Source organism: Leptosomus discolor, chromosome 3, assembly GCF_034619465.1.
Source record: "Leptosomus discolor isolate bLepDis1 chromosome 3, bLepDis1.hap2, whole genome shotgun sequence".
NCBI lineage: Eukaryota > Metazoa > Chordata > Aves > Leptosomiformes > Leptosomidae > Leptosomus > Leptosomus discolor.
This window is the reverse complement of record NC_141393.1, coordinates 17,093,025-17,165,113: the sequence shown is the minus strand read 5'-3', so window position 1 is coordinate 17,165,113 and position 72,089 is coordinate 17,093,025. Positions and strand designations below refer to the sequence as shown.

Genomic DNA, 72,089 nt, shown 5'->3' with positions numbered 1-72,089 from the left:
CAAGCAGTCAACGTCTGCTCCCTGTCTCTGTTTGCACTTCATCGAGTTATCTCCTCGCAAGCAAAGAAATCCCAGCTGATTGAACAGCACATTCATCATCTGGATTTCCCCTGTATCTTTTCCGGTATCAATGGTGCCATAAAAAGCCCACCAGAAAAGTCAACGTCAATCTGTTCTATCTACCATTAAAAGCTTTTGCAGAGCCACGTTAAGATCTGAAGAAGAGAAAAAAAAAAATCAAAACAAACTCCAAGCTTTTTCTCCCCACTCAAATGTCAATCAAGGAACATTAAACAAAAAGATTAATTCTGCTTTTATTTGTTTGTAAAACAAAAAGCATGAAATATTTAGCAGTATTGTAATGCAAACCAGATGGGAATAATGCCGGCTTTCAAGGCCGCTGGTAACCACCTCCCTTTCATGCTGCTGCAGCAGTGGGACGAGGCAGGCAGCCCATTACGACAATTTATGAACTGGACTTCCACAGAGGGAGTTCTAGCAAGAGGTCCACGGCTCGTACAGAGCAACCCTGATAACATCTGTTAGGGTTATTCATTGAAGAGGATTATATTACAATCCCTCTTAATACCACGAGTGCTACGGTAAAACCAGATGAGCCTTCAGTTTCATTTGCTCCAGCAATATGTGTTTATCAGAGCGTTTTTCTGCAGTTGGAAACCAAGGCTGCATTCATGGTATGTCACAGAATGAAATTTAGAAAGCTTGAAATATTAGTCTAGAAAAAAACCTCAGTCCCTGCTTTTAATCTCCCATGGCCGTAGTGCTCAGCTTCTACGTGCAGCATCAACACACCATCAGCCCTTTTCCATAGAAAGCCACTCCTCATTAACTCTCCAGGGCTGAGACTGATTTTATTTAAATAGTTCTCACTCGGTAACCTTGCTCCATCCTTTTTTATTTAAGACTTTGCTAATGACGTGGGTTTTTTCCCTTAATTTACCTACGCATATAATGAACGCTCACATCCGAAATGACCTCATTAGACCAGTGAGGACTGTTGTGCGGATACGATTTAGTGCACAGGCATAAGGCAGAGGAGAACTCTCAAATGGAGAGGTTTTAAGCATTCTGTAAAATCCCTGTTGACTACAAGCCAGATTCTTACTGCTGTAAATTGACTTAGTTCCAACAGCTTCAATGAAGCTACCCTGATTTACTCCACTTGAGGGTCTTACCCTATTATTTTTATTTATTGAACTTGCCACCTTTTGCTGCTACAACCTAAACAGATACTTCCATCCTCTAGCAGCAGGGTTGCTATCTAAAACAGGTGTTTCTCTCCTAATATACGACTTAAGAGATTTATAACTGCCTGGAGTATTTCATTGTCCTCTAAAAGTGTTTATAATAATTCTCGTTGACTGTCTCAACTCCCACTGATCAGCTGTAGAGTTGTTTGCAGCCTGAACCTGGTCAGCAAAATACTCATTCAATACCATACAACTGTGAGTTGTTTTATCTATTCTTAGACACTTTTCTCTCCTCCCTGCTGGACAAGAGTCTTTCCTGGCCTATGTACAGTGTCTGGGACAAAATCAGGTCCCACGTTTCTTTGCCGGTTCCAGAAGAAAAGGCCTGGTATACACAAAGAAGCCTACTTTCTGGCTACACAAAAAATAAACTGCAAGATGAAAAAATGCCTTGTAAAGGAAAAAGAAAAAAAGTAAGAGAAATTTCTTTTGTGCACTGACTATAGCCCTTATGGGAATGTAACTGTCCTACCACCATAGTCTGCTCTTCCTACAGCCCTGGACTTGTTTTACCCTGTTCTCTTCTGGATTTGAGCTGCTGCTCTGATCCTGACACAGCTATGATCAGCTGAGGTGTCTGCATTTGTACTTTTGGGAGCTTAGCAGGAGACAGCTCATGGGAAGGCACAGGACGACATGGTCTAAATACCTGAGAGAAGTCAAAGACCTGGGTAAAGCTCAGTGTGTTCACAAAAGCAACAGGGAACCTAGTCCACAGTTTCACGAAAAAATTGCAGTGGTTTTCCACTCCTCCAGAAGTAACTGCCTGTGGAGCCCTTTGATGCAAAAGATCCTGGCAGACTCTGTCATAAAGATTCAGGAAAGAAACCAGCAATTACCTGGGTGCTAATTGGAGTTGTGCATCTGTACATACATGCTACAGTAATTACTCTTCAGAGAAATCAGCAGCGGTTAAACTAATACACTGCTTGCTCACTACACGTGATTTGCATTAACTCCAAATCTGAGGTCCTCAAAAAATTCCCCTTGGTCTTAGCAGGTTTGGGATTGAAGGCAACTCCACAGAGGTTGAGTGTCAGAGGCCAACGCTACAAGAAATCATATCGAATCATAATATGATTTAGCAAATTCACATTTTCTTTGGGTCCAGTAGAATTCTATTCAAACAACTGCACAGTCTTACAGAAAAGCTGGCATTTTCTATTAAATCTTTCAGGGCTAGAGTGAAGTAGGTACATTCAGCACAACCTTCTTCCAGTAGTACATGAGCAAAGAGGCAGGCAGCAGCAAATTTTATCCTTGCTTCACTTGTTCTGGGTGTTTCTAGGTCAGCCTGAATACTCTGATGGTAAGAAGTAAGCACAGCAAAAATGTGAAACCACACCCCAGAATAATTTAAAAGTCCTTAAAAAGAAATATGTATGTATTTATTACTGCATTATAACTGCAACATAAAATACAACTATATTTTCATTACAAAAAAGAACACATGCAATAAAGTACTCCAATTTTATAATCTGATTCAACATAGTTCATTGGTAACAGTGGAGCATCACAAAACAGTCACAAGGCTAGGGCTTGGGGTGATGAATTTCCAGTCTCTTTATCCTACTTGCAAACAGCAAAGCCACATCATATTTTATTTGTCATTGAGGGATAAACTTGTGGAATAATGTGGCCTGATCGCAGAAGGTCCCAGCTGCCCCTTAACTCCCAGATGAGTCTTGCAGAATCAGATTTTTTTTTTTTTTACTTGAGAAAATATTATGCTTCTGACAAGGTTGAGGAATAGACAGTATTTTCCAGGCAGAGAGCAGAAATCCTTCCATGTTATACCACAGCCAAGGTACAAAGCAAGGGCCACTGCTTCACAGCTGCACAGAAGCCAAGGCTGTGAGTTACTTTAACTCTTGTTCTGAAGAATGAAATCAGGCCATTTTCTGCAATATTTCACTGCAGCTTTCTATTATGTTCATCTGCACACGGGACCTCAATCAATTTAATCGGCATTTAGCTATGGAATAAATCCAGAATATATAGGAGGAGCCCAGTGTGGAAAAGAACACAAAAATTTTGTCTCAAAATACTTGAAATATAGCCTCATAAGCAGTTAAAAGGCCCCGTTCTTCATTAGAAAAGGGCCTTAGTCTATCACTGCTATTCACACATCATAGGTTCTTATTTTTAATATTTCCCATGAAATTTCATGGGACTACTTGTGAAATAAGGTCCTAACAGTGTGAATAAACTATAGAATCAGGCCCCGAAATGGCACCATTTCTAGGTAAATTCTCCTGACTTTCAGTGGAGACTTTTTAGGAAGTGTCATATAACGCTGTCCAGCCTTTCAAAACAATGACCTGATTTTCTGTACATCTTGCATGGCATAACATTAAGAATGACTTAGCTCTAACAATTTAAATAACAAATAAGGTCAGTCTTTTTATGCAGCTGCACTTTTATACAATTTCATAAAGTCAGTATACAGAAGATTACAGCTTTTTGAGATAATTCTAGCAAATAGGAGGATATATATATGAAAACAAAGAGTTTCAAAACTACATGGAAATCTGTAGAATAAAATATATATCTATATATAATTTCCCAACACAAGCAATTGGCAGTTTAGAAAAATATGATTGTTACAGTCTTTCTGAATCAATAATTGTAAAAAGAAAGGATTTAAAAAATAAGTTCAGCTTTTCAAAAAGCCATTTTTTTAGTAAGAAAATAGACTGGTCCACATTTCCCTGAACAAGCCAGAAAGGTTAAGGAAAGGTCCAAGCAAGACAAGGAGTCTGACTTCAACTTGATATCAGCTGTGATAACATGCACATGTACAGAGACAGCTGCTTGGCTCCAGTATTGTTTACCTTAGAAACGAGACTAATTTATCACAAATGTACTTAAAAATCATAAATAACATGACAAAAGTGGAACTGGTCCCTGCAAGGCAAATAATTATATTCATACAAGCAAAATGTGACATCAATCCAGTTATTTTCTTGTGACAGCTAAAAGGTATTTTGTACCCAACTGTTACATTGAACAGCACATGTATAAACACAGATTATTATTGCAGACTTTGCTATCAGCTACTATACATAAACAAGAAGAGATGTTCATGCTGTAATTACCTCTAACGTTTTTGTTCTACTTGAATATTAATATTTACAAGAAGCTGAGGTGGAGACCTCAATTCAAGCCAGGATTTCAACTTGCAAAATGCACAGGGTTCATGGGAAGGTTTCTGATCCTCCCCATTACTGACATTTGAAAGTGGACAGGAGCTCTGAAGAATTTTAAAACGATTCACAATATGAGTTTCTCTTGTGAACAGCTTTAGGTTTCCTCTCTGCCCAGAGGTGGGTGATCTAACATGGGGTAGATGGGTGAAATTTAGATCCACATCAATAAACCTCCCATTTGGGAGGATTCACATTTTAGTTCCAGTTCACTTCTAAAAGAAGGTGGCAAAAAGTACCTCAATACTTGCTGATTTTTTTAATTAAAAGCAGAGAATGATTTGATTGCAGAAACTTCACTCCAGGCTGCTCTTAATAACTTTTCAATACATCAATTAGAATTTATTAATTCTGCTCAACGTGAGAGCAAATCCCTTCATTTTGTTGTGATTTTTGTGAAATATATGGGGTATTTACTCACCCTATATGGGAGTCTTAGCACATTTCTTTAAACTTTCTTCTAGCTTGAACTAAACAAAAGCACAAAAACTGATGGAAGCAAGATTGATGGAGTGTTGGTGAAGGGATCCAGGATTGTTTATAATCCAGCCTTGTGAATTAAATTGGGCTGAGACAGCCAGCTGCTTTGAGAAGTGAGGACAGGTCCCCTGTAGAAGCACTGTACATTGGTTATATTGATAGTAAACAACAACGCAGCTTCTGTGTATCCTACCACTTTTCAATGTCAATGAAGTGTTCAACGTCTTACAAAAGGCAATGACAGAAAAATGTCACACCCGTGTTATTGCTTGTGTAATTGCCTCACAGTGGTCCAGCACACCCAAGTAAACAAATGAGAAGAAGGCATGTTGCTGGAAGGGAAGCTCTGAGGCTGGGTAGGTGGAGTGTGCCCTCCTGGAATCACCTGATAAACTCAATTAGCACAAATTAAAAGGAAAAAAAATGAAAGAGTGACGCTGATCAAAAGGAATACATCTGCTGAGATAAAAATGACCATCAAGTTCTTGGAGCAAGACAAAGAACTTGCCTTCCAGTCAAGTACATGTACAAAATGGAGGCTGATGTTTGAGGACAGACACAGAATTAGTACACACAGCATCCAAATATCTTCAGGAATAGCCAGTGCTCAAGCAGTGACTTCCAGGTTAAACTCTTAAAGGGCCTGATCTGGGAAGATGATAGGAAAATCATCTTGGGTGCTTTTTGCCTTAGAGACTGAAGCCCTAGCTCAAAGCTTATTAAAGCTTATTAAAATACATACCTCTAAACTCTTCCAGCTTCCCTTTAAGACATGATTTCTCTTAAAAGCTGCACTTGAAAGTTACACTGAAGTGGAATGTCACCTTTCTTTAAGTAGAACAATAATTACACTCCCCATTACATATATATACACATATATATATTTCACGGCAATGGAAAGTACCGTACAGAGGCATTCATTCACATCTGTAGTGAAACCAAGTCTGCGGTGTTCAATACTTATTGGACTTGACAAAGAAATAATTTGATTTTGAAGGCAGGAGTCACTTCAGGAAAAATAACAGCTCCTACCCCTGAATTCTAGCTGGAGGCCTCCTGGCAAAGTGCTGGTGAGGGCGGGTGGCACTGCAGCCTGCCTTCAGTTCCCGCCTCTTGAAATTCACCTCTCCCTTTTATCATACAGCTTTTGATGGAGCAAAATGGAGCTAAAATAAATGGTTTGCTAGAGGGCTTGATAAATGACTTGTGAAATCAGTTTGTTAAAAGCAACCACTTTCTTTTTCTTTCCTTTTTTTTTCCAGCTCAAAAAAAAAGGAGTCCTGGCTTATTAGGGTGTATAACAGCAACATTCAAACACTCCTGGCAGCTCAAACGGCACACACCCTGGAGCGTCCAAACCTGGGCCCAGCAGCACGTGGGAGCACTTACACAGGCAGTGACAATGCGAGGATAATAGAGCTGGAACTGAAACACTGGACCTCCTCGCTGATTAAAGGGCAATTTTCTGCAGGCACTAATTGGATTACACATCAAAACCTGCTTAGAGAGAAGACGAGAAAAGGGTCGGGGCAGGCTAGGAACAATGCTAAGGGCAAGGCTTTCATTATTAATAATTGTTTGTTAAGTGACACCCTCACACTTCCACCTGCAGATGTGAATATTAAGGGCAGCCCCTGAGCCAACACAAGGCAGATGAGGGTAGGACATGGCCAGGAGACTTGGAAGAGACATCTGGCAAAGACTAGAGTCCCCTCAGATACTGATGAAGGCTATTTTGACACAGGGGCAGCAGAAACAAAGCAGAGCATTTGCAGGAGGAACTGCAGATTTTTTTCTCTATGGATGGAGGAAGAGGGGGCACTGGAACAGTTAACAGAAAGGTGACAGGAATGATCCAGGGTGTGGAAGAACTGTAACATGAAAAGAAGCAGAAAAGACTGTGATAATTTACTTTAGGGAAGGAGACAAAGCCAAATCTCCTCTGCCCTGATAAAAGAAAAAAAGACAAAGCATGGTCTGGACAGGGTAGTGCGGGTCTTTCTGCTTCCTTGTATTCAACACAGAGAGGCCAAAGAAGGAAAATCAAACAACCCCCACCCCTCAAACAAAAGGTTTCTGATTCAAAACTAATTCCGGCAAATATTTTTTTCACAGAACTTGTAGGAAGGATGTGGAACTCACGGCCATGAACAGCTCTGAAGCCAGAAAGTCACTAGCATTCAGTAAGGCACTGAACAAGCTCACTCCCAAAATTCAGAAGACTAAAGGCAACAGCTGTCATTTACTTGCAAAGGAACAGAAAGCCTCCTACTTCAGTTCTATAATGAATCTCTAATTCCTAAGGGTTGAACAGAGACCTTCATGACTATCTTCTATCTACAATAGCATTTCCTGCATCTTTTCCTGGAGCATCAGCGCCTACCACCTACCATTAATCTGTCACTGAGGGGTTTGATGTAGCAGATTCTTCTGTATTTAATGAAAAGAAAAAGCACTTCCAAGACTCAAATCTCAGCTAGAGTGAATTACCCTGAGGGAAGGCTCCATCCACAGTCAGGGATGTGAAACTGGACAGTGCTGATGGCCACTGTCAAAATTCTGTCTGGCAGAGCAGGACGGCAAACCCTTGTTCCTGTGTTATTAGCCCTGAGTTGCTCTCATTATGACAAACCTACGTGTTCCTCTGTTCCTCTTCCTCCTCTACCCATTGAGATATCAGGCTGCCTTTTGAAGACCTAATGTCTCCTTCTGCTTCCGGGGGGATGTCATACTTCACCCGTGCAGTTTTATCTCACCCACGGTTTACTAGGAGGAGGGTGGATAGCTCACAGATACAACGAGCTAAATCTGGCAACTGCTGAAGTAGATTAGGTAACAAAGGTGTCATGTAGGCTACTGCTTGAATTGGCATATTCCTGACAGATATTCCTTTTCTTTCCAGATCTACTGATACCTCTCTGGTAGACACATATCCATATTTTATATTGGGTAAACAAGAGATAATAAAAAAATCAACTGTATGACATATTATTCCATCCTGCTTTATATTTTTCTAAATGCTACAGTCAAGAAACTTCATTTTGTTTTGTTTTACCATTGAGCAAGTGCAAAAGGAACCCACAATTCTTAAACTCAGATGTGCAAGTCAAAAAGCCTTGTGCCTAAAACATTGCACACAGTTACCCAACACCTATGACTAATCTGTTTATATCGCATTATAACCAACAGACAATTATGTCTAAATATGGCAAAAATAATAAGATTGGTTTCTGAAGGAATCGTGATGTCTGTACCAAAAATGTTATCTTTAGTATTTTAATAAACTGGTTTCTGAGAGTTGACAATGCCTAACAGATAGATTAATGCAATAAACTTGTCATGGTTCAGAGCAGGCCAATGATCTGAGAACTACTAAGAATATCCTCTACAGCCCCCAGCGACCCTGGAAGAAGCTGATATAGGTTGCTGGGCAAACATGTGTTTTCAGCTGCAGACTAGCAACTGATAGTGTCCAACAGATTCTTACAGCCAGCTGGGTACATTACCTATGACCTGAAAGACACTTATGATGCCTGGCAAAGATATGTTTATTGGGGTATTTATATCTGTATTTCTTGAAAGTCAAAACTATTCCTCCATTTAATTTCAGTCAGTAATCTTCAGTTGTTCCAAAAGGTTTTGTTTGCTCTGGGAATCTCTGCCATACAGTGGTTTTATTTTCTCCCAAGAAAAGATGACAATGTACTCTCTTGTTGACACAATTTAAAAGAATTCCCATATACAAACTCAGTCTTCAAATCTCTTTAGTGCCAATGAGATGTGTATGCACACATATCGAAGTAAAATACTCCCTATTTAATATGGAAGAAGAGATCAGATGGAGGAAACAACTGAGGTCCTAGAGCAACTAAAGCGGACATACTATTTCTTCTGACATGCAGGCTGCCATCTGCCTACCTAGTGGTGGCCATTTTTTTGAGACATTTCTTCTCTCTGAGGTCTCTGACTACCCCAACAAAAAGGAGATGCAGGAAGCCTTTAGAAAAGCTCTCCAAATTATTCAGTGATCATCAGGTGTTTGTATTAGTTAGGGTAGTAGTTTTCTTTTCAGCCCCAAATGTTTGAGTTTAGTAAGTATCTCAGTCAGAGCAAATAAGCTAGTACTTGCTAGAAACTGTGATTGCTTTGGGGATTCTGTGCTAGCAAGGGAATACAACACTTTTAATGTGTGTGCATTAAAACTGAACACATTTTTCATACAGAGGTTTCTGGAGAGGGCATATATAAATAATATTTAATACAATCTAAATTGCTAGCTGGAATCAGAGAAAGGGCTATTAATAGACATGTGGCACAACAGCAATTTTCTACCTCACTGTATTGCAGTCATGGAAAATTCTGTTGAAAGCATTTGGCTATAAGATCAATTACGATTTATAAATTAGGCTTGTGTTCACTCCAAAGGCTGGGTTTGAAGTGTGCCTTTGGGGCTGTGCAGAATTCTTACTTTAATGCATGGGCATTGGAGTGCAGGATTTTGCCTTCAACACTGAAGGGTCATTAATGTGCTCAATCAAATACCGTGTCCAATAGAGCAGGCAAAAAAAGCCTGGAGAGATGTGCAAGAGCTCTGCTCTGTGAACTGGCTGGGTAACTGCATGCAGCGTAGTCTACGTGGCCTGAGCCAGACATCCAAATTATTTACAAGCTCAAATATATTCAATTGATTTTAGAGGGTTTTAGCACCCTTGGACAGTGGTTGGATCTGGATTAAAGTAGTGCAAGCCCTCAGTTGTGGATGCTTACATTTTGTGCATCCTAGGTTTTTGGCAAGGGATGTCTTAAGGCAACAGCCCCAATCCAAAGCTGAGCTGTAACACACCTCGGTTATGTATGAATGTCAGAGATCTATGAGCTAGGGATTTGATAGGCACAAAAGTGAGGGTGCAACGCCCAAATCATGTAAGAGCTAAGATTCAAGCATGAACAGTGCTTAGATTTTAAGGACTGATTTGGATACAGTGTGATTTAGTTTGTGTTTTGAGGAATCTGAGCTTTCTTCAGTTTCCTGGAAGTTGAACTGGGCAGTTTGTTTTCATTATTCCAATTACTAACTTGATCAATATTCACACCCACTTCCAGGAATCAGTATCACAAACTTTTCAGAAGAAAAACAAGCGAATAAAAAAGTAAGTAAATTTTGGGTTTACATTTCAAGCTTACTTCTATGATTTTTTAAAAAATTCTTTCTTTTCTGAAAACATCTCACACCTGCATTGGACAGGTGAGGTCAATGATATTATGGAAGAGTGAAATTGTTCTGAGTGAGATGAACAGCAAACTCCTGTGTTTTGGATAGTTGCCATTGCAAAGAAGTAAAAAGATTCATCACTTACGTGAGATATTTAGACTACTTAAATTAATGAGAAAGGATTTGCTGAGACTTTAAGCAAAAAATTCCAAGATTACAGACAGGGGACTGACAGAATAAATTGAATGCAAATCCAGCAGCAAAAGTGCGTTTCTAATTTAGTGGTTTTTTTAAACCTGCCACAACACTGAAAAATCAAGGTGACGAGGCAGTTGTTCTATTATGGTCCCCTGTGTAGAAATACCCTGCCCCCCACCCCCCCCCCCCCCCACCCCCAGTTGCATAGTTCTGTGGTGTCAAATGCCTTTCTGAACATACAAAAATCATCCAGATCAGCACGGCTGGGCAGAATGAAATCACATGTGAGATTTCGTGCTTCCATAGAAAAAAGTTGTCTATCTCCCTACTGATTTTCTCTTGTGACTATATTTCTCCTCATTATTTTTACTTTCTCCCTGGCATTTTACTTTCATCACCTGGAATGGCTCCGCAAAACTCAGAAGAGTGCAATGTAGCGACGCCACAGAAAAATGCATGCACAAGTACATTATACACAACCAAACAGCAGGTTTTGTTACTGCCTCTCTTCCCCCATACTTCTTTTCTACTGGAACATTTAATTTGAAATAGAGATGTGTGTGATGATTAGCTCCTTGCTGAGCAGCCACGAGGGTTTCTTCCCTCAAGGCTGGCAGCAATTTTTAAAGCATCGCAGGAACGTGCATGGCTCTTGCACAGCTAATGAGAGGACAGAAGGAGGTACATCCTCCACTGCCAGAAAGAACCATTGCAAAGAAAGAATTAATTTGCCCCATTCTCTGATAAATTACAGCTCCTCTCCATCCAGCTCCTTCACAAAAGAGACCACAGGCCTTACCTTCCTTCGCTTCCCATTTAGATGTGAACGTCTTATCGCTCAGAATACATCCTCCCTCCTCACCCTTCTGCTTGCAACCCCCCTCTGCCTGCTCTCTAGAGCTCTTCTGCTACCCCCTGACAGTCAGGTTTTAATCTGCATCAGTTCAGCTCCTCCTCACACTCCCCTTGCACGCTACCTGAATACCTTCACCATCCCTGCTCTCTCTCCTCTAATTTCCACTCTCCTTTTCACTTTTAGCAGAATTTTGTCATTTTTATCCAACTCTAGCAAACCCAGTGTAGTCAGAAGCATTATGAGGAACACAGTGATAGAGTCCTGGCAGTGGAAGAATCTCCTCAGAACGCTGGTACAGTCCCTGTTACTTGCCCCATTTTAAACCTTACTGAATAAAAGCTGTTTAATATGCAATAGTACCAATACTATAGCAGGGATTCAGAGGTTTTTCCTCCATACAGTCTCTATTCTTGTCCTCTGTGTTCATAGTGGCTCCCGTTCTTAGGCTTTATAAATTGTTGGGCACCTCTCTTCTCTATCTTTAGCTAGTCCTCTTTCACATCTGCCTGTTCTCCCTCATTCTGTGCCTATAATGAGCTCCTTGCTGCTACCCTTCCCTATTCTACCCATGTTTGCCTCTTTAGCAAAACTTCCATGGTTTTGTTAAAATGTATGACTTCCTCCTTCAGTCCCCCAGCTACTAAATAAGTTACCTGCACAACAAATTTAGTATTATTTTGGAACTTACTTGGAAAACAACACTGAATACGCCATACTGGTACCCAGAAGACAAGCTCATCCCACAACACAGCCAGGATGGGAAAAGTAACTATTTCTTTGGTTAATTCTTTTTTTCACGATTAATACTGCGGCTAAAAAGGTAAGACAATAAAAGATAGCCCTCAGAAATGGCACAAAATTTTAGAAATTACCTTTTCTCTCAGGAGTCAATTAGGTAAAACACCGCTAAGAATAGTTTCATCACAGTAAAGTGAGAATTGTTTGTACATTAAAAGGCAATGTTAAAACATACATTCAAAAATTTGATAAATCAGGCATAAGGTTAGGTAAATAAATGACAAGTTGTCATCATCTTAGAGTTTAGACTATATAGAAATCTAGGCTTGACTGTCTTTCATACAATCAGTTTACATCAGTTTAACAAACCATTAATATAAAAATATCCTAGAAGGAAACTTGTTTGCAGGGTGGTATTATCAAAGTACTTCTGACTTTTGCTTTGCTGACACTAAGCCATGCTGCATCCCACTGTTCAGGCTTTATGATCCATTACCAAATGCCTCTTTACAAAGTAAAAAAACCCAACAAAACCACCACAAAAAAACCCAAACAAAAAAAACCCACTGTTTCTTAAAGACAAGACCACCGATACAAGGTTTTGTTCAGTGCTCACAAATTTGTTCTGAAAATTATGACCTGATTTTAAAAGTTCTCCTGCTGTAGAGACGTTAAGAAAAAAAACCCCGCTCTTTTCCCAGCTTTTTTTCTACTGTCTTCCACCTCTCCTGATTCAGGTGGGCTGGAGAACACAGTAATTGGAAAAGAAATCTGGTAAAAATTGAGAACAAGAGGAGGCCCACCCCCACTCCTGCTGAAGTCAGTGGAAATATTTCCACTACCTTATGCAATGCCTGCATGCAGATACGGAAAAAAAAAACAGCTCAAGAATTCAAATAGAACAGTCCCAATTTTCCTTGGGCTGAATGTCGACCACTGTACTCAAACATGATTCTACTCTACCTGCTCTCCAATTTGCACTCTGCTGCATGCACAAATCTTCTCATATTTGCTCTGAATTTTTGGTTGTAAACAAGAATCTGATTTTAAAAATCACCGAAAAACTCCACAACCAAACCATCATTCAGTATTGCTTGCTGAAAGATGGTAGAAACAGAAACATTGCAGGATTATCTCCAAACAGCGGATAAGTGGATGGTGGATGTTAGTTTGACCACAAGTATGCATTTTTACATATATATATGTACACACATACACATACACAATCTCTATATACACATTATAAATATTATAATAAAATATTGTAAAAATATTAAATTTGCTCAAATACCTGATTAAAGTGGACTAATCTTACTTTGCATTTATGTGATCTATCCAGTTGATATGATGGCCTTGTTAGAAGCCTAAAATCTACAACACTTGCAGTTGTTAAATAAAAAGTGTCTATATTTCTGAGAGCCACCTCCTGCCATGCCAAGAAGTTAGGTTGGAGGTGGGCCCTCGTACCTCAGCATCAGGTTGAAGGACCGAGCAAAGTTGTTGGCCAGTGTGCAGCTGTGGGTCTCATCTGCCAGGGGCAGGAGGAAGGCCAGGAGCAGGAGGAGCAAGAGGAGCAGTTGCAATGGTAATGCTACCCAGCACACCCGATGCAGGAATGAGCAAATGCCTCCAGAGCGCTTCTGAAAGACACAAATCGAAGAGCAACTCAGAAAAATAAAGACCTGGGGAGGTGCACTTCAAAGACATCAAACTGCCAGGTTTGGGCAGAACAACCCAAGGTGTCCAGAGCACAACGTGCTTGGTATGCTGCAGTGAAGCTGGTGCTTGAACCACTTCTTCTGTGAAAATATTTCACTCTCTTAAAGAACTCCCCGCTGCAACTGTTGTCTTCTAGCAGGAAAGCACTGCTGACTTTCTAGTAGAAGAAAACAATCGTCTCTGAGTCCATTTTCCAATTACAAAGTGGTGGTTTACAAATGCTCACACCAAAGCTGCCGACTGGTCTCCTCACAATCAGCATATGGCACAGAAGGTCTGTGTTAGTAACTCTCCTGTCAGCAAAATGAGAGTGCTGATGCCCGGAAGAGAGGAGCCAGACTTATGCTCTCCGTCAGCAGAAAGGAGCTTCGTTGGCAGCTCATCCAGCTCACAGTCATCTCCCCAGCTGCCACGTGCTCTCTGGATCCTGACTTTAGGGTCCATGAGGCTGGAGGTCAGAAAAAAGGCCCTGCAGTGCAGCCTTCCTTAATATCCCTTATACCTTACCAGGCCCATCTTAAACTTTTATGTGATGAAAGAGGATGAGAGGAAACACAACACTGATAGTGAAGAAGACATTAAAGTCACATTTATTGCTGAGCAGCCACGGGAAGGACACACAAAGAAGTCCCATTACAATTTTCCTTATGTTGATGCAAATCTAGAGTAGCATAGTTAACCTCATGAACTCAATCTGGATTAGCGTGACCAGGAGAGAACATATTTGGGGCTACAGAATTCAGAAACGGTTAATTAAGAAGTGAGATTTCCACTGGCAAGATTCCTGGGTATTTCCTGCTAATGAGCTGAACTATATGCGTTTCACAAAAAAAAAGGCCAAATCAACTATCTGTAAGGGAGTCCTGAAAAAGAGGGTTTAGTAATTCATTAATGTCACGAAACATGGATTTATACGCAGAACGTAGAAATCCTGCTTAATGTGGCTACAACATTAGATACCAACCTGCATCACAAATATCACTGCAGAACATCCACTGAAGTGGGACCCACATTTTCCACAAAAGAAAGTTAATTTGTTGTGTTGAAGCCACAGACGATGTCAGTGCTGCAGCAAAATCAAGGCTTCTGGCCTCTACCGGATGTTTGACTTAACAGGCAATGCCTTTGTCCCACTACAGCACTGCCATGAATAGTGCATGGGAAACATCAGCAGAGAAGATAAAGAGCAAAATGATGGTAGAGGAAAGTAATTACAACCTTTGCTATTTTTTTAAGGATCTCTTCCACTGCTTTCTAAATTTCTCAGTCTCTTGTAGCTCTATATAAATGCTTACAGAATTAATTATGAAGGCAAACATATAGCTGCAGTTACAGATCATGAGACAGTTGCGCTGTGAAATCTTTCTTCTGTTATAGTTGGTATGCTTCCATTATATTGGATGGCTGATGAAATTTAATTATCCTGTCAGGCAGATGTAAAGGCAGCAGAGCAACAGCTGCTTGCTCTATCATTTCTGGCCTGCAGTATCTGATTTGTAACTTGTTTGCTAAGGCAAATGAAAACTCAGGTCCCTGGACACTGAAACTGTCAGTAGTCAGTGGGCAATGAGTAGGTGTGGGCAATGAGTAGGTGTCAGGGTGTAAGTGGGACTCTGACTTTAAGCACTGTTGGGCAACTTCCCCGGGTATAGTTAGGGTTTACCCACAAATTCAAAGCTTCACCAACCTGGCTGCACCACAGGAATCATCTGCTCCTACTGTGACCTGTTCTCAAACACTAGTTAAAGTACCAGGCATAAATATCTGTACTAACAGGACTTTTCCTTCTCTAGTCCTGGAGTCCAGACCTGAAATCCTTCATCTCCTGGATTTCATCAGCCTATGGGCTGAACAAAACCTGCAGGGCTTCTGTGTTTACAGTCAATGCTAAAACCATTGTGCATAAGGGCAGCAGCCACAGCTCTTGGGCAGAGTTTTCTGGGTTTGACTGTGCAATGCCATGGAACAGCCACTCCTTAGTGTAATCAGTATAAATCAATGGACTGTCACTGACAGCTTCTGTTTTCATTGACCATTTCTCATTCTTAATTCTCCGTTGCATCCATAATATGCAGCAATATGACAAATACATTTATTATGTTCTTTAATACAAGGGTGGTGGATCACTGGAACGGGTTGTCCAGAAAGGTAGGGGAAGCCCCACCCCTGGAGACATTCAAGGTGAGGCTTGATGGGGCTCTGAACAACCCAACCTAGTTAGAGATGTTCCTGCTTATTGTAGGGGGGTTGGACTAGATGAGCTTTAGAGGTCCCTTCCAACACAATGCATCCTATGATTCTGTGCTTCTATGATTGTAGTGTCCCTTTGATACGGAAAAAGGCCCTTTCCAGGTTCCAGAAGCCATGGACAAGTTTGTTTGTATGTATTAACAGGCATAGTTCTGCTGGTGGAAGATCAAATTAGAGTTACCTCTGCCTTGGGACCATTCAAACCATGCTCTTTCTTCTACCACTAAGACCTAGTAAGACTTAATGCTGATGTTGTTAAAGGATAGGATCCCGTGACTGACTGTTCAATAGTTCATTACAGCTGGAAGTCTCAAAAATGTTCTCACAAACTCAAACTGGGACTTAGAAGTCCACCACTCACTGACACAGTTGTGAGAAGGACTGCCAGTCTTCCTAGCAGCACTTAAAACTTTTGCTTTACAGCTGTCAATCCTTTAGCATTGGTTTTGAAAGCTACTTCCATCTGAAACTATTCTTTCATCGCCAGACCAGCTGCAACACCTGTCTTCCCAGTTATCTCCTTCTGCCTATGAACTGGTGGGAAATAGTGGGCTTTTCCAGCTGTGCCTCATCTCTGTTTCTGCCACAGCCCAGGGAGCAGGTGTCTCATGGTCACTCAGGTTTGTCGTTGGCTTCCTAAGATGACCACACCGCCAAGCAGTCACTCATGTTTTGCCTACCCCAAATTTTTTCCCAATCCAGCATTTGACTCAGAGCAGGTCACTGACTCTGCCCCGATCTCTGAAGCAAAGACTATTAATGCAACTCTAAGAAATGGGATAAGATTGAAATGTTATTTATGAAGTGCCTTGGGTTTAGATCTACTGGAAGGAGCTGTAAAAAAGCATTGCTTTTCAAACCTCATCTCCAGAAAGAATTAATGTGAAATGGCTTTATTATCAAGCCATCGTTTGCTCTCCTTGGAGCTTTCTGCAGGGTAAGACACTCAAGCTAACCACAGCAGATCCTAGCATTAGAAAATCTGTGGAGGGATATTTGCCTCAGGGCAGAACTTCAGAGAAGGAGAAATACTTTGTCTTTATCTGCTGCTTCTCTCCCACCTGCCTGCTGGATTTATAGGCATCTGTGTTTGATGAACTTTTGCCTTTGCTGCCTAGCTTCTCTGTTGTGTTTGATCACAGAGTAAGGTCAGAATCTTGTATTTCTGACTCCATTTGTTGCCATGGGAATGACTCTGCGATCACAAACATGGTATTACAATGTCTCTGCAGGACTGAAGATGAGGCACACAGGAGCTGTGAGGGTTTGGTGCTTTCAGCAAATTTGCAATGATAAGCCCTTAATACATGAAGGCCCCAACCTGCAAATACTGAAATCCATGGGAGATTTACCATTAACTTCAGTGTCTGCAGCAGGATTATGCACAGAGACAACTAAATAAAGTCAGGATTGGGAACTATTTATTCATGGAGTTCAGCAGATACCCTTACAAATAGATTCATTACCTATATGCCCAGGTTCTGGTGTTCTTGTGCACATGAAACTTACATTAGTTTCATTGCTTTGTGCTTGCTGGAACAATTGGTTATATGATTTTTTATTTTTTTTTTTTGTGTGGTTACTATACTAGAGGTATTATAGTCAAAGGACAGAAAATGTTGAAGGAGAAACAGTAACTTTTTAATAGGAGAGAAGATACAGTGGGAAAAAGCAGGGAAGGTTTTGGGCCCTGACTCCCTCTCCAAGTGTGAAAAAAGCAGCACTTCAATTTTACTACGACCAAGTCAAGGTAGTTTTTTTGGTCTGTGCTGTGAGAGAGAGATGCTTTCAGGCTGTGGTGACCTAAGGCTCTGGCACCAACAGGGAATTCAAAGGCCAAGGTGCAAACCTGTGTACCTGGACTCAGGACCACACTCCCAACCCTTTAGCACATCATTCTGGGTTAGAAAATGACAGCCTGACACAGTTTCACCTTTGCAAAAGACAGTTTAAACATTTCACTTCCATATGAGATCAAACGTGGGAACCACAAGCCTTGCTACACAGTGGAATTCCCCTTTCCTAATTACTCCAGCTACTGGCATCAGTACAGCTAATACCCAGCACCCACAGTGCCTGCAGTGCATGTGTTAGATCTAGGCTCCACAAAATACTCTGAAATCAAATCTTCCTCTGAGGAAAACTGGCAAAGCTCCAGTGAAGTCAACAGAACTTTAATTTCCACCATCTTAGAATAACAGCTGGAATACCTGGGTATTGAGCCAAAGTGTCAGAGACATTTTTGAAACACACATGGAAAAGCAATAGGTTGACATTTAAAAAGAAAATATACCTTCTAAAGTTCACTATCAAGGATAAATGTCCTCCCCCTTCTTCCTCAAAATACCAGGACAAGCAAGGACTGTCAGGGGGTAGATGGCTGTGTTTTGTGTAATGCTAAATGCATGCTTGTTACCAAATGAACTGCACTGGCTGTGAACGTTCACATTTGTACTTGATTCATGTTGGGGCATTTGAATGATAAGCATCGGTTTAGATCTAGGGAGTCCTCAGCACTTAAATCTGTTTGCAGTTAATAACTCCTTACCAAATGCACCGTGAAAAATCACTTGGATGGGAAACAGCAGAAAAGCACTTTAGAACTTGCTACATAATATTCCTGTGTAAGTTGCTGAAGCGTTTTACTAAAAATCAGTTTTGCTATTGACCACATTCCAGGATATATGAAAACACACAGTTAATCTAGCTATTTGAGGAAGCAGAGGAATATAGCATCTTACACTATGCTCATTAGTGGGCTCTGCTGCTGCTTGTACGTCACCAGCAAGCCTGACAAAAGTCATACCTACACCACTGAATCAGTGATCCAGTAGAGAAAAAAGATTTAGTCCGGACTCATTCCTCTTACCTTAGAGCATTCCACTGAGACTGAGGAAATGCACTGCTGTCTGAAAACTCCCATTCTCTCCATGGATAAAGGGACCAGTGCCCTAGTGTCCTACAGACACTACACAGACAAAGACACCAACAGCCATCCTGCTTCATGCCAGTGCTGTACCCAGCTCAAGTATCCTATGTTCTACAGCAATCGGCACAGATCCGTAGACACTAAGGTGAGCATAAATAATCTCTCCTTAATATTCTCAGCCTCCAACTGCTTTCAGCTCAGGCAGTTTCCTGAGCCTGATGTAGCTTGTCCATCTAGCTAACACCCAGTGAATCTTTCTTCCAGACACTTCCAGTTTCCCCTTGAACCCACACAAACGTTAAAAGTCCTCAATATCGTTTACAAAGGAGTTCCACAGGTCAATCACCCAGCATGAAGAATAACACCCTTGTGTTAGCTTTGAATGTGGCTTCTAGTTCTTTGTTGTGGATGAGATGTGGAGTCAACCCCCATCTACACTCTCTGCACCATGCATGATTTTGTAAACCCCTGAGTTAAATGCTCAAGACAGGATGAATCTAGGCCCACCTCCACAGTGGGCAGATCACAACATAATGGGCTTTAATCATAGCAATAGATACGGAGGAAGTACACCTTAACAGGAAGTATAGGCCTACATCATCTACAGGAAAGGGTCACCTACACAGATATGAATTCTACCACTTCATTATTGCTCTGAGAATAAGCAGAGCTGCCAGGAAGGCCATAACAGCAGCCTACCATAGGTCCCTTTTGCTTTGAATAGGAGCATGCCATCACCATGCACCATTGCATTTTTTGGTAAAGCAGTTGCCTTGGTGATATTTTGCCTCTGAGAGGTCCTGGATTTCTGCCACTTGAGATCCCACTGGGTACTAATTCAGTTGCCACTCACAGAGGCAGGTTATTGCCAACATGAAGAGATCAGTTCCAGGGGGACTACAGGCTGCTCTCTCAAACCAAAACAAATTGGACTTTTACCTCAAAGTGAGATAGTTTGGAGCTGGGCTCCTCATCAGTTCTCAACTCAGAGCCATGAGCATCCCTCTCTAAGATAAGCAGATCACAGCTGGACTTTTCAAGAGGCAAATAATTTGAGGGAGCTGGATGCCACTGTCACCATAGAACTGAGCATCCAACTTGCTCTTGGGCAAAGCTGTGGCTCATTCCTCTACACCACAGCAGGAACTAAGAGTTGGATACTGTCGATCAGAGATTATGTGGCCTCTGCAAAAGGGCAGTGAGCCACTAGGTTCAGAACTGTACTTTTCTAAATGCAAACCCTGCCCAGGTTAGGCAACTGGCAGTGAGGAATGACTAGGGATGGCTGGGACCCCTTTGAGGCCTGTGCTTATCATTCTCCATCTCATAATGAGCTACCCGAATGAATGTGCTGAAGGGAGGTTAACTGAGGTCACACAAGTAATTTTAGCTCTGACATTTTCTATCTTCAGATTGCTTGACTTTGCAACCTTAACATTCTTTTCAATTCTGAAAAGCACAAGTGTATGTACGTAAATAAATAAGTATACAGGCAAATTACAGGCTTTGTTTTCTCCCTTAAGGGAGATTCTGGAGTACCTCAATGCAGCTGGATGATAAGCTAGAATCTTTGATGAAGGCTTCATTTGAAAGAAATAGAAAACAAGGAAAAGCCAGCCATTTGTATCTGCAGTTTCAGCAGTCACATATGGCAGATATTTCAGAATTTCTGCTGCAAAGTTGCTTAGAACTAAGCACTGTGCCATATGCTCCAGTGACACAAACAGATGCACAAAGGTTAGGTTCTGTGTGTATATACAACACAACATGCTTTTAGGAGAAGCATGCCACTGGACAAGGGCTATAGCCTGATCTGTTAAAGTAGCACTGATGTCTACAATTCTCCAGGCCTAAGCAAGCAGAAAAAGCCCCTGGTTTGGTCCCACCTTCAGCACATAAGCAGTGGAAACTACCTTCTTTTTATCTGATTATGATATGTGATTAAAGTTAGGAAGCACTGTGGAAGATTAGTAAAGTGGTAGGTAGGACAAAAATATCTTAGTTCCATGTTATAAGAATATGGAAGGTCAAACTGCCAGTGAGTAATTTTGAAGCATATTTTCATGTCCAACAGCAGGCAGTGAGTTACACTTAGTTTCTTAAGTGTCACAAGTGAAATATTTGCAAAAGGTTCAGAACAGGGTAGGAGGTTTTTAAACCAGTTGTACTAGTTTTGGCTGGGATAGAGCTAGCTTTCTTCAAGAGTAGTTTGTATGGGGCTATGTTTTGGATTTGTGATGAAAACAGTGTTGATAACACACCCAATGTTTTAGTTCTTGCTGAGCAGTGCTTACACAGTGTCAAGGCCTTTTCTGCTTCTCATACTGCTGCCAGAGAGCAGGCTGGCAGGGCACAAGAAGTTGAGGGGGGACACAGCCAGGACAGCTGACCCAAACTGACCAAAGGGGTATTTCCTACCATATGACAACATGCCCAGCAATAACAATGGGGGGATGTGTGTGTGTGTGTGTGTGTGTGTGCGCAGTTTTGCTGGGGATGATGCTGGTTGGGGATTGGTTGGCCATCAGTTTGCTAGTGGCAAGCCACTGGGTTTTTTTGTATCATTTGCTTTCCTTGTTTTGTTGGGGTTTATTTTTTGTTTCCTTTTACGTATTAAACTGCCTTTATCTCAACCCATGAGTTTTCTCACTTCTACCTTTTCGATTCTTCCCCACATCCCACTGTGGAAGGAGTCAGTGAGCAGCTCTGGGGGGCCAAGCCACTCATTGAATTTAACTGAATTCAATTAAAAACACAGGAATACTCCACCAGTTTTAAATACACTCATAAGCAATACCATTTATCCCAATAAATACATTTCTTACTTAAGAGCAATGCCGTACTACTTTTAGAAGAAAAATTATCGGCAGCTAGTAGCTGGATGACTTTTCAGCCAGTGTACCTGAAATTTAGTAGGAAACATCAGCGTGCTACATTTATTAAGAAAAGCAGAGAAGCAGAACAACTTCTCAAAATTTCCAACTTCCACTCAGCCTTGCAATTTGAAATAAAGTAATAAATAAAGAATAAAAACTGAAATAAAGACAACATGTTCTGGAACCTATAGAAAAAGCTACTGACATCAAAACTTGGTTTGTCATGTCAACAGTGTATGTTTCCAGCTGCTTTACCAGTGACTTCTCTCAAGTCAAGATTAAACTTTTCTTCAACTTCAGCAGTCATCATACATCATTTGAGTATTATCTGCATTTTATTTAAATAAAATAATTTAAAACTTGATGGCTGACTTTCAAAAAACTGCTATGTATACTATTTGTGGTATTGATTACAAGAATTTTTCCTACTGTGCTTTTCACAGTAGTGTTAAAAACATTTTTGAAGTATATACTGGTTTCATTCTGCTATTGGTCATCCAATCTCTCTCTCATTACCTCACGGTAGGTAAAATTACATCTTCTGAGAAAATAATTCTAAAGTATGTCCTTGGTGAAAAACTGCAAATACAATGTGGTAGGCTACTAAAGGACGCATCGTTTCAACACAGGAAGCAGGGACCACCAACCATGTACCTAGCTAATGCCACATTAACATTAACAGAATGTAAGAACCAGGTATCCTGGGAAGCAAGATGCCTTCTCCATCTGGCACCAGCACTGCTGTAGAGGGAGAGCATCGGCAAGGTACGTAAGTGGCAGAACCAGATAAAACACAAAGAGAGTTACTGTTTTCTAGCATTTGGGAAAGCTGTAATATGTAGATTGGTATAGACTGGTAAACAACATGAAACCTACAGAAATAACAGCAGACAGGCAGGCAGTCTCACAGGTGCAGTACCATGAAGGGAAGCTTGTGGGCCTGCTGGAGAAGGAAGAGGATGATGCTGTCTGGCACAGCATACTTAACAATGGGTCACAGTTAGGAAGAGGCAAACAGGATTTGTCAGCTTTTTCATTTTTCCCTAAGTTTCCTTTCTAAGCAAACATCACTGTTGAGGGAAAATAAGTCTATCTCCTAATTTTGCATGGTAAAATGCCCTCCTTCCCGTGTTTGGGCCATGGTATAATTCCTAAAGCAGGAACAGCAATGAAAAATATATGGAGAGATATTGTCTATATCTATAAAAGAGATATTGAAAACTGAGGGAAAGAAATCTTTTAATGAGTCTTTTCCATTTTAAGAATGTAATTGTACAGAAGATTTCAAGTGGCTAACACACAGCAGGAAAACAAATGGGCCAAATATTTTCAATAGAGAGGCACCACTAACACAGGCATGTACACACGATGCTGTACATTTCTGTAATGTGACTTTCTGCTGTGAAGAATTCCTGTCATATCCGCACTTGGGCAGAGCAGAGCAGAGCAGAGCACATTACTGTTTTCTTCCTGGCAAGCTGTGGCAGCTCTTGCTTTGCAGTTTCCTGAATGACTGCATTAATTTGATTGACTCCAGATCAATGGTGTCTCTAAATAAGATTAAATTACACGTTGCTTCTCTCTGTGTGTTATAGGGGATTACTCTTAGCAGAATCTCAAAGGAAGCAATTAGCTGACCACTGATGTAATGAATCCTAATTATTTTGTTTGTACAAACAATAAAGCCAGAATAATTTGTTTAGCAAGGAAGTGTAATTACTCTGAGCACTCTGAGAAAATAAATCAAACAGTGCTACCTAGACCTGTAAATAATGAGCCTTTGACTTCCCATTTATGCTAAGAATTCTCATGAAATAATTTCACGTAGCTGGGAGCCAACCTTTGAAAGTAACATTTATCATAGTTATTATTGAGCATTTGCTTGATTATGTCCTTGGGTGTGCTAGGTGCCCTGCAGAAATATCCTTCTACATTACCCCGTCACTGGCACCTGCTAAAAATTCACTGCAGCCAGTGCAATTTCCTGCAACTGTTTTTTGTTAATCAACAAGAACTCACTCACATCGCAATCATTAGCCTGTGCTGTTCCTAAGGGCACCAGTGGCTAGGGGCATGTCCTCAGCAAAGGACGAATGATCAGAAAAAGAGCACATTAATATACATGGAGCAGGCTCTATTCTGCCCAACATTTGGCCATGCAGGCTAGAAATGGAATAAAAACAAAAGGCAATAGAATGAGACAGGCCACAGCTGGGTCTTCCCCTTCTCCAGGCTGATCTGCTGCTGCTGCAAAATATTCACAGCTCAAACAGGAGAGATAAGCAGAGTCACTGGGATCCTCGTTTTGCAGAAAGCAGAAATCAGTGCAAAAGTAGCTGAAATTTTGCCCCCTCTGCTAATTTTGTGTGACCCAAAAGCATGAGGGAGCTGACAAATTAAAGATAACCTGATCCCATTGCATGCAGACTCGCTGGATGTTACAAGTACAGTGATGCAGCCCTCAACCTTGTGCACCTCCTGCAGGTATTAGCTCCTGAGATCAGCCATTCTCTCAGGGTAGTTGGTTTCCTTCACCATGGTTTTGAAAGGATATTCAAAACATACAGAAAGATTTTGCCTGATATTTCTTTCATTTCTAGCCACACTTTAGGTGTTAAATCTGAATTTAGAATAAACTGCAAAGCCACGAATCTGCGGTCGGTTTGCTTTTCCTCTTCCCTCAGCCTGAACAGCAATGCACCCAAAAGGGATCAACGTTATTTTCTGGTTTTCTTAGGTGGTGGTCAACAAGCTTTTTGCAACACAGGCTCACATCCTAAGAAAAGCCTTAGCCTGAATGAAAAAAAGACACCTCTGCTTACAGCACTTGGATTCTTTTTGTAGTGACACTGTTTAAATACAGAATGAATGCTCTGAAGTCAGCAAAATCACACTGAAGTGAGCAAGGTGTAAGTTACTGCAACACTTGGCTGAAGGGAAACTGCAAATCACTTGGTGCAATGGGAGCTATTTCCTTCATGCTTATGAGGTATTTCAGTTCTTAGTTCCTTGCCACCCTGAGCTGTTTCTCTTCGTTTGTGTTCGGTAGCTATTAAAAATTCATAGAATGCTTTTTTTGTGCTCTTGCTGTAGGCCTAATTGACGAATGTTTGCAGCCTGCCATTACGTTATTCCAGTGTCTTTGAAAATGAACTGAAGTCTTTAGTCTCCTTTGGAAAAGTTAAGGAGGAATAAATATCACCTACCCCGAGGCAGGTGGGACAGATTAATTAAAAAATTATATCTAATTGTGCACTGGAGATGTACTTATGCCTAAAGCTTTTGTTTTGTTTTGTCTTCCCCTACAAACAACTTGACTTAAAAGCAGAGAATTCCTTGGTCAGTCTTCTGGAATATCCCTTTAGGCCTCTTCTGGGGAAAGGCAGCACTACTAAATGTTTGGCTGTCTCTACACCAAGAATTAATTATTAAAATGGCATATTGTTTTTCCAGTCTGAAAAATTCTGGTGACCTTACTGGATAACCAACAGTACTGAACAAGTAATGCTGAGCCAGACAGCCACAAAGAGAAACTATTTGGGAGTTTTCAGGAAGGCTGAACTGTGGCCAAGACAGGGGATGTGTGAAAACTACCTTAAACTGGTCAGTGTTTCGCTGGGGAAAAATACTGGAAATACCACTCCACATTTGAGTACCAGAGGAATATCTTATCCACATGAGGGAAGTCTTGATTTCTGGCCATAATGGAAGTGCACGGTACTGCACCCTTTAAACACTGGTCTCTTCTAAAGAGATGTTGCAACAGGAGAAATCAAGGGTTTGATTTAGCTAAAGATGATTATGTGATTATGTTCCTGCAACACATTATTCATCCAGTCCACCTTGTGCCGGGCAAGTAAAGCCTTACTCTATTCCTTCTGAAAACAAACGTGAAGTGAGATGACAGTACAAAGTAGAAGCTAACAGCATCTATAAGCAAAGCAAATTGTGACAGAGAGAAAAGACGCAGTTCAACACTGCTCAGGTCAACAGAAAAATGCGCTGACTTTATGAAAATGGGATCAGAAGTGCTACTTGGGTTTAATAAGAAACTGGCAGCATTTTGTTTTCTTTAAGCTTCTCCTTATCATTTCCTGGTCTCCTTCTGTATCTTATGTCATCACTTTCAAAAGAAAATCCTTCACAGGAGGAATTCTGCTGTTTAGAATAAGGATTAGTTTAATAACATTAGATAAATCTCTTGACTCTCTCTGCTTTTCTGGATTAGAAACAAGATGGGCTGAATGAGCCAAACCAATTTTTTTTTCATAAGTGTCTAAACAATAAGAAGTCTCATTTTCAAAATTACTCTGAAATTATATATTTAGGGTCACTTGGCCCCTAATTCCTTAAAAGAGAGTTTTGGGCTCTTCCTTGGTCTCTTCTGAAAAATTAATTAAGTTCATATAGCATGTAGATGTTTAAAAACTGAGTTCCCCTACTCTCCCAGGAGACAGATATTTAGCTTCTAGAGACACAGCAAGCACAGCTCAAGAATGAGAACTCTGTAATATTTTTTCTTTTAAAATCTATAAAAAAAGAGCTTCTTCTTTAAAAGAGGCTCTTAATAAGCAAATTAATCTCAAGAATCTTTAGAAAAGTTTAATTTATTAACTTATTTTTATGTATTTGTTTATTATTAATAATAATATTAATTTAATTATTATCTGCAAAATGTCTGATCAAACATTTTTTAGCTTAATGATAGGAAACTGTCATACCTTTCTGAATCTGTCTGGTTCTTCTGAAGATCCAGGACTCTGTTTATAAGGATGGGGAAAAAAAAAAAAAAAAAGAGAGAGAGAAGCATGAACTTAAGAACCCAGTGGAGAGTGGAGCCTATAAATGATTATTCTCCTCACAGGGGATGTTTCTTTCAAATTCATGGTCAGCCGGACAGAGTGAACCAGCAGGAGATTTTTTTCACGAGCTTTTTAACACAGATTAGGCAGAAAGCTGAAATGTTTTCAGGTTCTTGACCATTTAAATCAGATCAGCAGTTGTCCCACCAATAGCTTTGACTTTACTGACATCTATTGACTATATTTATACTTACACAAGGTTTTGGTCAACAAAGAGTAATTCACCACAATAAATAGCAAACAATTCTTAGAAATATGCTCTTTTTTAATAGAGGTCATGCTTACCTTCCATGCACTTTAAAGGATTTGCATTCTAAGTAAGCTTCAGATTTGAACACAAGGTTTCCCAAAGCAGAAAATTTTCAGGTGCCTCAGATTTTAGGTACCAGAGTTCAGATACTTTCCAAGCCCTTGCATACAGAAAGCACCAAATGCCCATCTGTAAAGTCTAATCCTCTGACTACAGAATGTTGAAGTTGAACACATAATGTAAGTAGTTAAGCTAAAAAAATCTTAATTATATATGTTTATGCTAAGAACATGGGAATATCTTTAGCATGCCCTAGAATATCTTATATACAGGGATGAATTCTGCCATCCTTATCATGTCTTGTATATATTGACTCGGTAACTTCTTCAATCATTCGGTTCTTGCATCAAAATACCTTCTCTTTTTTTCATTCCATCTCCTTAGCCTGTAAGGACAATTTCAAAAAAGGACGAGGTCCTTCTGTGCACAGTTACTTTCTGAGTCAGTTCAGTCAGTGGCTATTTTGATCAATCTGTCTCACAGCAGGAGGCATAAATAATGAACAGTAAATATATTCTTACTGCAGCAACTGTTAAAAAAAATTCAGTGGAGAATGTTGTGTGGAGAAAGGGCAAAAAACTAGAAATCTATGTGCCCAGAACTATGTGTATATTCAAGATGTTCACACACACAAACATCTCACAGTCCCTAACTGCATGCATCTTTGACAACAGCCAATTGTCACTGTGTTTTGAACCTTCCATTTTAAGAAATATTCTGAGCACTGCTTACAAAGGGAAGTGCACAACTCCTATTTTAATACAAGAATATTTGTGCTTATATTTATAAATACACGGCTATGTTTGGTCTGTCTTGATGACATTTACTAAGGGAGATTTTAATTAAAACAGACACACACGTGTACAGTTGAGTTATGACTAGCAATGTGAAGCAACCTAAAGAGCAATGGCAGAGATCAGCAACTGTGAACTGAGTGCTGCACCTACCGATGAACTCATGGACTCTTTCAGTTTAGATTTGTAGAGCATCCATTGGTAACGCAGGTCCTCCAGATCTTCAGAGTTTCCAATGACAGGATGAAGATGAAGTAGGTCCTCAAAGAGGCGCTGACCATCAGGCACATGAGACTGCAGCTTCTGCAGGCAAAGAGAAGGTCAGCAGCAACTCAGAATTCAAGAAGGTACCACTTTTTAAATCTAGCATTTGAAAGAACAGTGGTACTAAATCAAACTACTGGGTACACCGGAATAGTGCATTTATTTCTGTTATCTCTGTTTTTGGCCTGAAATGATACAAAAAGTTCCACTCATCTGCAGGACTCCTGTAGCCTTGGATATTTCTGTTTGTTTTAATTTATTACAGCATCCATTATCATTGCATCTGGCTATAATCAACAGAAAGAGTGAAGCCAAATATCAGACACTGATTTTAATCAGCTTCTTTTAATGAACACCTTTGCCATACTGCACTGGAAATGTCCGGTCCAACAGCTAGATGCCAGGCTGCTCCCTTCCCTTCTACCACTCTAGCTCTGGCAGACCTTTCTTAGTAGAAGAGGTGAAATACTTGTCCTAAATTCCTGAGCTTCATCTACTCTAGAGTCTCCTAAAGCAGAGTGCAGTGTTTTGAGGGCTGGGGATTTTTGTCAGGGTTTTTTTTTTTGGGGGGGGGGGGGGGGCGGGAGGGGGGGAGGGGGGCTGTTTTGTGTTTTTTCTTTGTTGGGTTATTTTTTATTGGTTGGTTGGGGGTGTGTGTGTTTTGTTTTTTTTTTAATTCTGAAAGAGTTTGCACTTACTGCGATTTGTCTCCATCTTCACTCCCTGAAAACTAACCTCCAGTTTGCTCTGGCGTGCCTTTATTTCCTCTGTGGAAGATGAAGTCACAGCAAGAATTTTGGTCAGTTCAGTGTTTTCTCCTTGTAACCACTCTTTGAAGTTGCGTAGGAGCTTCAACTGGCTGCTCATTTTTTGCCCTTCTCCTACCCTCTCCTAGGTTACAGAGCAACAGAACAAAAAAACCCTTAGATCAGATGTTTCCTCTGAAGGCCTAATTACAACTTCGTAACCCATAGTATCAGATGAAGCCAATAAAATTGTTACTGTGAAGCTGATATGATGGCAGATACAGAGTCCTCCTCTCACCTGCTTATGGTTGAGATCTACATCTAAGAGATGGAAGGCAGGTCCAGACATCCATCTGCTGTCCATAAATGCTATTTTCTTCTTATCAGCCACTGGTCTATTTAACTGCCACTTTTTGAGAAGACTTGAAAACACAAAACCAGAGACATCAATGCAGTGAAACATCTAATGATAAGACACCCACATTTTGACCGGGGCTATGCTGGACACCTCTGGTGAAATAGCACTATTATTGTTATTGTTAATAATATTATTAATATTATTTTGCTATTAATAGCACTATTAAGAGTTATTTCCAATAGCTTTTTAACAAAATAAGATCAACACAGGAGTGTCTCAAAGCAGCATCAGTCGCCTACTTTTAACACTTCTAAGTGTTTTGTTTTCTCATATTCAGGTGAGTGAGGGATCAAAAAAAAAATACTACCTTGAGAATATACTTTCCAGTCTGGTAACAGCAGGCAGTACAATCAAGCCTTCCTCAATTTAGTCATTCCATTTTTATGCCTATTCTGACACTATGTATGAATATACTTGCACAGGTGGCACAGTATTACATTTTAACACAAACTAGCAAATATGAGCAGCAGTTTGACACGCATAGTGAGGGCAAAATAAATTATTCCACGTTTGCCAGCTAAGGAAGGATTTTAGCTTTGTTTATACTCTTGCAGGTTTGCAAAAGGCACAAACCCCAGAGCAGATACAGCCTCCTTGGAGACATCTCCAGATCCGACAGTGAGGAGAACCAGAAGGTGAGGCAGAACAGCAGAAGTCACCCAGTCTATGTCCTGTTTCCTCTGATATGGACTGGCAATACAAAGGTGAGCCAGGTCATAAGGAGACACTGCCTACTCCAAGTGCGAGGTAAAGGCAGCTTCATAGACTGCTCTGGTCCCTGGATATTCTAAAATGGTTTTCTTGAAAGTAATGTTTTCCAGTTTACAAATGATTAAATAAAATCTCATCTTGCTCCTAGAATTATAATATGGCTGTTCCCTTTCCCAGCGCAGAGCATAAAGCATCAAGTGGGTCTGGTCATACAGCAGTAAAGAGCATCCCCTTGAAGGGACATGAGGAAGACATACATGAATACTTACCCAGTTGCCATCTCTTTCAGTGATCTCCATGACTCCTTCAGCTGATCCAGCTCTGCCTGGATATGGGCAGTCTCCTCTGGGGAAGAATTCTCCATGACCAGCTGGCCATGAGCTTCCACAAGGTGCAGCTGGATCTCCTTATCTGGAAACTCAGCTAGCCATCTCTGAAATGTACAGCCCTTATAGTTACTTCTAGGTATCCTGGGTAAAGCAGAGGCTATGTCAGACTGAAGGCCATGTTCAGTCCAGGACTATGCTGCTTCTGTTGGCACTAGCTAGAACATACCTAGCGGGAAAAAAAACATGCTATGGATCCTTGCAAAGAGCCAACATAGGTCAGAGAGCTGATAGCAAAACTTAAAGGGCGCAAGCTTTCAATGCAACCCTTGTGTAGCCTTCCCATGAGATATCTTGGTTTCCCGTATGAAGGCAAAAGCTGCCAGCTGCAGTAACCTGCCAGAGTGCGTTCCTGTGTGACCTGCTCTAGGTGGTCCTGCTCTGGCAGAGGGGTTGGACGAGATGATCTTTTGAGGTCCCTTCCAACCCCTAGCATTCTGTGATTCTGTGAATCTAGCATGCAAAATACCGTTACACAGGGAAAAGCTAGTACCTGTGGAACAGCTCAGATCAACACAGTGTAAGGTTAGCTAACAGGGTAATAATGTTCAATGTATCGATGAGTACATACAGGCAAAAGTAGGTACTGCCCAGAGAGGTCATCCTGGCAGAAAGAGCTCTTTCTAAAACCAGTCATCCTTCGATAATACTTTATCCATCTCAACAGTTCTTAGCCACTTCCCAGTGTTCTTGACTTTTACCTAGCACCACATCCCACAGCACAGGGCAAAGAAGGGAGGCAGCAGCTCCCTTCAGTTATCAACAGTTATTGGAAAAGGAACAAACCATCATTACTCTCCCCAACCAGGAAATCCTAACTAGAAAACCCCTGCCCTTAATGTCTGAATGCTGCAAAGTGAATAATTAACACCTTACACTAAGATGCTTTTCTCACCTCAAGGTCTGCCACCCTGCCCTCCGTGTTCTGCTCTCCATCAGCACCCTGATAGGAATCAATCTTCTCCGTGGTTACTGTGATCCACTGCTGGAGGTCAGAGAGTTTGTCATTATATGCCCAATGTTTCTGAACGTGCTCTTCACTCTGCTGTATCATCATCTACAAATGATAAAAACATGTCAGCAACTAAACACGTACAAAAAGCAGTTTCATTACTGGACCTAACACTATGACCACTGGCACAGAATCTCATGGGCAAAAAGGAAAAAAAAATAGCTGGCAATGAGACACAAACAACTTTATCCTTCAGCATCATCAGCATAGAAACCTACAAGTTCCTGCATGCCTGAATTCAACCACATGGGGGGGGCATTAAGCACTAGAATATCTCCCTTCATTTTCAGCTGAAACAGAATAAAGAATACGTTTTTTTTTTTTTTTTAATATCCTAGTCAATATTAAATACATCTTACACTCCCTGAACCAGAAATTACTGTACAGACTTTTATGGCAAAAGTCCAGTTCAGTGATAAATGGAATTATTGAGACTGAAACTGGAATTCCACATTGCATATTAGGGTAAGACTATCATATGCATTTTTATGGTGACCTGCATAACTAAGATAATTTTATAAGCTCTTCTTCTGAGCCTGCTTTGGAAGGTCCTTTTATAGCTATGCTTACAAGCTACAAAATGCCCAAAGTCAAAAAAAGTAATTATGCAATTGCAACACTTTTCTCTCATTAACTTTCAGGTCACAAAGCTACAAAAAACCCAAACAGTTTGATACAAAAACACTATCCAGGAATCTGTGAAGAATTCTAAGCACCTCCATGATAATATAACGAGGTCTTTTGGTCAGAAATCTCAGGCCCACTCCAGAGATAATTTATATAGATATAAAATCTGTGTGGATGGTGTTCTATCCCAAAGGGAAAAAACATTACAGATACACAGAGAATCCTGGAAGAGTTATCAAAGTAATTCAGTGCCTTCTTCCCCTGAAATGAAAATATCTGTTACTCTCAGTATATAATCCCATATGCTCAAATGTTTTTTTTAAATATTTTTAAATAGTTGTAACAGACAACTCCTCAAGCAACTAAAAACTATTCCTTATGTTACCTCCAATGCTCTCTTGAGGGCCTGAGAGTCAGATGAAAGTCGGTTAATTTCATGCCTGTGTGTGGTATTTGACTGAACAAGTTTCTCTACCTCCTCCATTTGAATCGCAAGCTCTGCCAAATCATCTTGGATCATCTGCAGAGGAAAAGAGAGGTTCCATATGGGCAATATGCTAGATGTGTCATGGACCTCCACAAAACATACTAAAAGTAGTTCCATCTAACAGTGTGAGGGGACCAAAATAAAAAAAGGAACAATCACTGGCATTAAGGAAATTAATTTTTTGATGTGTGGAAGCAAGTGTTTCTGAAAAAAACGGTTAGACATTCTTACATGTTACCAGTTGATGCGAAAGAAGACAAATTTCTGAGAAGCTGCCAGAGGAGACATAGTATAATTAGCTAAGTCCTGCAAAGAACTATGGTGATAACACCCCTGTGGTCACCAAGCGTGAAGTGGCATCATATAGCTGAATCACTGTAGCTTGCCATGGCAAAAAGGAAGAGTCATATCCCCTTTCTCTTCCCCTCCTGCTCTGCTCTTGCCTCTCCCAGCTATGTAGTCCCACTGCACGCCTTGAGCAGGCTCTATTGCACGTCGGACCCTTTGCTGAACCAGTTCAAAACACTAAACAAGTGGAAAATTATCATCTTTTTCTGTTGATTATTTTTTTCTTATCTTGGCCAGCTGAATTAGCCCATGGAGTAAACCCAGCATATGTCAAAGCTGTGACAAGATAAAGAGCAGGGAGTTGGGGGGATGCAGAAGGAGGCAGAACAACGGGAAGTCTTTGCTTTTGGAGGGAGTTAGACTGGTTCATGTTATCTTGTGTAGTTTCACATCTAGTGGGAAGTACCAGGATACATTTTCTTTAGCAATAAAACTAGCCCAAGAAGGTGGGGCACCAACAGCTTCCAGCTGCTTGGTCCTTCCCTCTAGCCCAGTTTGCCAGTTCTTCAGCTGCATTGCTTCAATTTCATCTACTCCATGCTATAAACTGCACCAAATGAAATTGTCTAACATACAATCAATTGAGGGGACAAGGTACTGAATTCCTAATGGTAACAGGACCACAATTAACTGAGGATATCACAGTCAAACATTACTGTAATGTACCTGGAGCCTCTGGAGTTGTGTCTTTTTACCCAAGAGGTCAGGCCGTGGTTCCTTCTCTAGATCTAATTTGGCTTTGATGGAAGATAATTTCTTCTGCAAAGATGTAAAACCAGCATCAAAGTCCTTATGTTGTGATATCAAATTCTAGATGGAGAAAGAAGAAAAAAAAGGTCCAGCATTCAACATATACTCCTTGGCATTATCCTTTGCCAATGTCTATTTCACGCTCAGAACAAACACCAAGCTACACTGTGCAACAGACCACAAGTTTATTTACCAACCTAGAAAAAGCGATTGGGCACAGCTGGTTAGTACTAAATTTATATCTATAAAACTGTCTTAGTAGAAGACTGATCATTATCTGTCACAGGAAAAGACTGTATATGGGCTTTGAAGGTCACCTGGAGTTTGCTCTTGCTTTGCAGCAGACTTTTGTGTAGAATTTCTCTCTCCTTTGAAGCTTCAGCTACTTCTTGCAAGAAAGACTTTGCTTTTTCCTCACCAAGGACATTGTTTAGCAAATCTTTCTTCAGCTGTAATGTCATCAACTTCTCTTTGAAGTGGGAGCTTTCAGCTAGAGCAGCCTAAAGGGGAAAAATTCTTCCAGTGAAATGATACCAAAAAAATAAAAATCATATAACCATATTATTGTCACACAAGTCACACAACCAAAGCAGTATGACAAAGTCAGGTAAAAACAGCATGCTGGGCTGACAAGGGGTAACAGAAGGTACCTGGACAGTGCCCAGTTAAAGGAAAAGTCTTCCTGATAATGTTAGAAGAACCAGGGCTGCATCCATTTTGTGAACAGAAATAGAGGAAAGCTGTACTATGGAAAGAGTTGTCTGTGCAGAGGAGAGGCCTAAACAACCAACAGAAAGGACAGCTTGAATGCTCATCCCGAGGATAAACTCCATCCCTGTTCACAGACACATTTATTCTGGAGATCACAGGGATGACAAAGTAACAAACACACCTTGCTGGGCACATGCAGAAATCATGCATTATAACCCCACGACTATATTACTACACACTTCTTAACAGAGTCCACTGACTTCCCATCCAGGGAGATCTGGGCTAATGCCAACAATATTATCATCATTGTTAAAGATATCTAGCCCTTTAATCCAACCTATTCAGTTGACAGCTCCAGTTAACTAAACTGAGGGCAGAAAGTAAGACATTGTGCTACAGCTAGAGCTCAGTATTGCCCTCCTTACTGCGGGGTTTCCTGCCGTACTGGAAAGGCCCTTCCAGCTGCTGCTGTCCGGCAGCTGTATGCAGGCAGCTGCTGGCATAGCTTGGGCAAACACAAACCAAGTATCAATTTCTGAACTTAGTAACAGGTTTGCTACCTCAATGTGAGCCAGTGCTGGCTCCGGAGTCTCCAGGAGCATCTGGACTGATGGCTTCCACTGCTCAAAATCTTGCAGGGGATTTTGGAAGAGTCTTCTCAGTTCGGTTTCTGTATCAGTGCTCATTTTAGATGTCTTGCTTCTAACACTGCAAGGATAAAATGACAGCCGAGAGAAGGATTATGAAGAAATCCAAGTCCAAACATCCTATTCATCAAGGCATGAATTAACACAATACTCGTGTGTAAACTGTATCCAACACAAAAGCCTCAGTCTTTTTTACTGTCTGTGCCTGGTGTTGCATACTAACAGCTGCTCTGTCAGTCAGAGACATCCGACAAAACTTTATTTAGATGCCATAAGACACATTTGTCTCTTGTACAACTGTGTATCAGGAATCACTTTGCCTTTGTAGCAGCCAGCCCTTTGTACGTGACCTTTCTTGGCTGCTATCACCAGCGTGACTTAACAAATCATTATTATTGGAGCAGTCTCACTGACTGATGGGAGGAACAAGCCAAGAGTGTCTAGAATTTAACTGGTTGCCTGTATTGTTTCACATGTTATCGAGTCGTTGTCCTTTAAAAAACTACATTAACAAACCTTTGATCTCCCTACGTTACCTACAAAAAGAGGAAAATACAAATTTTTTCAGATATATTTTTTTTAAATTTTGCAGAACCACTTGTATTTATATTAATATATATAGGTGACTCTGATAAAAGCTTTGTTTTTAAATATATTTTATACATATACATGCACAGCTACACATGTGTGTATATATATATATACATACAAAAATTAAAATCAGCACACATTCATTAAATATCCAGGCTACTCTTATAAAGGTTTATCCAAAATACAGCTGAGTAACAAGGCATAGCAGTGACACACCCCATGCAGCTGCCTCCTGTTTTTCTCAGCTTTCCTGACCTCCCCGTTTGCAGAATCCTATTTGTTATGGCAGAATGCAGCCCAAACTATATGTTCATATGGGAACAGTATCCTGCAAATTCAAAAGACAGGCAGGCAAGAGCAATACCAATCAAGATTAATACTGCCTTTCTATAAAATCAGAAACACTAATCTTACCTGTGTCACTGGGACGTTACGGAGCTAAGCAAAGGCAAGCTTGCAGAGGCCAAAAGCGCCACAAATAGAAAGTTCTGACATTACATGTCCTTTGCCATTTGCTCTGCTGCCCCTGCCAGGCTCAGCATGAAGCTGCCAGACTTCGCAAAGAAGCTTTGGAGAGATGCTGGCAAAAGAGCAGCTGCCGTTTTCTACTCATAGGCAAGTCCCCTGCCTTCTCTGCTTCTCTTTTGACATTGTTTACTTGTTAAACTGAAATTCTTTCCCATAATAACCTATAACCCTTCCAGCAGGACAGCATACTGCACACTGGACAGAGGAAAATAAGCCTGGATACAGTAAAACAACTGACCTTTCTTTTTCCTTAAAAAAAAGATCCTTTCTTCTAGTTTGCAAAATTTACTGCAGCTTCTTTCTTTACTTCCTGATTCCAGGCAGCCTGGAAACGGAAACACTGAAGTCTGGGGAGAGGCTAAACTTTCAGAGTTTCCAACCCAAGGCAAGTTGAAAACAAGAATCATGCATATACGCCGCTGGGAGAAGGGGAATAAACTCTGCCAAATAATTGCTAAGGCTGATGAGTCACCACAACAAGCTTAACAAGGGAGGGCTATAATTCTTCTGAACCATTTACTACTACAAGCTCCGGTCCTGATTTTCTAGTTGCTGTCATGAAAGGCAAGCAAAATACATAAATTATTATTATAAAATGCTAAGAAGATCAAATTAGCTGCCAACAACCTAATTTTCTTCAAACCATACACAACATTAATGATACAAGATCATTCCTTGAATATGGCCAGCAGCCTACAGCTTCCAGCAAACGACTGAAATTACAGGTTTACTGAAATGTGGAGGCAGATGTAATTAGCAAAAGCCTTTCTTTTCTACCTGTCACCTACAACTGGACGGCATATCGCCTTTTTCTTAGGCCCTTGTCAATCCCTTCAATGTCTGAGAGAAGATTCCTCCCACCCCCCCAGCACAATCAGACTTCCCAATACCTTTGATACAGCTGTATTGCAGAGACAACACTCTCAGCATGTGGCTGCACATCTTGGGAAAACCGTAGCAATTCCTTAAGCTGAGCCTTCAGCCTCTCAACCTTGGACTCTTCTGCAACCAGAGCTGCTCTCGTTGCCTTAATCACAAAAATAATGAACAGATCACACCTTATATAATGTCTGGCACATGAAATGAAGAGATAAGGCTGTCTCTCAGTGAATTCACAAGTCCCTTTCTGCTGCCTTTTTTCCTGGTTGTAAGGAATACGGACCTTGCTAAGGCAGAAAACATGCTCAGGAACAGTTTTGCTCCTGCAGGCTTGCTCTCCTCACACTGCCTAGCCTCTCCATCTGATCTGCAGGGTTCACTGTTTGAACAGAGTGAAGTATATAACATGAGATGCATTTTTGGAGCAGTCTTAACTGCGTCTGCATGAAGACATCTTTCTCAAGGACTCACACATACAGAATGTTAATTCTAGGGTGACATAGTGAAACAAAACACATGCAAATGTAGCTGGATTGAACCAGTCTGTATTTTGTGGATCCTTTCTGCATATACTTTTCCCAGCTAGTCCTGCTGAGTTCTAGACATTCAAATAGAAATGAAAGGCATTTTGAGAAGAGATAATAAATGCAAAATCAGCCTCATGAGGAAATGAGTGGTAAAGATTCTCATCTACGTCATGTGTGACAAACTTTTTGCACTCATTTTTGCAACAGATTGATTTTGGTATACATACTGGATTGCTACAAACTTGGGACTTTTTAGGAATGAAAATGTCTTTGCCAGTAAAGGAATACATGTATCCACCTTACACAGATGAAGGATATAATATAGAAATGGTCTTACCAAATACCCCAGAAATATGTGTATTCGTGCGTGCGTGTGTATGTATGTATATATTTGTATATACAGTGAGGCATTATTTTCCTGCTTCTTTTTAAGTAGAGCAAATTGTGTTGTTTGCTCTGTATTGTTCTCTTTTTGCATGTGGTCCCTTTGAACTCAAGGCACAAACCCCAACACTTCTCCAACCCCACTGCCTCTGCACAGAGTGAGATAAAGGTTAGAAGAGTTGATTCCATTGTTGCTATTCACATTTTCCTCAGTCTGTTTCACACACACCCTTATCACCTTTAACCAATGGGGCAGGCACCTGTTGGATGTGACTATGCGTGTTCAATCTATGACTGCACTTGATCCTGCTGGTTTTAGGCATACAAAGGGTAACAACTTACATTGCATTTTCTCCACAGAGTTAAAAGCTCATCTTCAGTCTTTTCCCCTTCCCCAGGGTCCAGGTCATTTTCTAGTCTCTCTAGATCTTTTCTCAACTCCTGGATGTCTGCTTCTAATTGTCTGGCTTGGGACTCATAGGCACTTTCTGACTGTTGGATCTTGAGCAATCTCTCCTCCTCCTCACTACTCAGCAGTTTCAACTTCTCCAAGGCTTTTCTTAGCTCTTCGAGTTCATCCTTCATTCTCTCAGCTCCGAGTGGGGAGGTATTCTGAATCACCTCTGCACACTGATTTTCAAGGTGCTTCCATTTCTTTCCACCGTTCTTAATGTTTTTGGCAATTTCCTGCAGAAAGAAGTTACATAAAGATTAGCTGCAGGAATGGGAAGTTGGAGAAAAAGATGAAAGCAGTGGGATAAAAAGATCACCTCTCCTGGCTGTACATATTTTGTTCTTCACTTCTTATTTCAAAGTATGTCTTTTTTCAAGTGACCAGAAGCCAGGGTTGTTCACTTGACTGCCTTCTGAGTAATACTAACTGCCATGATACTAAAAATATTGGCTTTATTTGCATAAATGCTTGTCACCTGATGTCCCTGACAAAGAAAACAGGAGCTGCAGACACTAAGAAATACTAGTAGTCAGATCTCTGAGAGATTTAAAGCCAAACAATTTAAGCAGTGGCACCAAAATATTGGATACTGTTCTCAAAACTCGTATTTTTATGATCAGGTCTAAACTCTCAAAACCTGTGAGCCTTCAGGCTCTATTTGGATCATGTTTACCAAATATCATTCATTTAAACAAGTTTCAAGGGCAAAATTCTCAAAGAATCACAGAACTGTAGGAGATCAGGCTTTAAGAAAAACAAAACAGACCAGCCTGTGACTCATGCTACAGTTGGGAGAACCGTATGTACTAACAGTTTTAAGACACGATGCAACCCTTCTCCTCTAGCCCATGTTATGATAACCACCTTATTTTGTTTCTGTAATTCTTTTCTCAAGTACACCCTTGTGTGGTTTGAGAAACATATACAGGCCTGAAGAACACACAATCCTAGCTCCTTGTTACAATTATATCATTTAAGGACCTTCAGTGTCTTTAACTTGTCCTCTGCTGAAGACTTCGTTGCTTCTCCAATGCAGCAGTTTAATCTTTCTGTCACACCATTCAGCCACGATTGAAACTGGTTGACGTTAGCGCTGTACCGCTCATGTTCTTTGGTTATCTTTTCAAGCAGTTTCACTCTGCTCTGTAACAAGAGACATCAGAAGCCATGAGGACAGTGCTTATCTGGCTCTTTTTTCTTCACACTGTAACCTAGAATTCATAAACAAGAGTCCCTTTCCGTGAGCTCTGACAGTACGTGGCCTCCACAGGAATTCACAGTTCACCTCAAAAAACAGAACAGAAGAAGTATACACAGGCTTGTCCCCATTTGGGTTGTGCTGCAGGATCTCAATGGCTAGTATCCGAGAAGAAAAACTGCAAGGTTCTAGCCTCTCCTGTTCAAAACTTCTTATTCTCTTATCAGAAAAAGAAATGAGACAGAAGTCTGTTCCTAGTTTTTACTTTGGGAGACAAGCAGTTATGTTCCCCATGCTGGTTAAAAATAAAGATGAGCACAAAACAGATTGACTTTTCCTATCTCTCAAAATGGGAGTAAGAGAGACTGTGCTACGGGCATGCAAATTGTTTTAAAGTTTTTTTTAAAGTTCATTATTTAAGCAAACTGTCAGAAAGTGACCATCACCTTCAATCATGTAGCCCAGAACCTTTCATACCATGTACACGAACTATACTGTGGTGGTATCACAGACCCTGGAAACAAATTTAAGCTTATGAGAAGCAGGCTTCATTTTCTGAGTTACTGCGCGTGCACCCTATAACCAACAATCCCTGAACTTACAGGGCCCTGCACATGATGAGCTGCTTCCTGCTGATCCAGTCTGGCACCCCTCACAACAAGGTGGAATCACATTTGTTCAGACTACCCTTGTGTGTCAGCTGAAGTTTAGGCCTTGCTGAAGGAAATTTTACATGGATCATGAGGAATCCTGCTCTGTTGTTTCACTAGTACAACATCCAACCTAAGTATTATTTCCTACAAAATCAGACTGATTTTTCTTGCCCTTCACCAGTTGGCATGGAGAGCAATTGAGGCACTCTATCGTTACATCAGAAAAAACCTGTTCCTTGTGCAATCCATTTAGTGCTTGTAGCACCTGTGAAAGGCTTTGCTGTCACAGAGAATGGGCTGAGTTTTATTTTGCGTAATTTAGGACACAACCTGTGCCTCTGAGCAGCCCTCCACAGAGTAGGGTGATAGCTGCAATGGTGAGCAGAGTTTCAAAGTCCCCCCTGCATTTCCCTTGTCTCTGTAAGGCTCTAGGCATGTGCCCACACCCATCCACCTGACCGAGGTGGCAGTGGGCCATCGCCATCCTGTCAGCCTTTCTCCAGCCAAGACAGCAGAAGAGTGGCAGAAGCACCAGTCACCATGGAACTCCTGTGTGCTGTGGGGTGGTGGTCCCTCTGGGACTTTGCCCTTCACCTTTGGGACAGGTTATGCCCACGGTGCAGTACAAAGCCACCACTCTCCAGGTGGTACCACACCAGTCTGTTTTCCACACTGCCACTGCAATCTCTGCTGACTTGTGCAGATCAAGAGTGACTCCCCTAAAGTAAGTTGACTTGCTCTGGGACAACTGCTTCCCATGGAGGATGAAATGCTGCCCACTTATTAGGACAAGACCTTTAATAGCACCACCTATGCAAACATGGGTTTGGATGAGACAAAAAAGCAGAATTATGACTGCAGACTTCTGTGGCTAAGATGTACCCAGCAGAACACCTCACTTGTTTGCTAAATTGCCTTGCCTTGATTCTCAGATCTGCAGGGCTGCATACAGGTTAAATGATTCTCACCTTGACCTCAAATTAGGGACTTGAGGAATGCAATCTTATAGCAGTGTAAATGGTCCAAACATCGTAGAATAGTTTGGGCTGGAAGGGACCATTAAAGGCCATCTAGTCCATCAGGTTGTTCAGAGCCCCATCCAACCTGACCTTGAATGTTTCCAGGGATGGGGCTTCTACCACCTCTCTGGGCAACCTGTTCCAGCGTTTCACCACCCTCATTGTAAAAAATTTCTACCTTATATCTAGTCTAAATCCACCCTCTTTTAGTTTAAAACCATTACTCCTTGCCTTATTGCAACTGGCCCTGCTAAAATGATTGCCCCCATCTTTCTTACAGGCCCGCTTTAAGTACTGGAAGGCTGCAACAAGGTCTCCCCAGAGCCTTCTCTTCTCCAGGCTGAACAACCCCAACTCTCTGAGCCTGTCCTCACAGGGGAGGTGATCCAGCCCCCTGATCATCTTCGTGGCCCTCCTCTGGACTCACTCCAACAGGACCATGTCCTTCTTATGTTGGTGGCCCCAGAGCTGCACAAAGTACTCCAGGTGGGGTCTCACCAGAGTGAAGTAGAGGGGCAGAATCACCTCCTTTGATCTGCTGGCTACGCTTCTTTTTGATGCGGTCCAGGATGCAGTTGGCTTTCTGGGCTGCAAGCACACACTGTTGGCTCATGTCCAGCTTTTCATCCACCAGTGTCCCCAAGTCCTTCTTGGTAAAGCTGCTCTCAATCCCTTCATTCCCCAGCCTGTATTGATACCAGGGATTTCCCCGACCAAGGTGCAGGATCTTGCACTTGGCCTTGTTGAACCTCATGAGGTTCACACTGTGCCACTTCTCAAGCTTGTCCAGGTCCCTCTGGATGGCATCCCAAATTGAAGCGAAGTAAGTCAGCCCAAGCTTATTGAATCCAGAGAATTAGGCTAATTTGTTGCACTGACAGAAGCTCCAAAGGGAGCAAGTCAGAATAACAAAGCAGAGCTATTATTAAACTCAAAAGTCTTACATCGAGGGTTAAAAAGGAAGTCACAATGACCCACCCCTGGCCAGGCTATTCAGCCAAAACAAAGGAGCACACAGTTTGGATAATCCTGCTGATCCATGAGGTCAAGGAATAGATGCCATGGATCTGGATAGACTGTGCTAGCTGCCAAACAAAAGGCTTAAAAGAGCTGGCTGAGCCCCCATCAGCCCAAGAGGTTAGGCAGGGAAACTTTCTAATGATGGAAAACATGGTATCACTTGCTTCTGTTAGGTTAGCTGTTCGGGGAGCAGGGCAATGTTAAAATTAATCTCCACATGCATTTGGTTAATGTGAGGAGACATTAAGAAAGCACATAGCCCTGGAAAGAGCAAGAGCACCAACAGGAAAAGAATGGGTTTGCCATGGGCTGCAGACGAAGAGATGTGTCTGAGCAGGATATGTCCAGTGGCATAGGAAACCCTCTCCTCTGAGCTCCCCTTACAGTCAGCAAAGGCAAACGAGCCTCCTCTGGAAGGCAATCTACAGCACATAAAAGAAGTTCCTGCTTTAAATCCCTCTGTGGCATCTCAAGAAGAGTGTAGAAAGCTCCTGTAGCCCTTCCTGGTGCTTTTAGTATCAGCTCGAGGGTACATGAGGGTTGGCATTATAAATATCTAGGATTCAGTTAACAGAGACAACACGGACTGAAATTCATTTGATGTGCTCAGACATATTTGACTAAATATCAACATGCTGTATATCATAACTTTTCTGACCATCTTTAGTCATCATTTATGCTAAAACCCACAACCGTCTACCTCTGCGTGCCGTTATGTCACTAGGCAAGGGAAAGCATATAGGAAATGGCTGCCACATCTAAAAATATTCCTGTCAATGTAATTAAAAGAAAATTATGTGCTTTTAAAATTAGGGAATGATAAGGGCATGTTAGCACTAAGAAAGAAAAAAAATCCCACCGTTTGCTCATACCAGAGAAGCAATGTCACAGGCAAACCATTTAAGAAACACTGTTGAAGAGCTTGCCTGCTGATAGAGCTGGACAACTGCACAGGATCTAAAAATGCTCTTCAAACACAAGTGTAATCTACAAACAGCAGCAAGCCTTCCCCGGGAGGCAGCTCAGGCATTCAGCTGGTATCTGCAAGTCCCATTAAGCCTGGCCTCTCATCATGTGCAGGGCCGGAGCAATCCCCTTACAACTCCTGCATCTCTTTCATTCATCGCTCCCTCCTGTTGGAAGAGGTGGCAGGGTTTCTCTAACTAGCCTTATACTTTCCAACATGATTCCCAAGGTGCCTGTAACTTTGGCATTAGCTAATGAACTCTGTGTTTACTTCGGCTGCAAAATTCAAGGCTTCCCAACTCCCTTCTTTGTTCCATACCTCCCAAAAGAGCGTTTTCTCAGCTGGATTCTCTTACTCCATCCTTCTATGAAATGTGGTATTTGTAACCGATGCCAAAGAAAAGCTTTTTCTAACATCTCAGTTGGCTGGAGACATAAAGGCATATTTTGTCTAAGTACTATGAGCCACTTCCTGATCTCATTTACACCAGCATGTATCCAAATCAGTCAGAGAAATTACACTACGTAAAACCAGTCTCAGAGAGGTCACATTCTGGCTTTGAGTATTCAAATGACTTGTTTGAATGAACTGCCTTATTAAAATAGCTAATGACTGTCCCCCGGCTTCAAAATCAAAGACAACTCTTGGTTAGAAGAGAGCGAATGAGAATTTTAAATGGCAATCTAGATAGTCAACACCTGAATTCCCAGGAACCTTCTTTCTTATTCATATATCCAGTTGCCTTGTAAAGAAGTGATCTACCTTTACAAATAAATAATCAACACTGAGACTCAAGTCTCTTGGTGGCTTTACAGCCTCCCTGTGGCAGCTGCAGTTACAGAATTTCCAAATACACTCTGGTTTTTGGAGAGGCTTATTAGCAGTACTTTTATCTTTATGGCTAAAAAATATCTGAATTTCACGCTCACAAAACGTGCCAGCTTGGGTGTTTTTTTCATTGTCTTGGGGTTTGGGGTGTTAGTGTTTTTTTAAACAGAAAAAGTATCTGTAGAGTAAGTAGAGCAATGGTATGAGCATTCCAATGTTGTTCTTCCAGTGTTCCAGTGTACAAAGTTAACTTTGTACAACAGCTCCAAGGGAAGGAGAACATACATCACCGTCAGGCTCCAGTTTTGGACTGGGGTGTAGGTGTGGGAACAAATAGAAGGCAACACTGTGGCAGAGGCAGATAGCAGAACCAACGTAACGAAAGTGATCTGTATTTGCACCAGGTAATTCCAGCCTATGGAACTTCTGGAAGCCACTGTGAGACAAAGACTAGATTTTAATCTCTATATGCTTGGGATAGATGTGTCCATATATATTTCAAATGGCCCTTTGAGTGCTTCTATTGATATAGGCTAGTAAGAAACTGAATTCTTCTGCCCCCCTGCAGATGTCTGCACCTCAGCCATGACACATGGTTCCATCCTGTTTTTACCTGAGCTTTAGAAGTGAAAAATAGGAGCCTTATCTGAAATCTTTACCCAGGAATAGGGTCAAAAGGAATCACTGGCACTGAAAGATAAACTAGGATGTCTTACAACAGCCTATCTAACAACTCTTCAAGCTGGAGGATTAGCATCAGGCAAGAATTAGTATCTGTGTGCAATGAAAATCTTTCAGATATGGAAACTGGCTCGTTGAGCTCAGTGGGCCACAGCTGACTCCCACCTCTGTGTTTCCCAGTTTTGCAGGCAGGCAGTGCAGCTCTGGATCTGGACTAATGCTCCTTCTTCCAACAAGGGTGCATACATGTACTATTCCCTGACTTTGGGAATGGGTACTTTGCATCTGGTTATACAAGGATCACTAATGTGCAGGAAGATGAGGAAAAATTCAAACTTTGTATACAGAGAAGACCTAAACCAATACTCACTAAGTCACAGCAAGCAGCTTGCAGTTACTTTACAACAACATACTATAAAGCAGAGTGTAAGAGCATCTCAATTAACAGCTTAATGTGGGACATGATGAATGCTGTGAAGAGTCCACTGGCTGAAAGAACAGGGATCCTCAGCTCTGTTTCTTTTTTGCAGTGCTACCAGGTAAGCCCCAACACTCAAGAAGCAGATAGCAAACAATACTGTATATTGGTGAAATCTGAACACTTCCCACTCTTTATAGGTGTACCTGAGCTTCTTGCCTGATTCCTTCATATTCCACCTTCATTTTCTTCTGAACATCCTCATCAACGCTGGGGTCACCTATCCGGCTGAACAAAGAAGCAGCTTCCTCTAGCAGCCTTTCCAGCAGGACTGACTGATTTAAGACATCATTCAGCAGAACCTGAGCATGGCTCAGCTGCCACTGCTTCTCCTTTAAGCCAAGCTGCAACTCAATGTCAGGCTCCAAGGTCACCCTCATGTTGTGAATCCATGCGTAAAACTCATCTTGGGCTTTCAGGTATTCACTCCAGTGCAGCCAGACCCACTCAATACGGCTGTTGGGGAGAGCAAGAGAGATGAGTTAGATGAAATTATGATGGGAGCAGTGGAGACTGGCAAGCTCAAAAGGCCTTCAAAGCAAAGGACAAGGTTCTCAGCAATTTTAAGCTGCTCTGACTGCAGAGGGTCCAGATCCACTTCCCAGGTCCTTCCTGCTCTGGGGAGGAAATATTCTGTACAAAGGCCCTGTGCCTGGCCAAACTCATCATTCCAGACCAAAAAGGGAGCTGGGCTGTGAAGGCAGAGAGCACTGAGGTCCCAACAGTCGCCAACATGCTCATGGGACTGGGATTAGCAGTGATTTCTATCCACAATCCAGGCAGCAGAGAGAGGCAGGAAGCACTTCATGAAAGCACTGGATGAGACACACCAAACAGCAGTCTTCTGTAGAGTACATTTGTCTTACCTGTGACAGTGAGTAATGTATATGGCTGTCTCTTCCCACAAGGCTTTAATGTCTTTCAGTTTAGATAGTACCTCATGCTTCTTATCCTCACTGATGCTGCGAAGAGCAGCATCTGCCTTCACAAGAATCAAGTCCATTTTCAAGCTGCCTTCTGGTTCCAGTGCACGTATTTTCTATGAGAAAAACAAATGAGACTGAAAGCGTGAACAGAAAGCAAGTATAATTGATGAAATTTAAACTGAGTTTTTACCCAGGAATCATGAAGACCCTGCTGCAAAGTTTCTCCTGAAAGGAGACTTGTTTATTCTTAAACATCCTAAAGAACTGAAATTAATTGAAAACCACATAGCAGTTGAAAAACTTTTAAGCTAGCTACAAAAACCAGATCATCATCTATCAAATATCTGTGGCTGTGTTTCCATTGCTGTTATAGTTATTTGTCATCCTATACACATAAAGTTGCCACATGCCAGTTGTTCTCCCCCAACCTGCCAAAGAGCACAGAGGCAATCTCCACAGGGTATCCTGCAACGTCTCAATTTTAAGCTCTACTATAAGAAATCACGAAGCATATTAAAAAGGCTTCCTACTGCAAATAAAAGTTGGCTCAGGAAACAAGCCAAGAGAAATTAACTAGTGGAACTATCTGCCTGCAACCAAATTTTGCTTTGACCCTAAATTGCTAAGTCATGAATTGGTGAAAATATGTATCTTGCACAAATAGGAATGCCAGGAACTGAAAGTTAAGCCATTTAATTTTAAGTAGACTCTCTTCCTCTACCCAAAGATGGAAAATCAGCACAAGTCCTGTACAATGTAACAGATTAATTATGTCCCAATTTGGATGTCAGCTTTCAGCATAATTTTATCCAAACTTCTGATACCATCACATTAGCTTTTCTTGCTGTTCTTCCACAAACTCCTGGAAAACTGCAGGCTTTCTAGTTTGAAGGAAAAGGCTTCTATAATGAAAACACTGAGAGGTTCAAAACCAGCAGCTACTTCTGGAAAGTTTAAGCCTATGGGATTTGCTCAAAAAATCACATCAGTTATTGCAAAAGTGAGACCAAATCACAGGACTTTGGATTTCCAGTCTCATGTTCTGGGAAAAGACTGTTCTTTTGGCACATACACAGCACATATGCATGTGATGTACAAGCAGGTGTTTGGACGAACTATCTACTATGAAAAGGGTGATTAAAAGAATCCAGGAAAGCAGGGCAAAGGATAGGGCAGACAAAGCAAATAAAAGCCATAGCTATCACCCAATAGGAAAAATTCAAGAGTAAAGCTGTATTCTAAGCCTGAAATTTTTCCAGTAAGTGAAAGCAAGCAACAGCTGGAGAGAAAGCAGCGGCTATTCAGGCATTTTTCTTTTTCAAATCTGTTTTTTAAATGATTGCTGTCTTTGGCTGGCATTTTCATTAACAAATTAACAGAAAATAAACCAAAGGAAAGAAGCATGAAAAAAAAGGCAAACCAGATGCAAAAAAAAAGAACTGAAAAATGATCACTGGATTTGAAAACAGTCAATAGGTGAAGCAGTGAGCACATCATGAGGACATGTGAGCTGGGGAGCTCAACAGGGAGGCCAGGCCCCGAAAGAAGGCAGGATGAACAAGCAGGAGGTAGATAAGGTACACACAGGAAGAGAGAACAGACACTTGTTCTTCTTTAGAATGATGAACTTCCAAAGTCTGAATTGAAAAAATCTTCTAACATTATTTTTGCATGTTATATACCTCCTCCAAAGCCCACAGAAGTCAACAGGCTTTAGTTCAAGCCATATTAAATCACCACAAACCACTAAACCTTACATCTTATTATGTCTGCCATGAATGCACCCCCTTTGCCAAACTGCCTCTCTCCCTACTCAAGTTTCTGCGTTTCTTGCATGTTTTTTGAGACTGTACACATCATACTTTCCCAGACAAAAGGAAAGCGTGAAAATAATTTAAGGACAGAAATAAATCAATAGACCAAGAGGAAATACTTCAGATTTTCATGGCTGGCATGCAAGTCTAGCCATCATCTGTCACCCCATGAACAGTCTCCATATTACGCAAGAGGCAAGGTCCAGTCTCCAGTGAGCCACAGTTAAGGAAAAAGGCTGAAGACGTTGCTGTACCATCATGTAAACAACCTTGTCCTCCAGGTAAGCCTGCAATGTTTTTTTTGAGTTGTTAAACTTCAGAAGAGGCATTCCAAACATGAGTAGACACACAAAAAGAAAGACTTTTGGGTAAATAATGATGGAAAAGATTTGGCCATTTAATTTAAAGAACAGACTAGTTGGAATTAAAGGTAATACAAGTATAAAAATTATTAATTGTATAATTAACCAGAGTTAATCATAGAAATACCACCACTCCCTCTAATCATGAATGGTAGGGATGGGACAAACAGGAGTGTTTCATTCTTTGAGATTACAAGAACAAGATAACATCTACTGAAACTGAAGTTAATGAATGTGAAATGACAGTAAGGGAACAGGCACAATCTGCAATGGGGTCTCTGCAAGAAGAGTTATACAAGAGATTAAGTAAGACCAGAAAAAAATTAACACATTTACCTTTTCATTACACAGATTATGAAGGGGAGCTGTAAACCCTCTTATCATCGGGGTTTATGGAAAAGGACAAGGGGATTACTCTAGAACAGCTCATTACTAGGACATTGCAATCTTTATCTGTGCCAGAGTCCTGGAGGAGATGGAACACTAATGTGATCTGATTCTCTTGTACTACATGCTGGACTTCTTTGACTCAGTTGTTTCAGGTTTGAGCATGCTCATAGGAGAGCATAAACACTTTAACCTGCCAAACCTGCTGTTAGTCTTCCAAATCAGTCTGAAAAGCTTGGAACTCTGTGATATCAAACTGCCATCCTCTTTTTCCACAATATTGGTAAACATTTTGCAGATGAAAAAATTAGAAAGAATACTGATGTAAATCCATCCACATAGGACCAGTATTCCAGCAAGCAGGGGCAGCTGACAGTTTCCTAATGGAAAACTCCAGCGCTCAGAGCAATAACTGCTGTAACAATGGCAGCAGTGACAGCCACCTCTGAACCACTACATCACTCTTCCCTTACCTCAGTCTCTCTCAGTCTGGCTTCTAGGGCAGATCGAGGTCCCTTGGTGTTGTCATTGATCCTCAGTCTCTCTTGGATGGCCTTCATCCAAGCTTCTGCATTCTCCACACTACTGTCAAATTCATCCTGTAGCTGCTGAGTCATTGCATTTGAAGAAGCTGGAAGGATAAGAAACAGGGAAGTAGGTAGGTTTTGGTTAAGACCTAAACAGGAACACATTCAAGGCAATCTAAAGGAGCAAGGGAGAAAAGCTAATGATGTTGTGGCTTTCCTTTCTAATGATCATACCAAAAAGTGAAGCAGTATCGTGATTCTGTTGAGCACAGAAAACACATTCACACTGTAGCTTTCCCAAATGAAAATATACCAGGAAACAAAAAGAAGGTGGGGAACTGTGGGAGGCTCCATTACAGTAAACAGATTTAATTCAAAGCTTTCAAATGAGACTAATCTGGTGTTTGTGGTGTATTCCAGATTGGCTACACCAATCACAAACACTTTCTGTTTCTTCCCAGAGCCTAGACAGTACAGAACTCTCCCTATGCCCTTCCAGGTTCATCTACCAAGCACCTGACACCAGACTAGCAGAGTGCTTGAGCACATGCTTAACTCAGAGGTATATAAACCCTTTAAAGCTGCTGAGATCAGGATCAGATGCTTAGGCCCTCAGTTAACAACTTCTGCTGAGACCCTGGAGAGGTTATCTGAATGCACATGCAGTGAGTCTGGGATACACAGACAACGGGAACAGGCCAACAACTGCCAAGACAAACCACTCAAGTGATCACATGGGAATGTCAACACTGATGGATTTCTTCTTTTGCTACCTCTTTTATTCCACACCAGGCTCCAAGCTTTAATTTTCCCCTCCCTCTCTTTTGTTGCCCCTTCCCAATCAGCAGGAGGGTATGATGGCTGGTTGCTCTGTTGATGTGCTCTTGTGTCTTCTCTGTTTAGAGCGTAAGCCCTCTGCTGCCCAGATGGCCTCCTTTGTGCCTGCGCAATAGAGGAGAGCCATCCTATGCTCACCCTTGGGCACTGCCATACCAAACTTGACTAATAAGAACGAATCATAACAAAGCCCCTGTAGGTCAGCTCTGCTGAAGTGAACAAAAGATAGCCATTGACATTAAATGGTTTTGGATCACGTCCTACAATACTGCCAGCCAAGCAGTCCTGTCTCTTGTAAATTAAAATATTCTTCCTTTCTTATTCATCACTGAAGTATTTTTACAGCACAGAGTTTGAGGCTTAATTACTGAACCCAAGTTTGTTGTGCAGAATTCAGTTCCAGAGTGGCTCCCTCAGTTTCTACAAAACGATTCATGTGGAAGAAAGTGCGAGAGGCAGAGTACAGCTCTTAGTGAAACTGGACCAGTGGTGTTTTCTAACCTCTTTAACTCTCAGCAGCTTAGTCTTACAAGGGACAGACATCCTTCTTCTGCCCTCTGGCAGAAAGCTTCCCACCATCCTGCTGATATTCCTGTTCATCAGGCAAAAGGATTCATGCAATATTAGATGTCCTCCCCTTTAGCTCCTAGTGCATTTTCTTCCACATTAGACCAGAGGAAACAAGTCATTAGTGTTCACAACACTGATGTCTGGCAACAGAAACAGTCTAAAATTGTTGCTTCCCAGCCTTCAGCAGGCTTTATGTTCAACAGGTCCCAGAACAGAGCAAGAGAATTGCACCTACAGAGCAGCTACTGCACTATTCCCGGTGATTAATGGAGCAAGGGACAGGTCAGACCTCCATGCGCAGACAAGCAGAGCTGCGTTTGCATGAAAGAGGGAATTTCTCCCTAAGTGAGAAATGTCGGACAGGACAGAATCCAAAGCTCTAACTCAGAGCTAGACAGCAGTTTTAAAAAGTGTGACCCCACCTTGAAAAGATTAAAGAATAGAACAGGATGTACTGGATTTAGTAAGGGTGGTGTGACACAGGGCAGCTACTCCCTCTCTCAAATAAAAAATATGAAAGGATATATAATTAAAACCAAAATCATTGACTTAAATCACAAGAGCTCCAAGGATGAAGCCAGCTAAAGGAGTAACATTATTCTCAGTGGATTGCTAGATAGCTGTGTCCTTCTCCAACTATGACTGGTCCAGAATTGACATTTATAAACTATAGCAATCCAACTCTCAAAAAAGAGCACACGTCTTTGTAGCTGACTGATCAACTCATTTTCACACTAACATTTTGCATTATATCTGGCAGCTGTAGAGGGACTGTCCCCTGAAACTCTCCTTGTTACACACATACATACATACATACATTTCTAGGCAAATAGTTTCTGAATGCACGAGTGTAAGCCGTGGCAATTCCAGCTATGCTATTGTGAAACAAAAGCTCACGGTACATTTCCTGAATAGACTCTGATGAGGAGTGGCATTCACTTCCTAGGAGAGGTTTCTATTCCTGGCAACATCCATATCATATTTAAAATTGGCTTCAGGACTCCAGCCACAGAGTAGCCAATACAGAACATTACGTTATTCTATTTCTTAGAAAAAGTAGAGGGCAATCAAACATGGTTAAGAAGCAGTGGAAAACCTACTGTCATCTAACATGAAAAAAATCCCTCTCACACTGTGCCCTCATGCTGCTCTCCTCTGGGCACAAGGATTTTCTATCCAAAAACCACAGATACACAGACTCTCATCCCACACACAGGTGTTCCACGTAAGCAGCCAACACAGGAAGCCATGAAAAATGTTATTTCAATATTAAGGTCACCAGTTTGCGAAGAAGGAGAAACACTTTGCTACTCCAACTGTCTGCATAACATTGTTGACTGATTTTGACCAAGTAATTCCTACACCTAGCACTATACAGATGATTAAATTTAGCATGGACTCTGACCCAATGCCCAGGTGGATTTCATGGCAGTTATGACTTGCAATACCTGACATGGATTTGGGCTGCCTCTTGAGATTGACTGTGTCCTGTCCTCCATCCTTCATCCACACTGGGCAGCCAGACCCTGGCTGAAGCAATCAGCTACAGTGTCCTGGAGTCTTTTGTTCTGGAACCCGCTGACCCTTCCCAGGCATTAAAGGCATGGGCTGATATCTGCAAGCAAAAGGTATGTTTTCTGACTTACTGTCTGCTTGGGAGGAAGAACAGCTGTTCACTGTCTGACATTTGGCAATATCTGTAATTTCTTTGCAAATGCTCCTAAAGCTGGGATAAATGATTACTGGATAAGTTTTAATGAATCAACAGTATCTACCCCAATTTTGCTGCATCATTGGGACTAAATGATTGAGTAATACTTCTGGACATGAAATACAGGGCTCTGATCAGTACAAGAAATACAAAGGAGACATAGCAGCTCCTGGAACTGACCTGAGCTGTTCAGCTGTGCAAAGCCAGCATTCACAGATCAACCTGCAACAGCAGCAGACCACTAGGGCCACCTGTACTTTGGTGCAACAGCCCCTGTCCCAGGCTGCAGGCTCAGTTGCTAAGACTCACTGCGCCAGAAAAAGCCTCCCCTTAACTACAGGTGTGATCCTCTGAGCAATTTGTAAGAAAGTATTTTTATCATAGTAATTTTCAAATGCACGTAGCTGTTCAAAACAGCTTTTCATTTTAGTGACAATTAAATAATTGTATTAATTCATACCATATAAGGTGTATTTATTCTGCAGAAAGCGTTTAGTATCTCTATACATATGTTACTAAATAAAGGTAATAACTATGCATAAGAAATTCTGGCATAGATAATGTGATGCCGAGCAAAACCAAGTTTTATTCGTCCAAGTGCAATAACACAGTTACTTAGTAGAGGTAAGGAAGAAGCGTATTTCAGGGTGCTAAACATAACTGACCCAGGGCACGTCCAGAGATTATAAAAAGCACATTTCAGGAACAGGAGAATGTAAGACACAGATTAGCTCCAGAATCCTTTAGCTGAACTCTCCCACAACACTAGTCTTCCTACCTCCTCTTCAACCACCCTTCATGGCCCCCAAAACACCAGCTGGCAGTGTCTGGGTAGACACATATGTTTCAGTGCCACAAAGAGCATGATGCCTCAGCCCTTGCCCATTTGCTCTGCCAGACCCATGGCACACCTGCAGCACAAGCAGGGCTTGTACTGGGCCACCTGTGGATTGGATACCACACAGGGGGTATCTCTACCTTGGAAGACGGAAAGATGAACTCCTGTGGCAACACACACCTGTCTCAAGTCAGCATCACTCCTCTTCCTCCTCTCTCACCCAGGCACAAAATCATTTAGCGAGGAGGAACGTCAGAGGACTGTAACCCACTACCTGTTCCCAAACTCCCTGAGGAGAAGGGGCAGCTGGCAGGGTACTGGGGGCACATATGCTGTCTCCCTACCTTGCCCATGGGCCTCAGGCCGAATACCCAGACATGAATTAATGAGGTAATAAAATATTGAATCATAGAATGGTTTGGGTTGGAAGGGACCTTAAAGATCATCCAGTTCCAACCCCCCTGCCATGGGCAGGGACACCTTCCACTAGACCAGGTTGCTCAAAGCCACATCTAACCTGGCCTTGAACACTGCCAGGGAGGGGGCAGCCACAGCTTCTCTGGGCAACCTGTTCCAGTGTCTCACCATCCCCACAGGGAAGAACTTCTTCCTCACATCTAATCTCAAGCTACCCTCCTTCAGTTTGAAACCTTTACCCCTCATCCTATAGCTACCTGCCTTTGTAAAAAGTCCCTCTCCAGCTTTCCTGTAGGCCCTGTTTAGGTACTGGAACGCCACTATAAGGTCTCACTGGAGCCTTCTCTTCTCCAGGCTGAACAACCCCAACTCTCTGAGCCTGTCCTCACAGGGGAGGTGCTCCAGCCCCCTGATCATCTTCGTGGCCCTCCTCTGGACTCACTCCAACAGGATCATGTCCTTCTTATGTTGGTGGCCCCAGAGCTGCACAAAGTACTCCAGGTGGGGTCTCACCAGAGTGAAGTAGAGGGGCAGAATCACCTCCTTTGATCTGCTGGCCACACTGCTTTTGATGCAGCCCAGGATGCAATTGGCTTTCTGGGCTGCGAGTGCACATTGCTGGCCCATGTTGAGCCAACACCCTCAAGTCTTTCTCCGCAGGGACGCTCTCAATCCATTCTCTGCCCAGCCTATATTTATTCTTGGGATTGCCTCGACCCAGGTGCAGGACCTTGCACTTGGCCTTGTTGAACTTCATGAGGTTTGCATGGGCCCATCTCTCAAGCCTGCCAAGGTCCCTCTGGATGGCATCCCTTCCCTCCAGCATGTTGACTGCACCACAGAGCTCGGTGTCATTGGCAAACTTGCTGAGGGTGCACTCAACCCCACTGTCCATGTTGCCGACAAAATTGTTAAACAGCACCGGTCCCAATACCGACCCTTGAGGAACGCCACTCGTCACTAGTCTCCAATCGGACATCAAGCCATTGATCGTTGACTCTTTGAGTGAGACCATTCAGGTAATTCCTTATCCACCGAGTTGTCCACCCATCAAATCCATGTCTCTCCAATTTAGAGACAAACATGTCATGTGGGACAGTGTCAAATGCTTTGCATGAGTCCAGGTAGATGATGTCAGTTGCTCTTCCCTTATCCACCAATGCTGTAACTCCATCTTAGAAGGACACCAAAGTTGTCAGGCATGATTTGCCCTTAGTGAAGTCATGTTGGCTGTCAACAATCACCTTCTGATTTTCCATGTGCCCTAGCATAGTTTCCAGGAGTATCTGCTCCATGGTCTTGCTGAGCACAGAGATGAGACTGACTGGCCTGTAGTTCCCTGAGCCTTCTTTTTTCTGTTTTTAAAAATGGGGGTTATGTTTCCCCTTTTCCAGTCAGTGGAAACTTCATCAGACTGCCACAAGTTCTCAAATATGATGGACAGTGGCTTAGTCACTTCATCTGCCAGTTCCCTCAGGACTCATGGATGCATCTCATCCGGTGCCACAGACTTGTGCACCTTCAGGTTCCTTAGACGGTCTCAAACCTGATCTCCTATAGTGGGCAGTTCTTAATTCTGCCAGCCTCTGCCTTTATCTTCTGTGACTTGGGTGGTGTGGATGGAGCACCTGCCGGTGTAGACTGAGGCAAAAAAGTCATTGAATACCTCAGCCTTCCCCACATCCCAGGTAACCAGGTCTCCCGTTGCCTTCTGGAGAGGGCCCACCTTTTCCCTAGTCTTCCTTTTGTCACCAATATACCTACAGAAATTTCTCTTGTTGCCCTTGATCAGATTCAATTCTATCAGGGCTTTACCTTTCCTAATCTGACGCCTGACCGCTCATGCAATTTCTCTGTAGGCTTCCCTTTTGTGTTTGAGTTTGTCCAGGAGCTCCTTGTTCATCCACACAGGCCTCCTGGTATTTTTGCCTGACTTCCTCTTTGTTGGGATGCATCACTCCTGAGCTTGGAGGAGGTGATCCTTGAATATTGACCAGCTTTCTTGGGCACCTCTTCTCTCCAGGGCTGTTTCCCCTGGTACTCTACCAAGCAGGTCCCTGAAGACGCCAAAGTTTGCTCTCCTGAAGTCCAAGGTAGTGAGCTTGCTGTGCATCCTCCTCTATGCCCTAAGGTTCTTGATCATTTCATGGTCACTGCAGCCAAAGCTGCCCTTGATCTTCACGTTCCCCACCAGAGCCTCCTTGTTGGTGAGAACAAGTTCCAGCATAGCATCTCTCCTCGTTGGCTCCTCTATCACTTAGATAAGGAAGTTGTTATCAATGCATTCCAGGAACCTCTTGGATTGCTTATGCCCTGCTGTGTTGTCCCTCCAACAGATATCAGGGTGGCTGAAGTCCCCCCATGAAGCTCCTAGGGCTTGTGAATGTGAGGCTGCTCTTATCTGTCTACAGAGGGCCTCATCTGCCTGGTCTTCTTGGTCGGGTGCTACTATAATGCCACCTGCCCTCCCTTTAATCCTGACCCTCAAGCTCTTGGTCAGTTCCTCATCCATCCAAAGCAGCAGCAAGCTGGGTTTTGCTTATAAAACCTGTTCACCTCCTGAGCTGTGCCCCATTTGTGTTGGGCTCCGCTAAAGAGAAGAAATACAGAGGCAGCCTTGTATCAGCTGTGGTCTTGGAGCCATCTCACTGAAAGAGCGGATAAATTAATTAGCTGACTGCTCTGCATTATAGCTTTTGGAGCCACTACATGGTAGCAGCACCATTGAGGGATGCAGAGATGTCTGGGTCTCCACAGCAGACCCTGACACAGTGAAAGGCACAGGTCATCCTCCGCATGATCCACCCAGCATTCTCAGAGTCAAATTTATCTGAGCAATTCTTCCTTAAGTACAGCTACTTTAGCAATCTTTCTAGTGCATCTAATAACTCTCACTAGGGTATTGCAATATTTACTTATTTAATATTTGTAATGTACTACTGAGAGCTTTTAAAATTATTTTGCAAGTGCAGCGTCTTTTTGTCAGGTTTATCCTATTATTTTGCAGTGTTTCCTAATGCACTATTTTATCTCTGCCAAATCATGCTCCTTTAAAAAAAACAAAACCAAAACTGTCTTAAAATGTTTCTCACAACTGCTCCCATTTTACACATTCTTTTAATTCCTTTAAACCCTACATTTATAGAACACGGGCTTTTAAATGGTTTCAATATGTCTTGGATTCATGTACTACTTCACTAGTTTCCAGAATTCAGTTCTTACAAAATAAAAGTACAAAAATGCTCCAGGAAATTCAAATCACTCACCATTAGGGAGACCATTTTCCAATTACTGAAATACTTCAAACTTTTCATAACCCTTTCCATTTAGTTCTGGGATTGAACATGAAAAAAAAAGATTAAAAAAAACTCACTGGACTGTGTCAAATTTTATACAAATTCATGAGTGTGGAAGCAATTTTGGTTCTGGGAACTGTATCTGGGATAATTTAATAACTTTTCAGCTTCCCTGGATAATGTGAAGAGAGCTCTGAGAAGGAGCAGAGCTAGGAGCTCTGACCCATCTGCTTCAGGCTGGAGCTGAGGATCAGTTGTCACAGATCACGTAGAGGTGAAGCACTGACTGTTGTCTTTCCAAAGCTCAATATTCTTAGTCTGCTCCGGGAGTATTTATTTTGAATCACTTAACTAGAAGCTGATGCTTTACCAACCGAGGGTCTGAAATCCTCCAGGGTAGCCGCACCCATGTAGAGCTGAGTTAAACTGCCTGAGTAGGTGCAGAAGCCCTCAAGGTCTCAAATAAAAGGTGTAGTTATTTGCAGCATAATCTTTTAGATGCTCAAAACATTAATCCTATCACCTTGGCCATCTTCCAACACAGCCTTTTCCTGTGTTATCTGCAGTGAATGTTTATGACAGTTAGCAATTGTTTGTCCTAATTAATGAGCTAGAGAATAAATAGGTTTTTTGGAATAAACACATCCATATCCTAGTTACAAGCACTCCCTTCAACCAAGAAATGCTAACATCATGAGTACATACAGCACTCATTTCAGATCATAACAATTTCCTTTCTTCTACAAAACAATCCATAGGAAGCCTATGGCTAATGCAAGACATTCTGTAACAACATGATCACACCTGGCAATTTTCTGTTTCATATGAAAAGCAGAAACATGTTCTAGGATTGCACAGGCTAACTCTCAAAAAAGCCTGGGTTTTTTTTCAACAATCTGTTTAAAGATTAGTTTCAGACTTTGGTGAGAGCCAGTGTAAATGGGGTATCTTTTTGCTTTCTAAGACTGCTGCAGAAAATACACAATTCCCAGGTCTAAAAAGCTATTTCCTAAAAAAAAAGAGATTGAAATTTTAAAATATTTCTATAGCTGAATGGAATCATCATGTGCAAGTAAGGCAGAGTTGAGTCCTGGGGCTATCCTCCCTTTTGGTATCAGGAATGGCAATCAGTAGGTTTGACCACAGCATTTTTATTTTTTTATATTTCAATCTTCAAGTAATTTAGACGTATACATGAGCACTCTTAATTATTATTCTCTCCCCACTCCATACACTCCACACACACACTTCTGCATTTCCAGGTCACTCTAGGACACAGGCTGGCCAACCATGATTCAATTACAAAAGTAAAATGCAAGGCCAGGTTGGATAGGGCTTTGAACAACCTGATCTAGAATTCCTTTTCACCACCAAGGAGAAAGAGTAACTGTATTGAATACGTGTCTGGTTTAGATTTTGATCTTCTGTCCCCACATTACTGAGGTATTAAACAATCTTTACAGCATTTATTCACTCAGTCCCCCTGGGGAGTAAGCCTATCTCTATCCCCTTTATAGGTAACACCTCAGGTTCAAAGGCACTTTGTTTCTTGCCTCTGAGCAATAAGAAAATACTTGAAAGGACAACAAAACTGATAATTCAGTTAATAAACCACTAGTGATTTTCAACCTTTTTTTTAATATGTACCTTGTCAAGTGTCTCTATAGAGATGCAGATCTCTGTTTAGTGACTTTAAACTTAATGACAAGAGGCTTCCTTTTCCTAGCTAGCACTCACAGACTCTTCAGCCTGGGAAATCACAGGTTAAATACCTCTGCTCCACAACTTCAGCAGAGATTCTTCATATCCAGAGAATCTGCTTTGGAAATTGCCCCTGAAAGGTACCTGTGAGCCTACCAACAATCTGTATCTTGTGAACTTGTCCCCAGCTGGTGGAGTAGGCTAGGTTTCAGCTTTGTTCAGCTCCCTAAGAGTCCTACCATCAGTCAGCCAACAAAAAAGCACTGCAAGCCAACAGCATTAGTCTTGTGGTCCCTGGAGGATAGAATTTATGTATTTAATTATCTCCCACTTGTCCCCCACAGACTGTACAATCCCTCAGTACAGGGTGTCAGTCACGACACTGATACACTGACTAATAAACCTCTGTGGTATCTGCCTCTTGGCTAGAGATCAGTGAACAGTTCAGAGTGTATAATATATCTGATAAATCATTCCTCTTTTGCTGGTCATATATTGTGTATGGACAATCTCATTTTCTCAAAGGTGTGGTTATTTCTAACTATTTACCAAATATATTCTGCAAATTAGTTGTGCTCTGTAGACTATTCCTAAGTAATTCTTCCTTTTGATTCTTAATACGCCAGCTGCGCTGCTTAATTTGGGTTTGGCATCACAACTCTAGTAAGAAGTGCCCATCTTCCCCAGCTGGCTGGCAGTGGCTCGTCTGGTTTGTGTGCAGTTTGTCACACAGTAACTCCCAAGGGCCATTTTCATAATCAGGACCCCATGTGTTAAGCCGCATACAAAGAGTGTGCTTTCACAGCACCCTGCAGTGAGCAGAAGTGCCCTACAGTTAAAAGGACAATACCTCTGTCCCAAAGAGATTACAGATGACATGTTGGAAGGGGTTCAGCAATGAAAGCAATGTGCCAGCATGGACTTAGGGACAGAGTGGTGGATGGAAGAAAGGGCCACTAGAGACCACAGCTGTATTTCCAGTGCTCTGTGCAAGCTGTGGTGGTCCTCCGCTCACCCCTTGAAGCCAGAGATACTGAGAAAGAGATCCTCAAGCCCTGCTAGAGCATATGGCCTCAGCATTGGGTCGGCAAACGTGCCGGGGCTCAGAAGTGTGTCTCACACCCCGAGAGAGGATTCATTGCACTGAACCTCAGGCTGTCCATGACACACCTTGAGCCAGAAGCCCTGCGATTCCCTGGGGGCCACTTCCAAGCAAGAATCCATGCCAGATGTGGGACAACTTGCCTTCTGCAGGAAGCTCATGTCCTGAAAAGGCCTATAATTGTAATGTGGGTGCTCAGGGCTACGGGATGTCCATCAGTCTCCAAGTCTACATCCTTTCCTCTTCCACATCCTTTCCTCTTCCATTCACTGTTTACACATTTGGATCCAGGTTTTTTTTGTGCATACAATTTTTTCTCCCTTACAAAACCAGTGTTAAAATCTTATTTGATCATCAGTCAAATGCCTCTGCCTCTGAGCAAGCAATTGTGTGCAACCTGGGAGCACTAAGCACACAGCTTTTAAACTAATAAATCTTTTAAGTCAAGTATTTACTAAAAGTATTTGTTAGAAATGAAGTCACTTGCAAGTACTTAAGAAGTGTACTCTATAAGGGCACAGTATCTTTTGCCCCCTTTAGAAGAACACCTGAAGGATTAACTCTCCAAAACATAAGATTTGTCAGATCTACCCTTCAACACATTATCACTAGGATGATGCTAATGAGATATTTATACGGTGAAAGTGAGACTTACTGAAATTTAAAAAAAAAAAAGTAGTTAGTGAGTAGCACAATACCAATTTTAAATAGTGAAGTTGTGGATTAAAATAAGAGTTATTTTCAAGAGATCAAAGCACATGATTATGGAAAAAATAGCAGTTTTTAATTTGTACGAACAGGAAGATCCGTTTATATAAAGAAAGAGTGAAATGACCACTGCAAGACCTAAACACTTGAAATGCTGTCAAAAATGTACAGCAGGGTAAAGCTAGACCTAAACAGCCAGCACTCTGGACATAATTTAAAGTAATATTTGCACTAAGCTGATAATACCAGTCTTTATATTGCAAAACAGCACTGGTTTGTGTTCAGACAAACCCATGGGCGAACAAGGCTTGCCTCTGACCCAAGCAAAATACATTACTGGAACTGCCAGCAACCTCATCCCCAAGCTCAGAAACAAAGTAGACCACTGGAAAATGGTGCATATAAATTAATTTTGAGTGGCTGAGAACATTTCTGGAATTGAATAAAACAGGCTGCTTTCTCATGACTCATTTTTGCCTGAATTATTGCAGTTTCCACGTCTTCGTCACCCTTCCCGCTGTGCGTGCTCGCAGGCACTGTGGGTTAAAAAGCAAGATCACATCTCTGCTTTCAGTTGCAAAGACCCCTCCCAGCAGCCGCTGGAGCGAGCAAGCTTTCGGTTCTGTAAAGAGACCAGCAATACCACAACTCCAGCGCTCTGAGAGCCCAGCATTTCACAACAGGGATGAAGAATGCCTCTGAGATGAAGCAGCACTGCCTTTTTAGTAGGCTTTTTAGCCTGACTGTGGACTGAAGTCCTATAGTTTACAAACCTAAAGGGGATTCGAACCTCCTCCTACTGAGATTAATCAAAACTAAAACACAGAGTAAAGTGGCAGCAGGACCCAGCAGTAAGCCATGTTTGTCAGCAGTCCACCTCCAGTGAGGAGGACCAGAGAGTTATTTAAAGCTGTGATCACAGCTAATTACCGTGCTGAGCAGCGAGAGTAAAGCCGATGCTTATTCTTCTCACTCTTACATCATCCACTTTTAATTACCTTTTAGAAATGGAATACTATAAGGATTGAAAGCTCTTTTTTCCCTGCGAACATCTGAAAAGATCAGGCAGCTCAGCTCTATTTAGACTCCAATGAGACCTCAGGGCCTACTTCTTCTCAGAAACTTTGCAAATCCCACCAAGTATTATGGGACATTACCCTGGGGTTGCCAGCTGCCAGAGAACTAACATAGAGATACATTTAGAGCAACAGTGGTTTATATCAGCTGAGGATTTGCACACATATGCTGGCATATTTGACAAACACCTCCTGACAGATGTGTCATGGCACTAATGATTTTCAAACACTTGACAGGAGGAAAAGGTGTAAAGAGACAGATTCTTACAACCCCAGTAATACATAATTATTCTACACAGAGTAATATACATCATGGCACGAACTTAACTTTGATCTAAAAGAAGTAATAATCTTTTCTCCATAGTCTCCAAAGCCAAACACTTGTTATATTTTAAAGGCATTTCACATCACTGGAATTCTCCCCTGCTATTTCCCTTTTGAATTCATAGATCAGGGCTCAGCAGGTACCTTGCTAAAGGTTGATTCAGAAATTCAGAGAAGCAGGTTATCACCTTCCTGGAGGGAAATGCTTCTGACTCTGTGATAGCAGACCACTGCTAAACCACAGCACAACTGAGCCTCCAAAGACCACGTTTGGGCTCAATGAGCACAACACAAGTAACAATGCCTGTGCAAACTATACTCCTTACTTAAAAAAATAACACTGAATTTCTTTAATATCTTTTTAACTTACTGCATACATCCAGGTCATGTTTCAGCAGTCATATATGGAACCTTAAACCCACACTATTTAACAAAGTTCAGGGAAGGGATCTCAGCAGTCCAAATTTTGTGACCGTTTTGGGGCTGTAAAACGTGATAGCCTTGAGTGCCAACAACACTCCCAGCTCCCAACAGACATTCTCTTTATTAACTTCACTGGCTGCCCCTTATCTCCAGTCCTTGTGGTGAGCAGCACGGTAGGGATATTTTCACTTTTTTTTCCTGCCTTACATAAAGGAGTTCCCCATCCTGGCCTGCTGCTCACAAAACAGTTTATCTGGCCTTATTTCATTGCACAGGGCCCTTGCCCATGCACCTGCCACTCTCTCCCCCAGCGCCCTGCAGCACTGGTACCAAGCAGGAGGTGAGGTGTGGGCTTTCTCTGGAGACAAGTGTGTGAACGGGCTGGTCTGTGTGTGTGTCACCAGACGGGTGCTGCTGGACCCCACGGTCATTGCCCTCCTCCAGCAGGCTGCTAACTTCTATCTCCTTTTCATTATAATTCAAATCCTTGAAATGTCAAGGAACTTAATATCTTTAACACTTCTATCTCTCTGTCAAATTTAATGGAAAGTGGAAAATGAGTTCAAAAGCGATCAGGAGCCAAACGATACAGACACGCTGCACGGTCACGACCATCTCACTTCATTATGAAATAAAAGTAACAAACCTTGCAAAAACCTTACCAAACTCCTGAGAATTCTGGAAAAAATGGCAGGTAAAAGTCTGTGGCGATTTCATCAAAGTTCCCCGATGGGTTTCCAGCACGGCAAGCGCAATCCAGCCTGGCCTCCGCTGGGTGTTATGACAGCGGTTCGGCACGGCTGGCAGCACGAGCAAGTCTGGTGCGAAGAGAAACCAGCAGCTTCCTCCTTACTCATGTCAGAGGCAGCACAGGATTTCCTCTCCGCCTGCTACCGCGTGGTAGGAGTGAAAGAGGGGATGACAATCTAAAGACATAACAGCCCAGATTAAAAAAAAAAAAAAAGAAAGAAAGAAAGAAAGAAAAGAAAACCAGCATCGCATGCTGCCACTGTTTGAAAGGTAGGTAAGATTTAAATAGCAATAATCCCCAGAAACTATCTAGTTCAGGTCATCAACTAACAAGCTGGTTAATTCCTGTAAGGATTAATGCTTGAAATTATTATGCCTGACAGATGTTTGCCGAGCAGGAATTAGTCCAGAATATGCTCCTCACTGCCGTAAAGATCCTGAACATCATTTCATGGTCACTGCAGCTTCACATTCCCCACCAGCCTCTCCTTGTTGGTGAGAACAAGGTCCAGCATAGCCCCTCTTCTCGTTGGCTCCTCCATCAGTTGGAGAAGGAAGTTACCATCAATGCATTCCAGAAACCTCCTGGATTGCTTATGACCTGCTGTGTTGTCCCTCCAACAGATATTGGAGGGGTTGAAGTCTCCCATGAAGACCAGGGCTTATGAACACGAGGCTGCTCCTATCAGTCTATAGAGGGGCCTCATCTGCTCAGTCCTCCTGGTCCAGTGGCCTGTAGCAGACCCCACTGTAGCACCACCTGTCCCTGCCCTCCCTTTAATCCTGACCCAGGACTGCACATGTCAGAGCTGAGATTAGAAATTATTGGCTCAACCTCTAACTTAATTACAATTTTCCTTTCTACCCACTTTATTTTCCACTTCTTTTTTACTCTCAGCTCTCTAGCAGGAGATTCCCCTCACAGACTGACACACTAATCTAGATTCTGCTCTCAGTTACAACCATGCAATGCAAAAAAGAGGTTAGCTGATATTTTCGGACAATACCACTGCTGCATAGTTTGTCTGAATGGCATACACTTTGTAGGCATTAGCTGTCTCTCGTGATGGAGCACATGATGAATTCTCCATTCCCGATCCCCCAAAACTATCAGAAAACACAAAGCAGCATTCTCTCTCAATTCATTATGATCCTGCTGGATACGTCTGCTGTTGGACACTCAATGAAACCCACTGTTTTTGTCTACCCACCCATTGCCATTTGCATTATCCTAATAGTGTAAATCTAGTTAATATACTCCTGGACCAAATCAGATCCCATTTACACTCAAGCTAGTGTAAATCCAAAACAAGTCTATGGCCAACAATCTCTCTAGTTTACAGTTGCTATCATAATTGCTATCATATCTACTTCCAAATTAGAAGTTACAAACAGGGATAAAACTAGGAACTTCTTGACCCATTTCAGGATTAGGCAGCACAAGTGAACAGCATGAGGAAAAACTGGAGAGATACACAAAGATGGGGTGAAAATCTAGGTAGAAGTAGAGCAATGGAATAGAAACTGTTGATCAAGCCAACCTTGTGAAGTTGCTAATACGGAGAATTAACTGAAAACCAGCAGCCTTAGCTAAGTTGTGACCCCCACGTGCAACGGTGAATCCAGTGCAGTCAACCGAACACAGAATTTTGCCACCAATGGTGAAAAAAACCAAGGGACAGAAGAGGAGGAACATTTTAGGAGCTGGCAATGCTTTCAGTACCTCTAGAGAGTGAACGGATGTGTCAGCTATTTTCCAACTGGCTTGTTAGCTTTTTGCTAACATGAATAACCCTTAGAAACGATAAGAACATCTCAAAACACATCATCCTGCAGAGTAAAATATATGATGCCTGGGGGAACGCAAACTGGAGAGCAGTCCATTTCTCTGAAAATCAAATCAAGGTTGTTTTAGGATTGTGTTGCTGTTTGAATGGTGAAGTTTAAAATGCTATAAATGAATCCCTTCACATGCTTTTCCCCCACTCTCTCTCCCCTGTGGTAAATCCTATAATCACTGTAAATTTGCCATAGTCCTGTTAAAAAAAAAAGGGGGGGACACACACCAAAACTACTAGTACTGAGGAAGCAGAGCATCTATAGCTACCCTCAGCTATACACTGCAGCTTCTAACACACAGTAAGAAGTGATCTCTCTCGCTTTCAAAGGAGCCCAGCAGCTACCCTGGTGAGTACAGACAGCCACAACCTGGAGGCAGCAATGAAAGGATCAAACTAACAGTCAGAAATGCAGCATTCCCCACAAAATGTTCAGTACATTAATATCACAACATGTTTTAAATATGTAAATCCTAGATTACCACTTGAGCATAATTCCCTTTAGACTAAATTTGATTTTACCTTTTTCCTTTCTAAAAGAAAACAGCAATTTCAGAAAATATTCCAAATGTTCCCACAGCATCTGACCTGCCATTCCCATACTAAGCACACTATTTTCAGTTTCAGTGAGGAATGGAACAGTGGTTTTGCCCCTCTTCAGGCCAGCTATCATTTCTGTTGTGGTAGTGGAAGGCATTTGAATGGCCCCTTCTTTAGCCTGAAATCTCTGTGTTCAAATATGGATTCAATTACACCTGTAAGAAAAATAGTTGGATGATCTCAGACTACCTGACAGTCTGTAGGCACTGCAAAGGAAACATTTCTGCAAACCCAGTGCAGCCAATTAACCTACTGTACTTAAGTGATACTCTGGACAGACTGGCCTCAGTGCCCACTAATTGCATCTTTGAACAGCCAGTGACATACCAGACCACTAACTGTTGAGGAGACAGAAGTTGTCACCCCAGTAGGCTTACAAGGGTTATAAATTATAAAACGTTGTCTGAGCTCTGACAAAGAGCTATGAAACCCCTCGGGTAGGAAACAGAGCAGCAGTATAAAAAAATTTATTCCGGGAAGACCATTATGACCATGTTACCTATTCTCACTGCTCTGCAGAGGCTCAGGTCCCAGCTGTGAACCAGCACTCCACAGCTGCAGATAGCACGTGTAGAGCAGCAGTGGCACCCTCAATACACCGAGGTTACGGCTGAGGCAGAAGAGGCAGAATATGGATACAGACAGAGGGGACACACATTGGAGCAACGAGGCCGTGTTAGTCAGTGTGAAAAGCAACAGGCAGAGCAGCAGCTGCCTAGCCATGGTCAAATCTCCATAGATATTGCAGCAAAAGAGTTTTAAGGAGGAATCTGAGAGATGGTCATGACATGGATTTGGGAGGGATTACATAGGAGGACAAGACTGGGAGAAAAAGCATGAAAGTGCTCAGGTAAAAGCCTACCAAGTGTTAGTGGAGGGTGGTATCATGCTGGCCAGAGGTAGAAGCTGCTCTCAGTAACAAACAAAATGCAGCTTGCGGATGTATGGGAATCAAAATTTCCATCTTCTGGAAAAGATCATATTTTTAACTAGATTTTAATTCTGAATTAGAATAATATTAGTATAAAGGGATTGCCCATGCAATTGCTACTCCCCAAAGAATCTGGTTTGGAAGTGCTGTGAAAGGACTTTTCAGAAAAGGAACACCCACATCAAGCATTCAGATTGTCCTAAGTACTGGGCTTGGAGATACTAGCAGGGGCGGCACAGACAGGCATCAGGTTCTTGGTCTCTCCTTCTGGTACAATTTCACTCTGTGTAAATAATGAATCATTATACAGAATCTAATCATTAGGTACAGCCTAATGATTCAGGTGTCCCACCTGCAAGCTGAGCATCTGAATGATCACGCTGAGGTAGTCATTATGCTCTGTCCCATTCAGCAAGAAAGAAAGTATTTTGACTTCATCAGTTAGCATTAAAAAAGAAAAAAAGAAAAAAACAAAAAAACAAAAAACCCAACCCACACACAAAAACAAACCTTGAAAAATGTCAGATCTGATTTGACCAACATAAAGAATCAACATGTGGGTTAGCTGCTGGTATAGTTGCTTAACTGAAAAAAAAATCTATTTGCAAATCCCCAAATTAAGGTGTAACCTGCTAGTAGCAGGGAAGGGCATACTACAGAAAACAAATTACACGTGGAGCAATGAAGCAGCCTGTTAACATCCAGGTAAATTCCTCAGCACTGACTAACTACAATTATTCAACACTAGCATGGCTTTTTTTTTTAAAAAAAAAAAAAAGGCTGTGATGTTTAAAGTATTGGGATTAAATGCGTTCATGTAATTACTTACAAAAATGTTGTTATAAACACCTTCACTTCTTTCATCAGACAGCAAATGCTACTTCTCTCTGCAGACCAGAATGACAGTACCAGCCCTCCTCCATCATTGTATATTCTCACAATATGCAATAGCTGGACAAGCGAACAGCTGAGGGGAGAAATAAAGTAGTGCTGAAGGGTTGCTGGTAGCCCTGTCTCAAGTACCCCCTAAGTAACTGCCATCAGGTGGTTATGGTGTACAGCATCATGACAAGGGATGCCTCTAAGGGAGTGTCTGAAGAAGGGGTACTCTGCAAATGGACAGATGATGTTCCTACCCATCTTTTACAGCACTGGAGAAGGTACATGGTGTTGCAGGTAAAACAGGGATGTTGGCAGTGACACCTAGGCTGACAGGTAGTGATGAAAGCTAGCCATACTGTGGACAGCTGGAGGTGGCACAGTTATGACTGCCTCACACAACCTAGGGCACAAGCAGCTGACAGGCAATTCCACTGACATGCTCCTGCTCCTTCACCTCCTTGCAGTAACCTCTTCCCACTGCCTTAGCATCATTCACTTTCTTCCTTCTTTTTTGTCTCCCTAATCATTAATCTATTGATTCTACACTTATTCATGAGCTTCTCTCAGGGGAGGGAACAATCATTTTGGGGATCTCCGTAATGGGGCCGTTTTTCCGACAAGGACCTTTAGTTCCGGACCAAGAGCTCAGTGCCAATGGCATTGCCTTCCAACTGCAGTCCTTCAGAGGAGAAGCAGTCATACCTAGGGCTGGACTTGAGAAAATCTGTGTAAATAAATTAATTCTACACTGAAAGTGTTTTTAAAAAAATTAAGTACTAACTAGGGAACAAGGACACAAGGAGAGGGGGAAAAGGTCTACAAGAGAGGAATTTGAAGCTTGTATACTTAAAAAAAAAAAAAAAGGCAAAACCAAAAAACAGAGAAGCTTGAAATTTTTTCCTTTCTTTTAGATTAAAGACATCATCTGTAGATTGGCATCTCACACCAGCAGCATGCATCCTCTGACAGAACAACTAATGAAGTCAGGCAGGTCTATAATCTGAGAACACAAGGGAAAATCCCAGGCTCCTGTGAAGCCAAAGGCAATATTGCCACAGAGCCAAGATTTCTACCCTGACTCCTGTGGACTTAAAAGGCAAGGTAACAAGAAAATTTTTCTGTGGGTGCTCTCTTTATCTGGAGATCTAAATTAACCCAAGTGCTTCTCTGGTGTTTACTGAGCTAGCATTATTAGCTATGTACTTCACACAAAGCCTGTGCTTAACTTGCAGCTATAGACCAATTCTGCTGACTTACATACAGAACATCACCTACATTTGTCAGCCGCTGTCATCTGCCATTCATATAACCACTACTACATTCCCACAGAGGCTCAAGAGTGCTCATGCAAAGAGACTGTTGCATTAAGAAAAATCAGTCATCTAAGTTAAAGGAAATGCACAGCCTGGGGAAGAACTGACAGCTCCAAAGATTGGTTTCTTTTATTTATTCACAGAATCTTTAAGGCAGGGGCATATTTCCTCACATGACCATGCCTTTCCATCTAACTGACTTGAAAATACAGCAGGTACATCAGTGCCTGTACGCTTTCCACCTTCAACTTCCTTTAACTTCAGGCTGTACTGACAATGGGGTACAAAGCCTGGATAAAGACCAGCTGTTACAACTCTTAAACTACTCCTCAGTTGGAGGCATTGTGTTTTTCTGCTAGGCTTGCCTCATTATAATGGCAGGAAAACAAAACACAAGCATGCAATCACATATCACTTCTATGTAAGGCAGAGAGAAAACACAACCAAAAGAAACACCTACACTTTTTCCACAGCTTATTTTTTTTCCTTGCTGTTGTGTTAGTCCATCTGAGTGAGCAGGTGAGTCAATGTTTGAGGTAAGTAAAGAAAAGCTCCAATCTGTTGGTTTTTAAATAAACCCAAGTATCCAGATCCACTATGGGTGGTTTAGTCTGTCTCACCTGTGACACCCTCTAACCTAGCACGTAAAACTCAGTTTTTGTTGTACTCTATGAGATGAGATGTTAGTGTCCCCATTTCACAAATGGAGACACTGATGCTCTCAAACATAGCCTCCAACAGACAGTGTCAGACTCAGCAACACAGGAAGCACCCAACATCACTGGTCCCATTTTAAACCTCTGACTGTACATGATTCAACATCATAGAGCAAACCTGTGGCAGAGAACACAGCTCTTCTGAATCAGTCCAGCGCATGAAGAGAAGGATGACCATGTGCTAAGCAATACATGCTCAACTCGTATGTTGTTTAGGAGCTATGGATTAAGGCCTTGACGACTATGCTGTTTACTCAGCAGAACTGTGCAAACAGTTTTAGGAGAATTCATGAGAACTCTGTATACGCCAGCCTGGATCAAAACAATACTTACAGGTACACTCGTTCTTGAAATCAAGTATTTTCAAGGCGCCTTGAAGAACATCTCTCACTCCATTAAAGATAACAACTTGCTGAATATTCTGTTATTTAGTCCCACAAGGCAAGACACTGAAAGAGGTTACAAAGTGCTGTTACGCTCCAGCAGTGGGAGGAACATGCCTGGGAGAGGACGCCTGTAAATTGGGCTACCGGTCAGACTTCTGTGTCTGTTCCTGACTCTGCCAGTGAATTCCTGCATCACCTGGACAAATACCACAATATCACATAACTCACTTTGATCAGCTATCCCACAGATCCAGTAACATCCACCTGCCTCAAAGGAACACAAAGGTTTTTGTGGGTCTGACTGCTCTTCTACTAAAGCAAATAGGGTTTTTTTATTATCTTGCCATATTTAGTGTTGGTGCAGCCTCACCTTGAGTCCTGTATGCAGTTCTGGGCCCCACAATTTAAGAAGGATGTTAAGGTACTCAAATGTGTCCAGAGGAGGGCAACAAACCTGGTGAGAGGGCTGGAAGGAATGTCCTGTGAGGAGTGGCTGAGGACTCTGGGCTTGTCTAGTTTGGAGAAAAGGAGGCTGAGGGGTGACCTCATTGCTCTCCGCAGCTTCCTGAGGAGCAGAAGTGGAGAGGGAGCTGCTGAGCTCTCCTCCCTGGTATCCAGTGATAGGATGCATCGGAATGGTTCAAAGCTGTGCCAGGAGAGGTTTAGACTGGACATTAGGAAGCACTTTTTTACCAAGAGGGTGGTCAAACACTGGGAACAGGCTTGCTAGAGAGGTGGTCAAGGCCCCAAGCCTGTCAGTGTTTAAGAGGCATTTGGATAATGCCCTCAATAACATGCTTTAACTTTTGGTCAGCCCTGAAGTGGTCAGGCAGTTGGACTAGATGGTGATTGTATTTCCAACTGAAACAATCTATTCTAATATTACTATTATTATCATCATCATCAACTGCAAGGGGAACAGCATTCAGCCTTACATAAGGTGTTTCTAGGATTCCCTGGTGACAGGCACTTTATCTGCAAAGGTTAACAGTAAGTCTCCCAGCACAAGCTATCCCATATGGGCCTCTCATTCATCTTGTGCTCTTAAGTATTACTGTCACATTTCTGAAAAGGCTTTCTGCATAGCACAACTATAACAACAGTTATTTCACCTTTTAATAACACCACACAAACACTAATCAAGAACCAACCAAGCAAGCCATAGCTTGATATCTGAATTCCAAGCAAATTACAATCTCATGGTTCTCCTTGTTTCTTGCTATCTCCTTCAATTTCTTCCAATATGTTATTTCACGCGTCTGTTCAGTGAGATCCCAAGGCTGAGATTGCCACTTAATCCTCAGCCTATTACAGTCAAAGCAGAAATTCCCTTGAAATCCCTTGATATGAAGGACTTAATATCAGGACCATGTCTTCTGTTTAACATAGAAAAGATGCTTGTACCAACAGAGACATCAAAAGTCAGTTCTGCCAAAGGGAAACAAATGAGTCCACATCATCTTTAAAATCAATGCACTTTTCCTTGTCATACAACTAAGCCATGTGCACAGACAGAGACATCAAACATTGCTTATTAACCCAACATGTGCTGTCAAGGATAATGGCCTTTCCTGCCAGATCTACCATCTTTATCTTAATATTGAGGCAGGGCCACTTCAGATAGCTGAACTTAAATACCCCAGGGCTCACCACCCCGTGAGTCATTTTTTTGTAACACAGGCAGTACCATCCTGTGATTAAATTTACTATCAACACAGGGACATATCATGACAAGCAACAGCTCACACTGCTTTGAGTCTACGAAGCTATGTCTAACAGAGAGCATGTTTACTGCTTGCCCTGCCTTCATCCAGTTGCAAGTCAAGGTGTTACAGTCACCAATTCTTGTGGAAGGCAAGGACCAACTTAAAGCTCCAGCTTTCAAGAAGAGTGTGTAAGGAAAGATCCTTATGTAAGGATCTCCACTTTCATTTAAAAAGACTCTATTTCTTTAAAACTCTGCGTGTTATGCCCTAAACAGTCAGACACGAGAGAACAAACAAGAAAAGTAAATTTTCAAACAAAAGAACAAAATTGTATTTAAGTTGATGCTGACAATACTGCAGCTAGCCATGGAAGAATTGTTATAAGCAAACTCTACCTTCCTAAATGCATATACCGATATCAGCTACAGGCAATAGAATTACATTCCAGACCAAAACTTTAGCAAAATGCAAGGATGTGTACTTTGGGGCCTATCACTAATCAACATCAGGCTGAGTTTTGAAGTTTAAGTAGCAAGTTCTAAGTGCTTTTAAGTTTTTCTTGTGTCATTTCAGAGTACTTTTATTTAATCATTAACTAAAGGCACAAATCCTACCATTCAGTTGTTTGCAGAGCAGACCCGCATGATCAAAAAAGACCCTGAACACCTACTTTTCAGTTTTTAATTTCACAGAAGCACAGTCAAATTAAGCCTGAGAAAGCTGAGACCATCAGTAAGCACTACCTTAAGAGATAGTTTCCTTGAAGAAGTATTCCACTGCCTACACTGCAAAGACAGTGGGGATTTTTTTTTTAGCCAGACTCAAAAAGATATTTAGGAACCTGGTATTTATTCCTGTTGATCTCAGGTGCCTGAATACCTTTGTCCTCATATCACTGTGCCAGGTAAAAAAACTCGCTTGCCTTATACCCTC

General features: G+C 41.8%; 1 protein-coding gene across 2 annotated transcripts; it reads right to left on the bottom strand.

The window, feature by feature from the left end:
* Nucleotides 1-13,403: 13,403 nt before the first annotated feature.
* On the bottom strand, nt 13,404-49,136 carry SYNE3 (spectrin repeat containing nuclear envelope family member 3). 2 transcript variants are annotated; one of them, XM_086462906.1, is made up of 17 exons: nt 48,978-49,136; nt 45,882-46,054; nt 45,162-45,471; nt 39,153-39,314; nt 38,060-38,404; nt 36,818-36,954; nt 34,722-34,869; nt 33,768-33,950; nt 33,367-33,489; nt 32,251-32,385; nt 31,122-31,283; nt 30,110-30,273; nt 29,010-29,133; nt 28,701-28,856; nt 27,855-28,004; nt 26,457-26,495; nt 13,404-13,601 (listed from the first exon to the last, which is right to left on the bottom strand). In XM_086462906.1, exons 1-17 carry the CDS (start codon nt 49,119-49,121, stop codon nt 13,404-13,406), a joined length of 2,853 nt encoding a protein of 950 aa, XP_086319032.1. In that variant the 5' UTR covers nt 49,122-49,136. The 2 variants fall into 2 exon arrangements, with proteins under 2 accessions (XP_086319032.1, XP_086319031.1); XM_086462905.1 differs by having other exon boundaries at nt 33,367-33,510; nt 48,978-49,121.
* Between the last annotated feature and the right edge of the window lie 22,953 nt (nt 49,137-72,089).

Coding starts and splice junctions, on each gene's coding strand:
- SYNE3 (XM_086462905.1), bottom strand. CDS start 49,121: ATGACTCAGCAGCTACAGGATGAATTTGACAGTAGTGTGGAGAATGCA. Junction 36,955..38,059: donor CTCTGTGGAGAAAATGCAAT/GTAAGTTGTTAC, acceptor TTTGTGATTAAG/GCAACGAGAGCAGCTCTGGT. Junction 29,134..30,109: donor CTGAAAGAGATGGCAACTGG/GTAAGTATTCAT, acceptor TGTGTTTTCAAG/TCTTCTCAAAAAGTGGCAGT.